Source organism: Salmo trutta, chromosome 9, assembly GCF_901001165.1.
Source record: "Salmo trutta chromosome 9, fSalTru1.1, whole genome shotgun sequence".
Taxonomy (NCBI): domain Eukaryota; kingdom Metazoa; phylum Chordata; class Actinopteri; order Salmoniformes; family Salmonidae; genus Salmo; species Salmo trutta.
The window spans coordinates 12496172-12567988 of record NC_042965.1 but is presented as its reverse complement, the minus strand read 5'-3'; the positions used below and the strand labels follow the sequence as shown (position 1 = coordinate 12567988).

The 71817-nt window shown below is 41.8% G+C and overlaps 3 protein-coding genes and 1 non-coding gene across 9 annotated transcripts; 2 read left to right on the top strand and 2 right to left on the bottom strand.

The window, feature by feature from the left end:
* Window positions 1–14699: 14699 nt before the first annotated feature.
* Window positions 14700–22352, top strand: LOC115199907 (72 kDa inositol polyphosphate 5-phosphatase). Of its 6 annotated transcripts, XM_029762443.1 has the most exons (12): window positions 15058–15164; window positions 15219–15377; window positions 16517–17409; window positions 18304–18427; window positions 18537–18649; window positions 18729–18853; window positions 19080–19199; window positions 19326–19433; window positions 19613–19774; window positions 19933–20048; window positions 20179–20315; window positions 20495–22352. In XM_029762443.1, exons 3-12 carry the CDS (start codon window positions 16568–16570, stop codon window positions 20625–20627), a joined length of 1980 nt encoding a protein of 659 aa, XP_029618303.1. In that variant the 5' UTR covers window positions 15058–15164; window positions 15219–15377; window positions 16517–16567; the 3' UTR covers window positions 20628–22352. The 6 variants fall into 6 exon arrangements, with proteins under 6 accessions (XP_029618304.1, XP_029618305.1, XP_029618303.1 ...); XM_029762444.1 differs by lacking the exons at window positions 15058–15164; window positions 15219–15377 and adding an exon at window positions 14700–15028; XM_029762445.1 differs by lacking the exons at window positions 15058–15164; window positions 15219–15377 and adding an exon at window positions 14700–15032.
* Window positions 22353–25741: 3389 nt separating this feature from the next.
* Window positions 25742–35205, bottom strand: LOC115199906 (mitochondrial-processing peptidase subunit alpha). Its single transcript, XM_029762441.1, has 13 exons — window positions 35109–35205; window positions 29533–29735; window positions 29333–29412; window positions 29108–29190; window positions 28837–28931; window positions 28575–28675; window positions 28131–28394; window positions 27945–28037; window positions 27707–27825; window positions 27526–27616; window positions 26434–26496; window positions 26188–26332; window positions 25742–26037 (listed from the first exon to the last, which is right to left on the bottom strand). Exons 1-13 carry the CDS (start codon window positions 35153–35155, stop codon window positions 25868–25870), a joined length of 1554 nt encoding a protein of 517 aa, XP_029618301.1. The 5' UTR covers window positions 35156–35205; the 3' UTR covers window positions 25742–25867.
* A 4921-nt stretch (window positions 35206–40126) lies between these two features.
* Window positions 40127–40179, bottom strand: LOC115200698 (U7 small nuclear RNA). Its single transcript, XR_003879592.1, has one exon. It is a non-coding gene; the product is annotated as a U7 small nuclear RNA (small nuclear RNA).
* Window positions 40180–58057: 17878 nt separating this feature from the next.
* LOC115199618 (proteoglycan 4-like) lies at window positions 58058–69855 on the top strand. The gene is made up of 7 exons (XM_029761939.1): window positions 58058–58089; window positions 58280–58398; window positions 60278–60439; window positions 60778–60891; window positions 60996–61048; window positions 61251–61350; window positions 68399–69855. Exons 1-7 carry the CDS (start codon window positions 58061–58063, stop codon window positions 69838–69840), a joined length of 2019 nt encoding a protein of 672 aa, XP_029617799.1. The 5' UTR covers window positions 58058–58060; the 3' UTR covers window positions 69841–69855.
* Window positions 69856–71817: the final 1962 nt, after the last annotated feature.

The window sequence follows — 71817 nt, the reverse complement described above, 5'->3', positions numbered from 1 at the left end:
AAGCAACATGATTACAAACATAGCTGTAGAAATGTGCACAACATATTATTTCATATATCATAACATGAAATACCTCATTTGATTGATCTTTATGCATTGTGAGTATGTACTGCATGGAAATCCAATAATAACACTTTATGAATTGTGCCTTTGTAGCTAATGACTATGTTGTTACAATGTTTTAGTTTTTCTACAACTTGTTTTGAAAAATGCAATCATATCATTAGGCCCTGAATAGAAACTTCAACATGTTTCATTTAATGTCATTAGAATATGCAGAATAAAGTACTTTGTGTTAAACCATTAGTCGTCTATGATCACGTCTTCATTCCTGGTGATCTCAGCTCCTTGGCTCCAGTGATCAAAGAGTGGAGACTTTTAATTATGAAACACCCTGCCCGGTGCGCTCCACTAAGTCCTCCACTGTAAGTCACCATATGGAACTAATCTCTGTAGCCCTTACTAAAGCGTTTGGCCACAGCAGAACAGGGGTCAAAGATGACTAGAGGTTGGCAGGGTCCCACCCATAGAGATATAACCAAAGATGGTGGATAAATGAGGTCACTCAGGCCGTTTACCATTGGAAGAAAAAAAGTTAAGTTCCGGTCTACTTATCTGGGTGTCTCCATTAGACACCAATGCAATAGCAGCTGGGTCTGGACTACTTAGCTCGTTGACTTTCATTGAAGCAGAAAAAAAAGAAAAAAACAGCAGCAAGTGGAGTGTCTCGCTTCCTTTTTCTGATATACCGTGTTCTATATCTATGGTCCAGATCCAACCACTGTGTCTGCAGTATGAGCATATTGGCTGTTCAACAAACCAACGCCTGAGTTCATCACGTCAATTGGCTTCAACACTAGTCTGGGGGAGAATCTCAATTGCAAACTCCTCTCCATTACAAACTCTCTCCTCTCTCCTCGCCTCCTTCTCAAAACCCATTGGAGGAGAAGGTCAGAGGGGAGGGACCTCTGGCTTTCTCACCCCTCTGTGGAAAGAGTTCTACATGGAACCCAAAACGGTTCTACTTGGAACCAAAATGGTTCTACCTGGAACCAACAAGGGTTCTTCAAAGAGTTATCCTATGGGGACAGCCAATGAACCCTTTTAGGTTCTAGATAGCACCTTTTTTTCTAAGCGTGTACTGGAAGGCTTTTGGCAGGTTTCCACTAGATATCACAACCACAATGTGAAAATTGGCTGTATTGCTTTTTTGTCTTAATTAAAAACTAGAATCCTTATTTTTGAACTTATAAATTAATGATATACACCCATTGCATCTTGAAGAATATAACTTCTAAAGGGCTAGAGCTGCCGCTTTCAAGGAGCAGGACACTAATCCGGACTAATCCCGCTATGACCTCCGACAAGCCATCAAACAGACAAAGCGTCAAGACAGGACTAAGATCGAATCCTACTACGCCGGCTCTGACGCTAGACAGATATGGCAGGGCTTGCAAACACAGCTTCGAGCTGCCCAGCGACACGAGCCTACCAGACAAGATAAATGCCTTCTATGCTCACTTCGAGGCAAGCAACACTGAACCATGCATGAGAGCACCAGCTGTTCCAGACGACTGTGTGATCTCGCTCTCCATGGCCGATGTGAGTAAGACCTTTAAACAGGTTAACATTCGCAAGGCCGCGGGGCCAGAAGGAATACCAGGACACGTACTCAGAGCATGCACTGACCAACTGGCAAGTGTCTTCACTGATATTTTCAACCTATCCCTGACCGGGTCTGTAATACCAATTTGTTTCAAGCAGATCACCATAGTCCCCATGCCCAAGAACGCCAAGGTAACCTGCCTAAATTATTAGCGCCACTTGGCACTCTCATCTACAGCCAAGAAATGCTTTGAAAGGCTGGTCACAGCTCACACAACACCATCATCCCAGACACCCTGAACCCACTCCAATTAGCATACATCCCCAACTGGACTTGGGCAATATACCGTTTATACTGTATACCAGGTTATTTCGAAGTACAGACGGTATGATTTTCAATAATGTTTAAAAAAAACAGGGGCACCTTCTTTGAACTAATTCTCTTTCACTGACTCTATGCACACACACTGGTCTCTACCCACACACTCACAGATACTTACACTGACACCCCAACACACACGAACACACACACACTACATACTGTACGCACACATACACATAACATGCACACACATGCATACTGAAGCCACACACACACTCACGCGCTTTCACACACATGCGCTGCTGCTACTGCTCCACATAAGCTACATGCTACAGCTCAGCCTATCTATCCTGTTGCCTAGTCACTTTACCCCTACCTATATATACAGTTGAATTCAGAAGTTTAAATACACTTAGGTTGGAGTCATTAAAACTCGTTTTTCAACCACTCCACAAATTTCTTGTTAACAAACTACAGTTTTGTAGTTTGTAGTAACCGACATCAAAGTAGATGTCGGTTAGGACATCTACTTTGTACATGACACAAGTAGTTATCCCAACAATTGTTTACAGACAGATTATTTCACTTATAACTCACTGTATCACAATTCCAGTGGGTCAGAAGTTTACATACACCAAGTTGACTGTGTCTTTAAACAGCTTGGAAAATTCCAGAAAATGATGTCATGGCTTTAGAAGCTTCTGATAGGCTAATTGACATAATTTGAGTCAATTGGAGGTGTACCTGTGGATGTACAGTTGAATTCGGAAATTTACATACACCTTAGCCAAAAACATTTAAACTCTGTTTTTTAACAATTCCTGACATTTAATCCTAGTAAAATTCCTTGTCTTAGGTCAGTTAGGATCGCCACTTTATTTTAAGAATGTGAAATGTAGTAGAGAGAATGATTTATTTCAGATTTTATTTCTTTCCTCACATTCCCAGTGGGTCAGAAGTTAACATACACTCAATTAGTATTTGGAAGCATTGCCTTTAAATTGTTTAACTTGGGTCAAGCATTTCAGGTAGCCTTCCACAAGCTTCCCACAATAATTTGGGTGAATTTTGGCCAATTCCTCCTAACATAGCTGTTGTAACTGAGTCAGGATTGTAGGCCTCCTTGCTCGCACACGCTTTTTCAGTTCTGCCCACAAATTTTCTATTGGATTGAGGTTAGGGCTTAGTGATGGCCACTCCAATACCTTGACTTTGTTGTCCTTAAGTCATTTTGCCACAACTTTGGAAGTATGCTTGGGGTCATTGTCCATTTGGAAGACTCATTTGCGACCAAGCTTTAACTTCCTGACTGATGTCTTGAGATGTTGCTTCAATATATCAACATCATTTTCCTCCTCATAATGCCATCTATTTTGTGAAGTGCACCAGTCCCTCCTACAGCAAAGCACCCCCAGAACATGATGCTGCCACCCCCAGGCTTGCAATCCTCCCCCTTTTTCCTCCAAACATAACGATGGTCATTATGGCCAAACCGTTCTATTTTTGTTTCATCAGACCAGAGGACAGTTCTCCAAAAAGTACGATCTTTGTCCCCATGTGCAGTTGCAAACTGTAGACTGTTTTTTTATGGCGGTTTTGGAGCAGTGGCTTCTTCCTTGCTGAGCGGCCTTTCAGGTTATGTCGATATAGGACTCATTTTTACTGTGGATTTAGATACTTTTGTACCTGTTTCCTCCAGAATCTTCACAAGGTCCTTTGCTGTTGTTCTGGGATTGATTTGCACTTTTCTCAATAAGTGCGTTCATCTCTAGGATACAGAATGCGTCTCCTTCCTGAGCAGTATGACGGATGCGTGGTCCCATGGTGTTTCTACTTGTGTACTATTGTTTGTACAGATGAACGTGGTACCTTCAGGCGTTTGGAAATTGCTCCCAAGGATGAACCAGACTTGTGGAGGTCGACATGTTTTTTCTGAGGTCTTGGCTGATTTCTTTTGATTTTCCCATGATGTCAAGCAAAGAGGCACTGAGTTTGAAGGCAGGCCTTGAAATACATCCACAGGTACACCTCCAATTGACTCAAATGAGGTCAATTAGCCTATCAGAAGCTTCTAAAGCCATGACATCATTTTCTGGACTGTTTAAAGGCACAGTCAACTTAGTGTATGTAAACTTCTGACCCACTGGAATTGTGATACAGTCAATTATAAGTGAAATAATCTGTCTGTGAACAATTGTTGGGAAAATTACTTGTGTCATGCACAAAGTAGATGTCCTAAACGACTTGCCAAAACTATAGTTTGTTAACAAGACATTTGTGGAGTGGTTGAAAAATTAGTTTTAATGACTCCAACCTAAGTGTCTGTAAACTTCCGACTTCAACTGTACTTTAAATGTGTTCAAAACCATGGTATTTGAAAAATAACTATTCTTATATTAACACAAATCCATTTGTTTTGTCAATAGAAAGCATCACACTCACACACTGTGCAATCTGAAGATCTAATCTTGTTCCCCACACTCTCCAATAACAGTCACAGAAATCTTAAAGGCAGCATTGTGTGTGTGTGTGTGTGTGTGTGTGTGTGTGTGTGTGTGTGTGTGTGTGTGTGTGTGTGTGTGTGTGTGTGTGTGTGTGGGTGTGTGTGTGTGTGTGTGTGTGTGTGCGAGAGAGAGAGAGAGAAAGAGAGAGAGAGAGAGAGAGAGAGAGAGAGAGAGAGAGAGAGAGAGAGAGAGACAGACAGAGTGTGTGTTTGTGTGTCTGAGTGTTATGGCAGTTTGGCCAGCCCAGTGCCCGAGGCTCTAACGTGCGCCTGCTGTCTTTCTACTGGAGATGCTATCATGTGTGATTAGTGTACAGGGTCTTTGCTGGCACATGCTCTCTCTGAGAGCACACACACACACACACACCACACACACACACACACACACACACACACACACACACACACACACACACACACACACACACACACACACACACACACAATACCCCTGAGGTCTGCACCTGCTCCTCTCTTTGCCCAGTGTAAACAGAGCAGGGGCAGAGCCAGAGGGAGGAGGGGAGTGGGGGGATGGATAATGGGATGAAGCAATACAGGCAAGTTCAAGTTGAGGTTTAATTTAATTTAAATAATATCTGAGCAGTAAATGCTAATTAAATACTATACCCTCGAATTTGAGGTAGGAGTAATTTAACAAGCCAAGTTTAGGTGTTGGTGAGTTTGAGTGTTGGTGATTTTGGGTGAGCAGTGTTCATGGCAGGTGACCTGTAGACCTGCCTGGATCCTTCTGACACAAATTGGGAATGGGAACATGGAATGAAGCAAGCAGGGAATCTGGGTGGATTACACAAGGCATGTTTGAGCAAAAACATCACCACTGAGGGAGATCTGCCACAGTGATTGAGTATGGGGATCTCTAACCTGTGCCTCCACAGCTTACGAACCTTATGCCTTCCTAAAGACACCATCATATACTACACATTGCTTGACGGTTTGTTTCCAACAAACTTCCAATACGCAATGATGTTGTTTTTCTTCCTGTTTTGACCCCCTGTTTGGTGATATAAATGACAACGTTCCTTGCCCACTCGATGTGCGTGCACAGACATGGCCCAACCTACCCTCATAAAAACAAATTCTAAATGAAAATATGGTGGATATTGGATATGGATAGAATCAAAATCAACAGGCTGTGTTTAGGTTTTGATTGGCTGGTAAGGCAGTGTTAAGTGACACAGAGCTCTAAATTAGACCTGCAGAGTTCTCACTGTTTTGAAATGAATACCTTGGGAAGGGAACACGGAGACAGGCATTAACACTACAAGCTCAGATTTGTTGTGATAAAGCTAAGTGTATATCTACTGTCCCTTTGGGTTCAACAAAACAAAACGTAAATGCATTTCTATTCAAAACAATGTGCACATAAAATATGATTTATTATGTATATTTGACATAAAATATGAACTTAATTGTTGACAGCAAAAATATTGCCATTGCTGGTCCCATTGTAGAGATAATTCTGAATTACACCGCTTCAGTCTTTTAAAGACTTGTTTTTTTCACCTCTTATATGCTGCCATTAGCTGGAGAAGAAATGGGGAATCCGCCTCAAAAAAGAAAGCAGGGCTCTTGATGCTGATATTCCTTCTCAGGTCAAAAGACACATGCTGTGACGCTCGTCAAAATGAGTAGACCAAGGCGCAGCGTGCGTAGAGTTCCACATATTTTTAATAAATGAAACTCTCCAAAACAAATACAGACGCAAACAAAATGTGAAGTAATGGTGTGTGTGTGTGTGTGTGTGTGTGTGTGTGTGTGTGTGTGTGTGTGTGTGTGTGTGTGTGTGTGTGTGTGTGTGTGTGTGTGTGTGTGTGTGTGTGTGTGTGTGTGTGTGCTCACAGGCACAACACAAAAACAAGATCCCACAACTCAAGGAGGGAAAAAGGGCTGCCTAAGTATGGTTCCCAATCAGAGACAACGATGGACAGCTGCCTCTGATTGGAAACCACACTCAGCCAAAACAAAGAAATAGAAAAACTAGATTGCCCACCCCACATCACACCCTGACCTAACCAAACTAGAGGAAAATAAACATCTCTAAGGTCAGGGCGTGACACATGCCTTTGATCTTCATTCAGACACACACAGATACTACTGTACAGATGTCTCCCTATGGCCTCATCCCATCATGTCTATGTTACATTAGTGTTTTAGCAACTCTTACGCTTAATGAGATTTATTTATTTATTATTATATGTTTTCTCCCCCCTCTCACTAGTCGTCCAGCAATACGGCGAGGTATTTATGATGGCTGGGCTATAGCGACGTCATCACCAAACAAATTATCCTCTCACAACAACAGTGGATCATTGTACCGCCTCTCTCCCTCTCTCTCTCTCTCTCTCTCTCTCTCTCTCTCTCTCTCTCTCTCTCTCTCTCCATATAATTCAACATTAACCTCCTTCATTAGTGTAAATTGGGGCGCGTGCATTGGTCGACAGGAATGGATGAGCTTGGTGTTGATAAGCTGGTTTTCACAAGGTTTGGCTGCTATTCTCATCCACAGGGCTCAACTGAATTGTTCTAACGTTGTAGTATAATAGAGCACAGAGTTTTTTCCTGACCATGTGAGCTGACCCGACTTTTCCTGGGAAAACTCTCAGCCCTATAGCTGGAGCCCGTAACTAGGGCCTTCATGTTCAGGAATAATGTAGGAAGTAGAGATCACCAATACACACACCTTCATTCAGACACCCAACACCTCATTCCACTGCGATATTTGAACTGGTCACAAGGTAAATATCATCCAACAACATTCCCTCTGGATATTTTAACATGCTCCATTCACAAGGGTATGCCTTGCAAAGGTAATTGCAAAGCAGTGTGGTTGGACAGGTTGGATTTCATAGGTTTGATTGATTTCAGTGGTCCTGTCAGAAGTGTGTAGTCCTGTACACGTATGGTGTCACATTATAGGTGTCATATCTGTTTTGAACACAATTCATGTAGGATACTCTCAAGATGAGGTTTCTTTTGTAGAAGCCTATATGTCTGACTACTAATGTCGCACTGTCCAAGGTCATACAGTAAGTATTACATGACTCAGAAGTGTGTCTCTTTACTTCTGGTCAAAGCCCAGCCAGTCTCAACACTCAAACTCCATTATAACATTTAATTTGATAAAATGATAAAACAATATGTCTGGGCCCCAGTCCCACACTGGTCTAGAGTTATTAAGCATATGTCTCATTTTCCATTTCAGTCCACTAATACCATAAGAAGTGCATACAAAAGCACTATTTTCAGCCCTGGAGCGCTTCTCTTCTTAAATTCTAATGAGGGGATCAAATATAACTGACACCGAGAGAAGACAAAGAGAGCGTGGCCCTATGTGAAGGATGGGGAGAGGGAGAACAATACGAGGGGAATGTGCCGTGACTGCAGAGGTAGGAGCACTGAATACAGATTGGCCTGTAATGAGGGATTAAACTGGGATTACGGGCCTTTATTAAGATGTTTCTGATCCTCATTAGACTGAATCTCATATCAGCGTATCGATTCCCGCTCGCTCGGCCCTCAAGAGAGAGAGAGAGAGAGAGAGAGAGAGAGAGAGAGAGACCATCGCACTGCTGTACAATAGAGAAGTTTAATGAACTGTCCTTTTCTCACCCTTAAACGGATGGAATGGAGTGGGTGTGTTTGTGTATTTGTATGACCACTGATGTATTTACTGCACTGCTCTGTTATTGTTTTTATAATGAGAAACGGGTAAAAAGGAAGTGTACAGTCTGGCCAAGATAGATACAGGTGGCCAAAGTCAATATTTACACCGCATGGCAACTTTGAATAGGAGTCAAGCAAATGCTGCTAATGCTAACATTACCAAAGAATCAAAAATATTCTGCCCAAGTTTACTACATGGCACTACAGACACAATGTTTGAAATTCCAATTAGTATCGTCACAGTCTAAACTTCCTCTGACCTATGGTTCCAGACAAAAATATTTTGATTCCAAAATCTATACCAAATCTACAATATGATTCAAAGAGTGGATCCATGGTTCCAATGTTTTATCAGGGAAGGTCGATCAGCTGTCTCTTGGTGAGGGGCGATACAGTATATGGTCACATACCAGTGCATACAGTGGCAAGAAATAGTATGTGTACCCTTTGGAATTAACTGGATTTCTGCATGAATTGGTCATTGTCACGTCCTGACCAGTATAGAGGATATTTTGTTATTGTAGTTTGGTCAGGACGTGGCAGAGGGTAGTTTATTTATGTATTACGGGGTTTTTTGGTCACTGGTCTATGTTTGTATTTCTATGTGTATGTTCTAGGGTAGTTTTCTATGTGTAGGTTGGGTGCTGGACTCTCAATTGGAGGCAGGTGTTTCTAGTTGCCTCTGATTGGGAGTCCTATAAATAGGTGTGTGTTTTGTTTGTCACTTGTGGGTAGTTGTTTGAGAGCACTGCTTTTGTTGAGCCTGCGTCGCTGTTCCTGCGTCGCTGTTCCTGCGTCGCTGTTCCTGCGTCGCTGTTCCTGCGTCGCTGTTCCTGCGTCGCTGTTCCTGTCGTTAGTTTGTTTATTGTTTTTCCGTGGTGTTCGCATTTATTATAAATAAATATGTTGAGCACGCAACCTGCTGCGCCTTGGTCCCATTCTCTCTTCCACGACAGCTGTTGTCACGTCCTGGCCAGTATAGGGTTAATTGTTTTGTAGTTTGGTCAGGACGTGGCAGAGGGTATTTGTTTTATGTGGTTCAGGGTGGTGTGTTTTGTTAAAAGGGTGTTTGATTTAGTAATTCCGGGTTTTGGTTTATGTTTAGGTATTTCTATGTGGAGTCTAGTGAGTGTATGTCTATGTTTGGCTAATTGGGGTTGGGACTCTCAGTTGAAGGCAGGTGTTGTCTATCTGCCTTTGAATGAGAGTCCCATATAGTAGGGTGTGTTTGTGTTTGGTATTTGTGGGTGATTGTTCTGTGTTTCGCCTTGTGCCTTACCAGACTGTTTTTGTTGATCGTTCGTGTTTTGTTATTTTTGTACGTTCATTTTTGAAAATAAATAAACATCAAGATGAGCCTGCACATACCTGCTGCGTTTTGGTCCTCCTTCACCGACGACAACCGTGACAGCTGTGACAGTCATAAAATTTGATCTGATCTTCATCTAAGTCACAACAATAGACAGTGTGCTTAAACTAATAACACACAAAGTATTGTATTTTTCTTGTCTATATTGAATACATAATTTAAACATTCAAAGCGTAGGTTGGAAAAAGTGTGAAACCCTAGGCTAATGACTTCTCCAAAAGCTAATTGGAGTCAGGAGTCAGCTAACCTGGAGTCCAATCAATGAGATGAGATTGGAGATGTTGGTTAGAGCTGCCTTGCTCTATAAAAAACACTCACAAAATTTGAGTTTGTTATTCACAAGAAGCATTGCCTGCTGTGAACCATGCCTCGAACAAAAGAGATCTCAGAAGACCTAAGATTAAGAATTGTTGACTTGCATAAAGCTGGAAAGGGTTACAAAAGTATCTCTAAAAGCCTTGATGTTCACCAGTCCACAGTAAGACAAATCGTCTATAAATGGAGAAAGCTCAGCACTGTTTCTACTCTCCCTAGAAGTAGCCGTCCTGCAAAGATGACTGCAAGAGCACAGCGCAGAATGCTCAATGAGGTTAAGAAGAATCCTAGAGTGTCAGCTAAAGACTTACAGAAATCTCTGAAACCTGCTGACATCTCTGTTGACGAGTCTACAATACGTAAAACAGAAAAACAAGAATGGTGTTCATGGGAGGACACCATGGAAGAAGCCACTGCTGTCCAAAAAAACATTGCTGCATATCTGAAGTTTGCAAAGTGCACCTGGATGTTCCACAGCACTACTGGCAAAATATTCTGTGGACAGATGAAACTACAGTTGAGTTGTTTGGAAGGAACACACAACACTATGCGTGGAGAAAAAAAGGCACAGAACACCAACATCAAAACCTCATCGACGGAAAAATGCTATCATCGACGGAAAAATGAATTCCCATGTTTATCAAGACATTTTGCAGGAGAATGTTAGGCTATCTGTCCACCAATTGAAGCTCAACAGAAGTTGGTTGATGCAACAGAACAATGACCCAAAACACAGAAGTAAATCATTAACAGAATGGCTTCAACAGAAGAAAATACACCTTCTGGAATGGCCCAGTCAGAGTCCTGACCTCAACCTGATTGAGATGCTGTAGCATGACCTCAAGAGATCAGTTCACACCAGACATCCCAAGAATATTGCTGAACTGAAACAGTTTTGTAAAGAGGAATGGTCCAAAATTCCTCCTGACCATTGTGCAGGTCTGATCCGCAACTACAGAAAACGTTTGGTTGAGGTTATTGCTGCCAAAGAAGGGTCAACCAGTTATTAAATCCAAGAGTTCACATACTTTTCCCACCCTGCACTGTGAATGTTTACACGGTGTGTTCATTAAAGACATGAAAAAGTATAATTGTTTGAGTGTTATTAGTTTAAGCAGACTGTGTTTGTCTGTTGTTGTGACCTAGATGAAGATCAGATCAAATGTTATGACCAATTTATGCAGAAATCCAGGTATTTCCAAAGGGTTCACATACTTTTTCTTGCCACTGTACATATACAGCATACAGAAGATTCAGACATTGTGGAAAACCTTTTCCGTGAGCAGACCCTGATTACTTTTTCATTGTTAAACTGCATACATGTCCCTTGAGCATTCAGATCATTTTTATTCCCACGCCTAACCTAGAGTCTTGGTGCAACATGCAGCTGCCAGTTTCACCAGGGCTCACTATATAGCAGCTCTGTAAAATGTGTCTGAAACGCTGGGAGAGAGGCATGTCTGAACACAGTCCTATTTGGGAGACCTTTGGGTCCACACCAACAGGCTATGTGTAAGTGGTATTCTCAAACATGATTGAACTGTGCAAGGATCATTCTCAATAGGAGGGATGAGCTAGCCTGGTCCCCAGGTCTTTAGTGTATATATAATAAGCTCTGATACAGATGATCCAGAAGTTCATAATCATGGAGTGACATCATTGGGAGGCTTTTTAGTCTTACAGTCATGAAAGAACATTGTTTACAGTGAACAGATGCCCTGGATTATGGAACCCTCTCTAGTCAAGATTCCCAGGTCCTCTCTACCCTAGCCATCTCGCTTTCAACTGTAGGAGGGAACCATAAAATGTGACGGTATCAAACACGAGCTGAGTTGCATGAAACCAGCTGCGGCATCCATCTGCTCGTTACCAGGGTGAGACTCAACGTCAGAGAGCTTGCTGTGATTTCAGATAAAACACCGTGATTCAATCACAGAACACTTCTGTGCTGCAGGATCATTGAGCCAATAAACATTTTAAACATGAGTAAACACAGGAACTTAACAGTTCTCAAACAGCTAAGAAAATGGCCTTTGTATTTACTCTGGGCAAATAGACTCGTCGACCGTATGCTGAATAATCATGGCCTCAACAGTCTGCAAACCTGCTCTCTTTACTCTACCCACTATTTCATTGTAAATGGGATATGTGAATGTGTGTAGATGATGTACAAGTCAATAATTGAGCTAAATCAGATGTATTTCATATGTTATTGTGAATCAAGTAGTCACACTTGCTGCACTTACAGTACACATCCCTGTAATGACACCTTCTGGTTAAAAGTGCAATTGCAAAACTTGTCTCTGTCTGCAACAAATATTTTACTTAATTAATAATGTATTCAACTTTTATAGCACTTTTCATTACAGACAGAATCTCAAAGTGCTTATTGGGAAAAATAAACAACAATAAGTAATTTAAAAATAAATATAGGCTACAGTAGCTATGTGTGAATACATTGAACAAACAGACAAGTCTATTTAGATTTATTTTATTGTAAATAAAAAATATATTTAAGCTTTATTTTATGAGGGAGTTGACTGAGACCAAGGTCTCTTTTACAGATGAGCCCTGAATTAAATATTTAACAGAAAATACACACAAAATATAAATACAAAATGCAAGCAGAAAGAAAAATATGGTAATAAAAAAAATAACACATTCATCAGTAATAAGGTCCTCAATCAGCTTTCTGAATTGCCCTAGAGGCACCAGAACATCACATTTAAGAACATTTTGAAGATTGTTCCACAGATAAGGTGCAAGAAAACTAAAAGCTGATGTGCCTAACAGTAGAGACCAAAATAATTTCCAGAGTTAACCATCCCTGAGACTGGGTGTGGTAACAAATGTATTTGGCTAAGGTGTATGTAAACTTCCGACTTCAACTGTAGGTTGATACACTGCTATGCTTCCATCTATAAAGACCTTTTTGTAAAAGTTCCACTGTACCTAACATCTTTACTAAACTTCAGACATATGAGTTACCACACCCAGTCAAGTTTACATACACCTTAGCCAAATACATTTAAACACAGTTTTCCACAATTCCTGATATTTAATCCGAGTACAAATTCCCTATCTTAGGTCAGTTAGGTGCACCACTTCATTTTAAGAATGTGAAATGTAGTAGAGAGAATGATGTATTTCAGCTTGTATTTCTTTCATCACATTCCCAGTGGGTCATAACTCTACATACCCTCAATTAGTATTTGGTAGCATTGCCTTTAAATTGTTTAACTTGGGTCAAACATTTCAGGTAGCCTTCCACAAGCTTCCCACAATAATTTTGGTGAATTTTGGCCCATTCCTCCTGACAGAGCTGGTGTAGTCAGGTTTGTAGGTCTCCTTGCTCGCACACACTTTTTCAGTTCAGTTCAGTTCAGTTCTGCCCACAAATGTTCTATAGAATTGAGGTCAGGGCTTTGTGATGGCCACTCCAATACCTTGACTTTGTTGTCCTTAAGCCATTTTGCAACAACTTTGGAAATATGCTTGGGGTCATTGTCCATTTGGAAGACCTATTTGCGACCAAGCTTTAACTTCCTGACTGATGTCTTGAGATGTGGGTATATTGAAGAAAACATAATTTTCCTTCTCATGATGCCATCTATTTTGTGAAGTGCACCAGTCCCTCCTGCAGCAAAGCACCCCCACAACATGATGGTGCCACCCCCGTGCTTCAACGTTGGGATGGTGTTCTTCAGCTTGCAAGCATCCCCCTTTTTCCTCCGAACATAACGATGGTCATTATGGCCAAACACTTCTTTTTTTGTTTCATCAGACATTTCTCCAAAAAGTACCGATCATTGTCTCTATGCGCAGTTGCAAACCGTAGTCTGCTTTTTATGGCGGTTTTGGAGCAGTGGCTTCTTCCTTGCTGAGCGGCCTTTCAGGTTATGTCGATATAGGACTCGTTTTACTGTAGATATAGATACTTTGTACCTGTTTCCTCCAGCATCTTCACAAGGTCCTTTGCTGTTGTTCTGGGATTGATTTGCACTTTTCGCACCAAAGTATGTTCATCTCTAGAAGACAGAACGCGTCTCCTTCATGAGCGGTATGACGGCAGCGTGGTCCCATCGTGTTTATACTTGCGTACTATTGTTTGTACAGATGAAGATGGTACCTTCAGGCATTTGGAAATTGCCCCCAAGGATGAACCAGACTTGTGGAGGTCTACAATTCTTTTTTCTGAGGTCTTGACTGATTTCTTTTGATTTTCCCATGATGTCAAGCAAAGAGGCACTGAGTTTGAAGGTAGGCCTTGAAATACATCCACAGGTACAACTCTAATTGACTCAAATGATGTCAATTAGCCTATCAGAATGCTCCTAAAGCATGACATAATTTTCTGGAATTTTCCAAGCTGTTTAAAGGTACAGTCAACTTAGTGTACGTAGACTTCTGACCCACTGGAATTGTGATACAGTGAATTATAAGTGAAATAATCTGTCTGTAAACAATTGGCTGACCTATACTCCCTGAACAAAATGGCTGACCTTTTATACTTTCATAGAACTAGACTGCTCAACCAGCGAGCTGTGGACTGCCATTTCTGTTTTACCCTTAGCTCTGATGGTTTTCCAAAATATATGTATTTTAAAATTGTAGTTTATATTGTGTTGATGGTTTTCTTGTATGTGAATTGTGTCAAATAATTCCGCATCGGCTGCCATTGATACTTTGTAATGTCGAATTAATGTGCAATAAACCATTCTTAGAACATTAATGTCCATTTTAATATTTAAATTCCTAATTGTATGAGCGAACTATTTATGTAAGCTCATGACATGAGATCCGGGTGGCTCGCGTAGTAGTACGGCTACTATTACTAGCTACCAGTAGGTGGCGCTACAATGCAAGCAACGTGTGTTTGTTTTCTCGTTTGCGGTCTCGAAGATGGTGAACGACGAATTGGGTAGAGTGAAATCAATCGGTCAGGGTGACCATGTGCGGTATGATGTTGATATCGTGAGCGCAAAAGGAGAAAGCTCTGTGGCTCTACAAGATGTCGACGTATGGCGTGGAAAGCTATGATTTTTAGAGTAGGGCTCCGGTTAAAGGTGTCATCTCGTGTCTTGTTGGACATAAGAGGCTGTGAGGTTCAAACGTTCCAGGAGTGGTAGACGCACGTCGCTTGAATCAAATGATAGATGGAAAGAAGGAGCAAAGCCTATCGTTTTTATTTAGTCGTTTGATGAAGTGGTTCACCCGATTTATGTAAAACGTGGGTATGCGGTCAGACCATATGTACAGTACAGAAGCCGCTGCAGTGTTACAATTATAACACGTTTGGACACGTGGCAAGTGTTTGTCGAAGTAATAAATAATGTATGTAGCAGTTGAAGAGTCAAATGAAGCATGTTGTAATTGTGATGGGAATCACGTTCCCGGAGTGCCCTGTAAGGATGAAGGAGGTCGCAGTAGCTAGGGTCAGGGCTATCCAGCAGGTCTCCTATGTGGAGGCAGTAAAAATAGCTGCAGGGGTGAGTAGAGATGAGATGGTAGTGGATGGCCTACAGTCTGCAGTGAATGCCATGCAGGAGAAGGATCCCGACACACTAACAGTGAAAAAGGTGGATTTAGTTGCGTTTTATAGCGCAAGTGATAAATTGCACTAGTCAAACGAATCCAAAAATCAAAATTAGACATCATTGTGAAGGCGGCAAATTGATTTCTGGATCTCCAGGACTATACAGCCGAAATGTTACAGGGAGTGTTGAATGAAGAGGTTCAATGAGCCTGTGTAGGGATCTGAAAATCCATTGAAATCCGACCGAATGAGTAGTGTTTTTTATGTTATACAGGATAGTAGCCTGAATTTGGTTAGTGTTTTTGGTAATTAGTATGAATTCGTTAATCCAAAACATATTTAGTTTTTGGGGTATTTTTTACTACCCCTTACAGTAGGTGGCGGCAATACACATTATGAGTGTAGTCTGCCAGTAAACATCAATGAAGAAGAAAAACCATGTCAAGTGTTCTAGAGAAGTGGAAAGTTTGGTTTAGCGTTGGGAGCTAAACTAAAAATAGCTAGCTAGTTAACGTTACATTCTCACAATGTTGTAATGGACGAAACTTGATTTCGCTTTTCCCCAGGTATCTAACGTTGATTAAATGTAGTGTCATGTCTAATGCATGTGTCTTTCCCAGACTGCCATATTCCTAGCAAGCTAGCGTTCTGTCATAGGTTAGAATATTAGCTAGCAGCTGCAACGTTTCACCAATGCGTTTCTGCTAGCTATCTAGCGAATGTTATGTGAAGTCGAATGCTATATAGCTAACGTTAGCTGCTTACTATGCGCCCTATCTTTTCTAGCAGCACATGTTTACGATGATGTAGCTAACTAGCTAGCATAATCGTAAACATGTAAAGCTGACTGGCTAACTAGCTAGCACATGTCATCACAGTAGTTAGCAATTTTAGCATCCAGTTAACATTACTGCCCACAGAGCTGTCAAATATACTGGTAACTAAAGTTTCTTCTTTTGTCTGTGGAGTTCTCTCTTCCAGTAATTTAGCTAGCTAACACGAGCCAACCGTATGTGCAGCTAACTTAGTCGGGCTAATCAACTCGTTGCCTACCTAGCTTCATTGCTTGTGTAAGATAAGTAGCATAGCAAGTGTCTAGCTAGCTAGTGTAACAATCAAGCATATAATTAGAAATATCAATCCATTCTCACTAATAGTACAGTAGCTATAATTGTTTTCTAGATGACCTCTTCCATGCCATGGTACTGACATTGACAGAAGGTGCAGCCTGGCATGAGGATGACTGAGAATGGGGAGGACAGCAGCCCCTCTCAGCCTGATGGAGTGTTACCTCGTGGAGCTCCTGGTGGGAAGGATCCAGAAGGAGTTAGCAGTGACAAGAGGCCAGTGAACCTCCCCACAGAGGACAACAAACCCACCAAGCTCCTCGACACCCTGAAATTCCCTCAGGATGTACTAGACCAAAGCAGCAAGACCAGTCTCTACCAGCCGCGACCGCCCCCGCTGCCCAAGCCCCCTGCACTGTCGAAGGGAGGGAAGAGCGGTTCGATGGAGGAGGTGAGAAGCAGAAGACTTAAGCACAGCCAGGAGAGTCTGACTGACCCAGCTGAGACTGGTTCCTCCACAGACTCTCTTAAGGAGGACTCGACAGTTACAGGTGTGTTCACCTTGAGCGGTGCTGCCACCTTAAGGAATGGACAGGGCTCCAATGTTGGACCCCTCTTAACTCCTACAGGGTCCCCTGTCTTCAGAGCCAGGGGCCAGAGCCTCTCTGAGTACGAGAGGAGGCCCCACGACCACCACGGTGACCTAGCGGAGCAGCGGGGGAGGCCCTTCAAGGTACGCCTCTCTCCCTTACAGCCATCGGGTCCACTTCCTGCTCTGGAGCAGACCTTGGCGTCGGAGTCCTTAAGGACGGCTAATCGGATTGACAGGGATTGCGTGGATTATGGCATTGTGCCGGGGAGAGCTGGGCCGGAGAGGCTGCACCTGCACAGGAACCTGAGCGACAGCCGGCTTCTGGATAACATGGTGTTGGACAACACCTCTGTCAACTCCATGAAGTCCACCTTCAGTGTGTTGAACCCCATCAGACCCAGGGACGTCAGGAACAGGTAGGGCTACACGCCTCTTACTCATGATATCCTCTCCAGATTACTGAACAGATACGTCCTGCAGAAGCCTTCTCTACCTGTATTGGATACCATACCGGTATCAGAGTGCTATAAGTCTTGATAGCTTTCTGAAGGCATTGAAACTGTAATAGATGATCTAAATACAGTGTATAAAGTATCATTTGAATGTTTGATGCCTCTAAAATGAAGATGGGTTTAAGTGATGCTCCATTTCATTGACGCAATAATGCACTTCCAGTGATGTGGAACATGACATCTCGTGATAAGAATTGAGGTGGGCCTTGAGTTAAATATATTCTGCATGAACTACAGACAGGCATTTGAGCTATTGTAACTTATTGTGAGCAGTCACGTTCACCATCAGTGAATTGTAACCAAGAAGTCTGTCCTGTAATTATTACCGTGGCACATCTGCAGCTAGGGCATTAGCATTGGTGTGTGCTCTAGCAACACTGGCTGCAGTTCTGCTTTAATGAAGGCCTCAGAGGCTTATGGTATGTAACTCTGACAGAGGAAATTGTGAGTGTGTGAATCAGCATAGCTTTTGCCACCATTCGGGGAGCAAAGATGGGTCTCAATACTCACGTTGTGCCTCAGCAAGGAGCTGTTCAAGGAATCGGGGGATTTATCTGAAATGTTTCAGACAGCTATCAGCTATGGAAGAAGCCTATGTTTTGAAATGTGCCTCAGCGCCAAAAATACCCAGCGTTCTTTGAATTGTGTGTGTATTCTACTGAACTTGTGTAATGGAGTCTACCAGCCATTTGAAATGGGTTTGGTTCAAAGTAGCCAAGAATACGAACTGTTTGTTCGAGCAAGCAGGGAAAACAGTGCTGCTATACCTGAAGTGTTCATTTCCTCATTGTGTTCCAGGAGTTTTCTGGAGGGCAGCGTGCTGGGCAGTGGTGCCCTTCTGGGCGCTGAGGAGCTGGACCGCTATTTCCCAGAGAGGAGAGTTGGCATCTACATAGCCACATGGAACATGCATGGAGAGAAGGTGGGGCCACTCCTACTGTTCAACATTAGCCCTAGAGCCTGAATATCTGTATGCAAGTTCTACACTCACTCTTTGATAAAAAAAAAGACCTTTTCCGTATCATTTTCAGGGACTTCCAAACAACCTAGATGATCTGTTGCTCCCGACAGACTCTGAATTTGCACAAGACTTTTACGTCATCGGAGTCCAGGAGGGATGTCCAGACCGGTATAGGACGACTGTGTATGAGAGCATTTTGCATTATATCAATCGAGTCTTCAGCACTCTAAGCTAATTTTTTGTGTGTGTGTGTGTGTCACAGGAGGGAATGGGAGATCCGTCTTCAGGAGACTCTGGGGCCATACTACGTCATGCTCTACGCAGCCTCCCACGGGGTTCTCTACCTCACTGTGTTCGTCAGGAGGGACCTCATTTGGTTCTGCTCAGGTCTGTCCCAAATGGCTCTACTACAAGTTGTCGTTTTTTTTTTTCTTTTCAGAGGAGAGTGAATCAGTCCTTTCCCATCAACAAATCTCAGAAGGCTGTCTCTAATTAAAATGTTGTAAGAGAGGTAACATAATAAGGTGATCTCTCTGGCTACCCACTGCACATTTTATGTGTACAGTACGTGATCTGATTTATTCCCTGTAACCATCGCATCTCCTCCTAACAGAAGTGGAGCATGCCACGGTCACAACACGCATCATGTCTCAGATTAAAACCAAAGGAGCCGTGGGGATCGGCTTCACCTTCTTTGGCACTTCCTTCCTCTTCATCACCTCCCATTTTACCTGTGAGTGACACCTCTGTTGTTCAGGAGGTGATGCTATTACATGTCAATGTAAACAGGAAGTGGAAAGCCTTTTGGATACAGTTGCACTGCTAACTAGGTGATTTAATAAATGTCCTTATGTTCCAGCTGGAGATTCCAGAGTGTACGAGAGGATTCTGGACTACAACAAGATCGTTGAAGCACTTGCTCTCCCTAAAGTTCTTCCAGACACCAACCCATACCGCTCCACATCCTGTAAGTACTCTTAAAGACGAGCTGTTTATTGCAGTACTACTACTATATTGAGGTACTGCTGTCACATCTAGAAGAGCATCCTAATTATGTGAGGAGAAATGGTGTAGTTTCCCTCATGCAACAAGTACTCATAAGTACATTGTTAATGTTACTGATAATGACTGTTTCATGTCTTTCAGCGGATGTGACAACACGGTTTGATGAGGTTTTTTGGTTTGGGGACTTTAACTTCCGCCTGAGTAAAGACCGTGTGGGGGTAGAGGCCCTTCTAAACCAGAACCAGGGTGTGGACATGGGCCCTCTTCTCCACCATGACCAACTCTCCAAGGAAATGAAGGATGGTACGTCTACATGGAACAACACCATTCTAACTAAGAACCAGAGGTTCAGGCAAATGTTACATGTATTAGATTGGGAACGATATCTCAATGTATTGTTACCATACTCACTTTGACAGATACTTGATAATAGAGTACCAATGTGTTATGCTCTGTTCTAGGTTCCATCTTTAAAGGCTTCCAGGAAGCACTGATCCAGTTCCTCCCCACCTACAAATTTGACGTTGGCTGTGACGTGTACGACACCACCTCCAAGCAGAGAACTCCCTCATACACAGTACGTGTCACCATTCAGTCATACCCTGTGTCATTCATACAAGCAAGCCTCTGCTTTATTATATAGGCTTGTTTTTAAACACACACAAAAAAAGGAATGCTTTATTTGACTGTTCCTCTGTGTGATCTAGGACAGAATACTGTTCAGGAACAGGCAGGCGGATGACATCAAAGTGATAAAGTACACCAGCTGTTCAATGATAAAGACGTCAGACCACCGGCCTGTCATCGGCATGTTCCAGGTCAAACTCCGTCCTGGAAGAGACAAGTGAGTCCCACCCCTGCCTTTCTTAGCTGTTGCAGCAGCAAGCTATTTGCAGCTTTCAGCTCCAACACTATTAACCTTTCTCGTAGTAATAGGTGTCCAAAAGTGCTGTCAACGTAAAGCTCAAAATTTAGAACAGTTGGTTAACCCTTTATTTGTTCACGGTCTGGCGTGTTTTTCAGTATTCCTCTGGGAGCGGGCCAGTTTGACAGGAGTCTGTACCTGGAGGGCATCAGGAGGAGGATCACCAGAGAGCTGAAGAAGAGAGAAGCCACGAAGGACCAGGGCAACAGCACCATCTGCTCCATCTCCTGAACCTGGACCAGAATCACTCTGACCCAGCCATGAGGGACCAAAGTGAACCAGTCTTGTGTTTCCGCTTCCAGCCCAGTCTGTGGGAGAATCTGTTGGTTTTGTCCGAGGCCTTGCATCCACGCCTGCTTTTGAAAAAGGTTGAAGGTAATCGAGGAGCAGAGTCGAGGTAACGTAGAAACAAATGTGCTTGTATGAAATGACTCTCGTTCTCCACTTGCGCGTCATCAGGCAAATTACGTTGACAGGGGTAGAATCCCCAAATAAATGCGTAAAGTGATAAACAAATTTAGCTAGTTGTGCAAGACATTTTCTAGATTAAAGTAGCGTATAGTTTTTAAATGTGTGCATACTTTACTCCTTTGAGAAAACAGCTGATTCAAAAGCAGTGTGGTGGATTTTAAAACACTAGCCCAGGATACTATTGTGCATCCTCTGCTGAAGTAGGTAATGAGCAGACTCCTCCGTTCGCCTACTAACGAACTGACACTCTCCTCGACCACTTATCACTTTCCGGGTCAGGGAGGAGAGGACGGACTTTTGCCCAATTGAGAATCTCCCTGTGAGTCATGGAAGTCACAGGCGGATCCACGAGCGCCCCTATTGAGAGCTGTTGGAACTGTCACTCATGGTTTAGGGGGGCTGAAGAGCTGTGGGGCTGTTCTTGAAGACAGGGACCTTGTTCAGACAGACTCCAGTCTGCAGACTCGGCAGTAAACTGGTCTATTTATACAGACCTATAAACAAGACTGAACTGGGGAACCTGACATTGAAGATTGAAAGGTAATCAGTCACACATCCCCACCCGTGTGTGCTGGTTGGCTGATGTTGCTCTGAGTATACTGTACTTAATACCTTATTTTTTTGTTTTATTTTGTACATTTATTTAACAAGCCAGGTTGATATGGTCCATATGTAATGTCACTTTTTTTTTTTACTTGGTGTACCTGTATTCAAAGGCCTTGTAAATGCATTTTCATCAAACAGCTCTTAAGCAGTATAAAGCACTTTCTTTGATATACCAAACTTTTGGAGTGTTCTTGGATTTCCTCCAATAAAGAAAAAACAGACCCATGATTTCACAGAAATTGACTTATCAAATTTAAGGGTGAATTTCAGTTATTTTGATGTTGCTTGATGAACATACATTTCCTGCAAGTATGGTACTTATGAAATTAAGGCATGGTGGCTTTTCTGGCATTGTATAAAAACAGATGCGTGATTGATATTTGTGAAATATTTTGCTTACTAACATATTGTTTAATATCTCACATAATGAATACAGAACCATCTTTTGCAATGTTGATCGTGTTGGAGGGGTTGAACTCTGGTTCATTGCCTTAATGTTGTGACTAAATGAAATACACTCATGTTACTTAATCAAAAAAAATACTTTCCATGTACTGTATTGTGCTAACGAGGGGAAGAGAATTCATTGCATGAAGATCAATGGTTCTGGTGTAATAGTGAATCATGAGTTCTCGTTCACTCTAACGCTCAGGGCAAAGTGCCTGTGATCTTGTTTGTGATTTTCTCAGGACTCCATATCTGTGGGTCTTTTATAACACATGATTTGTGATGTAACATCACATAAGCTGTTTGGAATGTTTGTTATTTCTGTTTTATTTTGATTGTGAAACAAATGTTTTTTTCTTCAGTCATCTGAAGTGGATATTAAATATCCCTCAAAGGAGAGTATAATCGCTTTATAAATGCTAATTGACTGTCCATTCATGGAAATTATTAATTTACCAGAATACAGATATACATATGGGTCATCACTTTCACTCCAGGACCCAGAGAAACCTTGGTTTGAAATAAAATGTAAGATTGTGGCAGTATTCTGAAACAAAGTGAAAAAGCTAAATATATTATTAAAATGTAGAGAAGACACATACCATTCCTCTACTATATAGCAATATAGTTTTGGAAATGAGAAATACATGTAAAGATTTCTCTGGCACCTGAAAGGATATCAGTACACACACAGTACTATATACATTGAGTGTACAACACATTTGGAACACCTCATTTCATGACATACTGGCCAGGTGAAAGCCATTATCACCTGTTAAATCTGCTTCAACCAGTCTAGAGATGAAGGGGAGGAGACAGGTTAAAGGATTCTTAAGCCTTGATACATGGATGGAGTATGTGTGCCATTCAGAGGGCGAATGGGCAAGACAAAAGATTGAAGTGCCTTTGAACGGGGTATGGTAGTAGGTGCCAGGTGCACCGGTTTGAGTGTGTCAAAAACTGCAATGCTGCTGGGGTTTTCCACGCTCAACAGTTTCCCGTGTATCAAGAATGGTTCACCACTCAAAAGACATCCAGCCAAGTTGACAATTGTGGGAAGCATTGGAGTCAACATGGGGTCAGCATCCCTGTGGAACACTTTCAACACCTTGTAGGAGGGAGTGCAACTCAATTAGGATGGTGCTCCTAATAGTTTGTACACTCTGTATACACAGATGTCAAAACAGTGATATAGTGGGTTGAATGAATGTAGCTTAGAATACTGAAAATACTATAACTACACAGCATCATACAGTAGATGTGATTTGTCTGGTTAAGTGGAGATCAATGTGTACCTATCTTCAAGAAACAGAGCCTCAAGGTTGGTGACACCAATCATTATCTCCGCTGTACACAGGTGACCAACTCAGCCATATGTGTAAGGGACATTTTGACAGAAGTTCTTGCAGTTAGTCAGATACATCTCCCTTAGTATTGTCACCATCTGCTGAAGATGACAATGCCTTGGGTGAGACTCAAGCCTCTGAAATGTCATAAAAAGCATGTCAAATTTAAGGAAGTGTCTGTTAATTGTGCAAAGAGTGTAGTAGGACATTGCTAGGACATTCACACATACAGTGTAGCCCAGGGCCCGGTTTTCCAAAAGTATCTTAAGGCTCAAGTTCGTTGGAGCCTTTGTAGAAGCATCGTTAAATCTCTGAGCAGTTTCCCAAAACCCTTGTTAATAAAGTTGTATTTGAAAACGCACATTATTTACCGACGGCCTCAGACCACTTGTAGAACTAAGTGCGTCATTAGGTGCTTTTTTTGCCCTTCCACGTCACTTCATGAACAGAACATCTACACTAAACACAGAATCAACATGTTTATCTGTCTGTGACCACCGATAACCTCAGCAGCGCTGCCTTTCTTTTGATCCTATCACTATATCGACATGCTCCAACGATGGACTTCGTGAACGTTCTCTCTGTGGTGTTTTGGGAAACACGTTACATCTTCGGCTGTTATAGGAACGACGCATCGTTAAAAACACTCATAAGCTGAAGTTCCATCGCTGTTGGGCAACCCAGGCCTATTTGCTATCCAACAGAAGGCTGGGAAACAGAATCACAACCCTTTATTTTCCTTTTTACCATGAAGGTCATTTGTAGGTCTCCCTCTACAGATCCAGCAATGTAACTCTCGAGCCATATTCATTCACGCATACTTGGAATTAAACCCAAAAGCATGCAAACCATCCCAGCCAACGTGGGTCAGGTGGGATGGTGAACAGGAAATGAAAACTTCCCTCTGGCAAGAAAGTGTAGACGCTCCAGGTACGCAGAGCAGGGTATATCCTCACCGAGTAACATTTTGTTTTTAAAAATCATCTCACTCAAAACTTTTCTTTTACAGTTGGAGATCAAAACATTAGTCCTCTCCCAGTGCTTAGCACAGCTCCATTGAGAGAACAGTGTACCATACCGGTCAAACGTTTTAGAACACCTACTCATTCAAGGGTTTTTCTTTTTACTATTTTCTACAATGTAGAATAATAGTGAAGACAAACTATGAAATAACACATGGAGTCATGTAATAACCAAAAAGTGTTAAATCAAAATATATTTTATATTTGAGATTCTTCAGATAGCCACCCTTTGCCTTGACAGCTTTGCAAATTCTCTCAACCAACTTCATGAGGTAGTCACCTGGAATGCATTTCAATTAACAGGTGTCCCTTAAGTCAATTTGTGGAATTTTTTCCTTCTTAATGCATTTTAGCCAATCAGTTGTGTTGTGACAAGGTAGGGGGGTATACAGAAGACAGCCCTATTTGGTAAAAGACCAAGTCCATATTATGGCACAAACAGTTCAATTAAGCAAAGAGAAACGACAGTCCATCATTACTTTAAGACATGAAAACCAGTCAACGCGGAACATTTGAAGAACTTCAAAAAGTTTATTCAAGTGCAGTCGCAAAAACCATCAAGCGCTATAATGAAACTGGCTCTCATGAGGACCGCCACAGGAAAGGAAGACCCAGAGTTACCCCTGCTGCAGAGGATAAGTTCATTAGAGTTACAAGCCTCAGAAATTGCAGCCCAAATAAATGCTTCAGAGTTCAAGTAACAGACATCAACAGTTCAGAGGTGACTGTGTGAATCAGACCTTCATGGTCAAATTGCTTCAAAGAAACCACTAGTAAAGGACACCAAGAATAGACTTGCTTGGGCCAAGAAACACGAGCAATGGACATTAGACCAGTGGAAATTTGTCCTTTGGTCTGTAGTCCAAATTTGAGATTTTTGTCTTTGTGACACGCCGTGTGGGTGAAGGGATGATCTCCGCATGTGTGGTTCCTACCTTGAAACATGGAGGAGGAGGAGGTGTGATTGTGTGGGGGTGCTTTGCTGGTGACACTGTCTGTGATTTATTTAGAATTCAAGGCACACTTAACCAGCACGGCTACCACAGCATCCTGCAGTTATATACCATCCTCTCTGGTTTGCGCTTACTGGGACTATCATTTGTTTTTCAACAGGACAATGACCCAACACACCTCCAGGCTGTGTAAGGGCTATTTTACCAAGGAGAGTGATGAGTGCTGCCTCAGATGACCTGGCCTCCTCAACCAAATTGAGATGGTTTGGGATGAGTCGGACCGCAGAGTGAAGGAAAAGCAGCCAACAAGTGCTCAGCATATGTGGGAACTCCTTCCAGACTGTTGGAAAAGCATTCCAGGTGAAGCTGGTTGAGAGAATGCCAAGTGTGCAAAGCTGTCGTCCAGGCAAATGGTGGCTATTTTTTTTGAAACACTTTTTGGGTTATTACATGATTCCATATGTTTTACTTCATAGTTTTGATGTCTTCACTATTATTATACAACGTAGAAAACATTTTAAATAAAGAAAAACCCTTGAATGAGTAGGTGTTCTAAAACTTTTGACCGGTAGTGTAGGTCAGTGTCTAGTATATACATTGATGTCAGGGTAAACGCGGGGGGGGGTCTATCGGAAGAGGCGGTACATGCGAGGCAGGCGTCCGTCCTTGCTGGACAGGGCAGCTTGGATGTGCTCATAGGAGGGCATCTCGGTCAAGTCTCCTAGCGCTGCTACTGCTGGCTTGCTGCGCAGCATCTTGGTTGTGACCCTCTTGATATCGCTTGCTGTAATGTTACCTGGAAAGAGAAATGAGTGAAAAGTCAGCATAAAGAAGTAGTGATCTGCCATGACTTGTCATTTCCCTGCAGATTGTCAGACACCAATGTTTCATTCTGGGCTTGCTGATATCAATATCCACTATTATGACCCAGGGCACTACTACTCACTGATGAGGTCACACAGCTCATGTGGCAGCTTCCTCGTCCCTGTGGCTAGAACCTGTCGGCCAACATCCTCAAAGATAACCGGCCGCGACTCCAGGTTCATCATCAGCATGGACTTGAGCTGCGTCTTCGCTCTCGCCAACTCCATCTGAGCACAGAAAGAGAGATGCAACGTTTTGAAGTTGAAAGAGAGAGTTCCAAGTTCAGAAAGTTGTCATTTTAAAAAATGGCTTTTGTGACAAGCCTTACCTCTCCTGCTGTCCCAGCCATTTGAATAAACTCTCTGGTTATAATCTCCACCATTTCCCGAACCTTGACAAAGCAAGATGTTGTAATCAGCAACTTTGGAATGGCAGCACTTTCACAACGTCAGAGAACACACATTATACAAAGTCAAATCCAGGGGTGGCAGATAACCTTTAGGCTATTGGGCCAGTAACATAAGGATTCTAATTAGCAATCTCTGAGCCGACAAGGTGCAAAATCTGTCAATGTGCCCTTGAGAAAGGCACTTAACCCTAATTGCGCCAGGGTCTCCATTGATAATGACAGAGCCTGGCCATGAACCCACTCTCCGAGGGTGTCTCAGGGAGAGTTGGGATGTGCAAAAAACACTTCCAATTCTCACACGCTCAATGGCCAGTTTATTAGGTACACAACCCATTCACAAAAATGGGTCGCTCCTACAAACAGTCATGTGGCCATGGGTTGCTATATAAAGAAGGCATAGCCCAGCATTGAGGCATTCAGTTACTGTTCAATTGAATGCTAGACGGGCAAAACGAGTGACCTAAGACACTGAGCGTGGTATGATCGGTGCCAGGCGCGCCAGTTCATGCATCTCAGAAACGGCCAGCCTCCTGGGCTTTTCAAGCACGACACTGGACAATTGAGTGGAAAAATATAGCCTAGTCCAACGAATCCCAGTTGCTTGCTGTTGAGTCATGCTGATGGCAGTCAGGATTTGGCGTAAGAAGTATATGTCCATGGCCCCAGTCTGGTGGCAGTGGTGTAATGTGGGGAATGTTTTCCTGGCACATGTTAGGTCCCTTGATACCAATTGAGCAACTTGTCCATGCCCCGAAGAATTCAGGCTGTTCTGGAGGCAAAGGGGGGTCCGACACAAAACTAGATGGGTATACATTATCAACTGGCCACTGAGTGCATGTAAATGTGTGAAATTTGACCAATATAAGCCACCACCAAATTATTATTTTAAAAGACATAACAAAAATATGTTTTATTTTTAACAAATATTATATTCCAAGCATATGGCAGCTTAGTATTAGCCCTTTAAACTACAGTGTAAATTCCTGCCCCTCCTAAATCCCCTCTCCCTACCTGTCTGGGGTCTGCACTGGCATGGATACACAGCAGGCCGCTGTCCTCGTAACTGTGATGGTATGAGGTGGCATTGTACATCCAATGATGCCTGTAGATAAAAATAATAATAATAATGAATAAAGAAAAAATACAATCGTAATTACTTTCATTAGAATTGAGAAGGATGTATCCTGCTTACCTGTTGAGCACGTTCAGGTAAAGCCGAGTGAACATGCCTTTCCCAGGACCCCCCGCTGAGAAGGACCCGCCTCCACCCATCATCATGTTGAGGACGGCAAATGGGATGAAGTCCTCCTCCTGTATCACAAAACATGTATATTAACATCCAGATACAGGATAGCCTAGATAGAGCCTGAGACAGTTCAAGCAAGTGGGCTGGAAATCCTCCACACCAACCAATCACAGTGAGCACCCACCAGGAACGAGCAGCTCTCCAGGCCAATCATGATGTGGGTGAGCTCAGGGATGGGAGTGGGGCCAAGGCTCACATCTGACATATCCTTATCCATCTGAGAGGATCAAAACAGAGATTTACATTCTGATTTAGTAAAATAAACAAGGAAAAAGTAAGGCAGGAAAGGGAAAAATCTTCCTGCTCTTACCCTTACGATTCCACCAGTGTACTGTGCCACAGACAGGTCGACATTGGTAGGCGTACTGGCTCCCCATACTGGCTTCACATCCAGCAGATATTTCCTGGCGCAGGCCACCAGTTGTTCATGTTCGATGCCCACACCGGCTAGCACCATACGCTCTGGGCAGTAGTAGCTCCGCAGGTACGTGTGTAGCAGCTTCTTGTCGATCTTCTCCACGTTGTCTACTGGACAGAAGCGAGGCAACCCAACAGTGTTCCCCCGATATGCTGCCTAGTTCACAGAGTAAGTGTTGTGAAACGTTATGTATCGTCATATGAATTTGTCCACAAATCGCGCAATTGATCTTTGGCTCACTGCAGGGCCAAAGTGAATTAGTAACAGTGCAACAATAGATTTCATGCAGCTCAAGAGTGTTGTAATTCTGGAGTATCAATAAATAGCATGACTCACTGCGTGGATCATCTCTGTCAGTAAAGGTTCAGGGTCAGGCCTCATGTTCAGATCCTCCAGCTCAAAGCGCACTGCCATCCTAGTCATCTCAATCTCCTCATCTAGAAACCAGAAGCAGAGCCATCCCTGAAGAAAATATACTCCCACAAAAACGTTTACTACTCTTAATTTCGTAGACAATTCAATTAAGTCAACATTTTCCCCCAAATCATTGGAGACGTCAAACATGACGACAGACCTGTCACTCAAAGTGTTGACTCACCTAGCAGGCGTGGCTGCAATACAGCATCAGAGAGCAGGCTGACTACCGTGTCCAGTCCCTTCACCTCGGCAGAGACGGCATACATGGTGGTGTCTCTGTGAATAAAACCTCAGGCGTCACACAAACTGACCGAAAAGCTTCATCCCCTTCCAAAGCAGTACAACACTGAAAGGGATAGAGTACCATGACTATAGTGTTAGCATATCTTTCCATCAGTCAGAGAGAAAACATACTGTGCCTGGACATTGAAGCCAAAGGAAATTATTCATACCTGGATGTTTGGCAGTCACAGATCCCTCCATGTTTTTCAAGTGTGAGAAGAATTTCATCTTTACTGCCATACTGGGCTGTGGACTGAAGATGCACATTGTACTTTCATCGTTTCCCATCAACAAAAACATGGCCATCAATTTGCTTATGCTACAACAGTGACAACACTGAGGCAAAACAATGGAACATCTCTTGCACAAGACGTCTCAAAGCAGATGACACTTACAGAAAAGGCCAGTTTCTCCAAAAAGTGTGCAATTCCACTGGGGTATTTTGTCTCATGTCTGGATCCTGAATTCACTAAAACTGGAAGGAGAGAAGAAGCAAATCGTCATTCGGTCATACTTTATTGATTATACAGCAATGGAGACTTTCTGAAATAGAATAAGAAAAGATCAGTTATATTCAAATGCTGTAGCAACTTACTTCCAACAGTGCAGAATTGACCAAACTTGTTTTGAGATGCTACTTTAAGGCCATTTTCCAAAGTAGTGATTTTAGTCTCGCATTGCTCATGCCCGTCAACGGACGCAAACACTGGTTTAGGGATCCCTGGTAACGGTGCAGAGAGTGAGATATTTGGATATCTGCTGCCACTGCTGTACTTTCTATATACTGCAATTCCAAACCTGTAAATGCAAAGATGTAAGGTTTAAATTTGCCTAATAAATCAGACTGTAATCCCAGACTTCTGCAATCCAGTCTGAATTAAAGGACTGCAAAAACATGAGTTTCCTTACAAGCCAAAATGATGAATAACATTACATTTGAACTTACTCTTGTAGTTGTCTTATTCAGGCAGAAATGTAAGAAAAATATCCACAGGAAAGTATAATTTACCCGATTTTTTAGAACGTCAGTACTGCCGTTGAGATTACTATAACCTGACACATGCGCAAAACCATGTAAACACCCGCAAAACTTCAGTTAGTATACATGTGTTGCGTGCATGTCTTGTGCACGTGCCTTAAACTTGGCATACATTACACGAAAACAAAAATCTTCACGTTTTAGGAGCGAATTGTCTGCATAATCTTGTCATCCTGAAGTCTGCGACTGGTGTGCTCATATTACACAAGTTTGCTCACATTGCGACCTGTCTAGACCCATCCCGGTTTTATAACTTCCAGATGAGTCGTGGTGCCTGTGGCTTTAAGAAGGGTCATCATTACCCCTTCGTGCTTGTAGCCAAGCAACAGAGGACAAGTTGCACAGATCGCATTGTAGAAAAGATATGACAAAATGTCTAGCATGTCAGATTTCTTTTATTTATCTGGACCTAAAATGCGGATCGGGAGAGCGAAAGACCCATAATCGCACGTCTTTCTCCCGCTCACATTCTGCGACCTAAAACATCTTAGTTGGCGCCTACAATTATACAATTCACCTGCAATCCCAGAAATGTGTTGTGGGTCCCAAGTAGTTTAAAATCATGTAATGTCCAGCTTTAGTTGATAAGCAGACAAATCGGGATAGCCACACACACAGAGATCCTCGTTTGAAGTCTGTTAATATTACTTTCCTGTGGATATTTGTGTCTCACATTTCCACCCAAAACAGGACGAAATCACCAGACAGAGTAAATTCAAATGAGATGTATTCAACATTCTGACTTGTAGAGACCGTTTGCCGTTTTAGACTATATATGTTAGAGACGAGTGAGAAAACAAATGTCACACTAAGATTAGAAAGAGGCCAGGTTTAGGTTAGTGTATGGATGGCGGCAATCAACAACAGCATGTCTTGACAGTCAGGGGAACTGAAGTCACAACTAAGTACCAGATTCACCTTCCCACATGTTCTAGGTAGCACCTAGCCCAATATATAGTCTCAAGGAGCCTAACGTTACCGTTAGTCCATTAGGTCCAAGAACATTATGCTATTTTCAGAGGTAGACCGGCTCTGGTAGCCAAAACAGCCAAATACTCAATCTTAATGCCAATCGATTCTCAATTACGGTACAGTTGTAGAAACATACAGCCCTCTACTTTCATCACATCAAAATAATCTAAAATATACACTTATTGTACACTGTTCTAACCGGTTTTAGTACTGTTGTTGCCAACAGGACAATGTCATGTGTAAATGCTAGGGATGTGCATCATTCCCTTTAAAAGACCACTCAAAACGTATATAGATGAGCTCTGATAAAAATCAGGAACCATACGTTTTAGTTTGAAACCATTCGGTGCGATTCAGTTTGATTAGAGAACTGATCAATGCGATTTGGTCCGATGATCTAACATTTGTTGCATTAAGGCTGTGAAAGGAAGGAAAATAATTTAAAACTTAAGCCACTCAAGCCATAGACTTCACTCAGTTTCTGCACGGCAAGCGGTACATCAAGTCTGACACCAACAGGCTCCTGAATAGCTTCTATCACCGAGCCATACATCTGATAAATAGCTAGCACGTGACATTAAAGCTTGAAACTTAATTTTTTATTCTAAATTAGAATCTGCTGCTTATGGAGCTCAGGAGCTGGGCCTCTCTGAGCTGGATCTGTCTGCACTGACTGTGCAAGTGTAAATTATATATACAGTTGAAGTCGGAAGTTTACATAAACTAGTTTTAATGACTCCAACCTAAGTGTTTCAACCACTCCACAAATTTATTGTTTAACAAACTATAGTTTTGGCAAGTCGGTTAGGACATCTACTTTGTGCATGACAAGTCATTTTTCCAACAATTGTTTACAGACAGATTATTTCACTTATAATTCACTGTATCACAATTCCAGTGGGTCAGAAGTTTACATACACTAAGTTGACTGTGCCTTTAAACAGCTTGGAAAATTCCAGAAAATTATGTCATGGCTTTAGAAGCTTTTGATACAAACAATAGTACGCAAGTATAAACACCATGGGACCACGCAGCCGTCATACCGCTCAGGAAGGAGACATGTTCTGTCTCCTAGAGATGAACGTACTTTGGTGCGAAAAGTGCAAATCAATCCCAGAACCAAGCAAAGGACCTTGTGAAGATGCTGGAGGAAACAGGTACAAAAATATCTATATCCACAGTAAAACGAGTCCTATATCGACATAACCTGAAAGGCCGCTCAGCAAGGAAGAAGCCACTACTCCAAAACCACCATAAAAAAAGGCACACTACAGTTTGTAACTGCACATGGGGACAAAGGTCGTACTTTTTGGAGAAATGTCCTCTGGTCTGATGAAACAAAAATAGAACTGTTTGGCCATAATGACCATCGATATGTTTGGAAGAAAAAGGGGGATGCTTGCAAGCCGAAGAACACCATCCCAACCGTGAAGCACAGGGGTGGCAGCATCATGTTGTGGGGGTGCTTTGCTGCAGGAGGGACTGGTGCTCTTCACAAAATAGATGGCATCATGAGGATATATTGAAGCAACATCTCAAGACATCAGTCAGGAAGTTAAAGCTTGGTCGCAAATGGATCTAACAAATGGACAATGACCCCAAGCATACTTCCAAAGTTGTGGCAAAATGGCTTAAGGACAACAAAGTCAAGGTATTGGAGTGGCCATCACAAAGCCCTGACCTCAATCCTATAGAAAATCTGTGAGCAGAACTGAAAAAGCGTGTGCGAGCAAGGAGGCCTACAAACCTGACTCAGTTACACCAGCTCTGTCAGGAGGAATGGGCCAAAATTCACGCAACTTATTGTGGGAAATTTGTGGAAGGCTACCCAAAACGTTTGACCCAAGTTAAACAATTTAAAGGCAATGCTACCAAATACTAATTGAGTGTATGTACATTTCTGACCTACTGGGAATGTGATGAAAGAAATAAAAGCGGAAATAAATAATTTCCCCTACTATTATTCTGACATTTCACATTCTTAAAATAAAGTGGTGATCCTAACTGACCTAAGACAAGGAATTTGTACTCTGATTAAATGTCAGGAATTGTGAAAAACTGAGTTTAAATGTATTTGGCTAAGGCGTATGTAAACTTCTGACTTCAACTGCATCTATGGTGTATGTGTGTGTGTGTGTGTGTGTGTGAATGTTGCATGTTAATACTGTATGTCCACTGTAGGCACATGGGCCATGAGGGAGACTTGGCATCTACCACCCAACTACCAATATCAGATTTGGGGAGTGGGGCGCAATGTAGCCTGTTTATGTCCCCCCACTTCTGAAATAACCGTCACCCACTAATTAACTTATCATTTTTGCAGATTAAGTGTTTGGGCTAGTAACGTATCAATATTTATAGTTTACAAATTAGCTATGACATCGCCAATGAAATATAGCACAACTTCGGATTTCACCCCACCTCAAAATCGAATGGTTTTGACCGTTTGGAAGTTTAGGGAGCTCCTTTTCTCCTGCTTTGGCCATGCAGTGTGCCTCGCAAAGTAATTGCTGTCATCGTTATGAAATGATCAACTTTACCATGTATATCTTTACACTGATTGTTTAAATCAGTGCGCAGTTTGACTAGGATAGTAATATTGCCTGGAGTTGTTCTTGTTCAGCATGCAAAACAAATGTCAACAGTTACATGTTCCGTGGACCAGTTGCATCTTAAAGGCGCTGCATGGTCAATCCGTTGTCTGCATTGGCCGTGCAGCGTTTACAGTGATGTGGCCTCTGCAGGAGTCAGGGCATTCATACTTGTTGCGTTTTGCAGTCTTGCGCTTTGCAGAGCAGCGCAGAGCTGTTGTGAAGGAATTTGTCAGGGAAGTGAGTTAGTGTTTATACAGGACCTTCCGCCCTCACCTACCGTCAACCAATCAAGTCAATGCAGAACTATACGGAGCTCTCTACATTGTTAAAAAAAATTGAGAGGCTCACTGCGATGCGGTACGGAGCTCAATTTGTCCTCTGCGTGCCTCCATCGTTTTTGATAACTTCATTTTATGTGATATCAGAGCTCCAGTCAGCCCACACTAGTCTCCCCTCAACTCCATCATAGAGTTGAGGTGAGTTGAGATATTTGGAGACTATATGTATGCCTCTGTTTTCCGTAAACATAGAAATGTAGTTCTCGGCCTACCGAGTGGCACAGCGGTCTAAGGCTCTGCATCGCAGTGCTTGAGGCGTCACTACAGACCCGGGTTCGATCCCGGGCTGTGTCACAACCGGCTGTGACCGAGAGTCCCATAGGGCGGCGCACAATTGGCCCAGAGTCATCCGGGTTAGGGGAGATTTTGGCCAGGGGGGCTTTACTTGGAACATCGCACTCTAGCGAGTCATGACTCGACCTTCAGATATCACAAAACTGGGGAGAAAATGGGGGTAAAATATAAAAAATTATAAAAATAAAATGTAATGTAATTCTCAGTGAAAGTATGTCTAAGAAGCAGTATATGTTTTGTGTGTGCTATTTCTATGCTTCCTGTTCTTACTTTTCGTTTATGCATCTTTTACTATCGGTTTTGTACACCAGCTTCAAACAGCGCGAAATACAATATTTTTGGTCCTGTAAAATATTTCAGTGGTTTAGATGGTACAATAATTCTCTACACTATACTTGAATGTTTTGTTAGATTAACTGAAAATAGGCGAACTATTATAATTTTGCAGTCAGGAAATAACCGAGCAATTATAGTGGACCTTTAAAACTTCCCCGGCCAGAAGATACCTTTAGAGTCTATTGACAATAGTAACAGTTAGCTTATAAAAATGGGCTAGGCAGCACCATATGCTAACTATTGATGATGCCAAAGTGTGTTTGTCCAGAAATCCAAGTTGCCAGTGATAGTGTACGTCAGCTACCTAGCTAACGTCAGCTACCTAGTTAGCGAGCTAAAGAGGAAATCACGACTGAATTCACATGCATATAACGCTACTGTCAATAATGCTATCCTTTCGCAGCCGACTGCAGATTAAAAATATAGCTTTCCACAACATTGTTTTGTTTGACTTAATCTATTAGTTACACAGCTTGCTTGCGCGCTAGCTGATCAAGAAAATACATATTTCAGTAAAGTCAATTCAAATGCTCTAAGATAAACGTGAATATAAAATATTACAGTATTTTATTTTTGCAAGTACTAAACTGAATATTACCTCTGAACACGGCCCCAACTTCTACAATGCGACATGTGCGCCGCCATCTTGAATTCTCTGTGACCACTAATTCACCCGGATGCTATTTCAAAACACTTTATTTTTCATCTTATTCTTCTTCCTCCTTGTCTTCTTCTTCGATGAGGTTTAACGGCTGTTGGCATTCAATAAATGGAGCTTTACCGCCACCTACTAGACTGGAGGACAAATCCCTTATACTTCAAACCCATAACTTACAAAAAAATAACACCACCATACTTAATTGTTCTTAATTGACTTACCTTGTTAATATAAAACATTTAGTCCTACCTCAGGCCAACAACCTGAAAGGATGGGACACCACCACTTAACACACCCTATAACTCACACACCCAAATACCGCTCTCCAAATACCTCTCTGCAGCAGCTACCACAACCTCAATTATCCCTGCAGTACAGTTGATAACCATTGTTATGAATGCTAAAAATCCAATCTTACTGAAACATATATCACTAGGATTTTTAGTAGATCTGTACCAGTATGGTGAACCCTTGGATTTAATAACTGGTTGACCCTCCTTTGGCAGCAATAACCTCAACCAAATGTGTTCTGTAGTTGTGGTTAGACCTGCACAACCGTCAGGAGGAATTTTGGATCATTCCTCTTTACAAAACTGTTTCAGTTCAGCAATATTCTTGGGATGTCTGGTGTGAACTGATCTCTTGAGGTCATGCTACAGCATCTCAATCAGGTTGAGGTCAGGACTCTGACTGGGCCATTCCAGAAGGCGTATTTTCTTCTGTTGAAGCCATTCTGTTAATGAGTTACTTCTGTGTTTTGGGTCATTGTTCTGTTGCATCAACCAACTTCTGTTGAGCTTCAATTGGTGGACAGATAGCCTAACATTCTCTTGCAAAATGTCTTGATAAACTGGGGAATTATTTTCTCTGTCGATGATAGCAAGCTGTCCAGGCCCTGAGGCAGTAAAGCAGCCCTAAACCATGATGCTCCCTCCACCATACTTTACAGTTGGGATGAGGTTTTGATGTTGGTATGCTGTGCCTTTTTTTCTCCACACATAGTGTTGTGTGTTCCTTCCAAACAACTCAACTGTAGTTTAATCTATCCACAGAATATTTTGCCAGTAGCGCTGTGGAACATCTAGGTGCATTTTTGCAAACTACAGATGTGCAGCAAAGTTTTTTTTAGACAGCAGTGGCTTCTTCCGTAGTGTCCTCCCATGAACACCATTCTTGTTTTACTGTTTTACGTATTGTAGACTTGTCAACAGAGATGTCAGCATGTTTCAGAGATTTCTGTAAGTCTTTAGCTGACACTCTAGGATTCATATTAACCTCATTGAGCATTCTGCGCTGTGCTCTTGCAGTCATCTTTGCAGGACGGCCACTCCTAGAGAGAGTAGCAACAGTGCTGAACTTTCTCCATTTATAGACAATTTGTCTTACCATGGACTGATGAACATCAAATCTTTTAGAGATACTTTTGTAACCCTTTCCAGCTTTATGCACGTCAACAATTCTTAATCTTAGGTCTTCTGAGATCTCTTTTATTCGAGGCATGGTTCACATCAGGCAATACTTCTTGTGAATAGCAAACTCAAATTTTGTGAGTGTTTTTTATAGAGCAAGTCAGCTCTAACCAACATCTCCAATCTCGTCTCATTGATTGGACTCCAGGTTAGCTGACTCCTGACTCCAATTAGCTTTTGGAGAAGTCATTAGCCTAGGGTTTCACAATTTTTCCAACCTACGCTGTGAATGTTTAAATTATGTATTCAATATAGACAAGAAAAATACAATACTTTGTGTGTTATTAGTTTAAGCACACTATGTGCAACACTATTTGCAACTATGTGCAACATAGCTCAGGCAGTAGGAAGCTCTCTCATCCATTTACATGCAGATGATACAGTCTTATAAATGCTCTACAACAAAGCTTTCTTAGTGTCCAACAAGCTTTCTCTACCCTTATCCTTGTTCTGAACACCTCCAAAACAAAGGTTATGTGGTTTGGTAGGAAGAATGCCCCTCTCCCCACAGGTGTGATTACTACCTCTGATGGTTTAGCGCTTGAGGTCGTCACCTCATACAAGTACTTGGGAGTATTGCTAGACGATGCATTGTCCTTCTCTCAGCACATATCAAAGCTGCACGCTAAAGTTAAATCTAGACTTGGTTTCCTCTATCGTAATCGCTCCTCTTTCACCCCAGCTGCCAAACTAACCCTGATTCAGATGACCATTCTACCCATGCTAGATTACAGAGACATAATTTATAGATCGGCAGGTAAGGGTGCTCTTGAGCGGCTAGATATTCTTTACCATTCGGCCATCAGATTTGCCACCAATGCTCCTTATAGGACACATCACTGCACTCTATACTCTTCTGTAAACTGGTCATCTCTGTATACCCGTTGCAAGACCAACTAGTTGATGCTTATTTATAAAACCCTCTTAGGCCTCACTCCCCCCATCTGAGATATCTACTGCAGCCCTCATTCTCCAGATACAACACCCACTCTGCCGATCACATTCTGTTAACGGCCCCCAAAGCACACACATCCCTGGGTTGCTCCTCTTTTCAGTTCGCTGCAGCTATCAACTGGAACGAGCTGCAACAAACACTCAAACTGGACAGTTTTATCTAAATCTGTTCATTCAAAAACTCAAATCATGGACACTCTTACTGACAGTTGTGGCTACTTTGTGTGATGTATTGTTGTCTCTACCTTCTTGACCTTTGTGCTATTGACTTTGCCCAAAAATGTTTGTACCATGTTGTCACGGTTGTCGTCGGTGAAGGAGGACCAAAACGCAGCAGGCATGCGGTTGTTCATTTTTGAACATTTATTAACTCAAAACGAACACTCCAAAACAACAAAACGAAACCACGAACAACAAAACAGTCTGACTAGGCACAAGGCTAAGCACAGAACAATCTCCCACAAAATACAAGACAAACACACCCAACTAATATAGGACTTCCAATCAAAGGCAACACCAAACACCTGCCTTCAATTGGAAGTCCAACCCCAATTAACTCAACATAGAAACACACACACTAGACTAACCATAGAATACATGAAAACCAAACAGTGCCCAAAAACCCCGGAATACTTAAATCAAATGCCCCTTCAACAAACACACCACCCCGAACCACATAAAACGAATACCCTCTGCCACGTCCTGACCAAACTACAATACCAATTAACCTTATACTGGCCAGGACGTAACACATGTTTTTGTGTTGCTACCATGTTTTGTTGCTACCATGTTGTTGTCATGTTGTGTTTCTACCATGCTGTGTTGTCATGTTTTGCTGTTATGTTGTTGTCTTAGGTCTCTCTTTATGTAGTGTTTATGTCGTCTCTCTTGTTGTGATGTATGTTTTGTCCTATATTTATATTGTATTTAAAAAATATTATTTTTTTATCCCAGGTCCTCGTCCTTGCAGGAGGGCTTTTACCTTTTGGTAGGCCGTCATTGTAAATAAGAATTTATTCCTAAATGACTTGTCTAGTTAAATAAATAAAAAATAAAAAATTGTTTTGTCTATTGTTGTGACTTAGATGAATATCAGATCAAATTTGATGACCAATTTATGCAGAAATCCAGGTAACTCTAAAGGGTTCACATGCTTTTTCTTGCCACTGTATATGGGCAGAAAGCTTACGCTCTTGTTAATCTAACTACAATGTCCAATTTACGGTAGCTATTACAGAAATAAATACCATGCTATTGTTTGAGGATAGTGCACAACAACAAAACACAATTATCACGGCAACTGGTTTGATACATTCACCTCCAAAGGTAAGAAATGTACTTACATTCAGTAATCTTGGTCTGACTCCTGCAGACTTCATGCAAAATATTGTATAGTGAGGTAATTCTTCACTGTATCAGTCTGAAACTTTGAACACACTGCTGCCATCTTGTGGACAAAATCTAAATGCCACCTAGGCTTTTATCTTAATATATGGCCTTTCTCTTGCATTTCAAAGATGATGGAGAAAAAAAAGAAAATAGAAAACACTTGTTTTGTTGTTTGTATTATATTTTACCAGATCTAATGTGTTATATTCTCCTATATTAATTTCCCATTTCCACAAACTTCAAAGTGTTTATTTTTAAACGGTATCAAGAATATGCATATCCTTGCTTCAGGTCCTGAGCTACAGGCAGTTAGATTTGGGTATGTCATTTCAGGCAAAAATTGAAAGAAAGGGTCCAAACCTTACTACTCAATTCATCTGACGTGCATCAATCACTCCAGGGATATTTTTTATTTCTTCCATTTTAACTTCCCACGAAACCCCAGATGTTATCCCATTGAGGGGTTTCCTTCTCCGAAGCTCTATGTATGACCTCTGTAACATCAAACCAATTTCCAACTTTTGTCTGCTAACTTTGAACTGTAACCACGGAGGTGACTGCAACCCCCAAAAATGCAAATTTGTCACTTTGTGTCAACCTTTTGACGATACTGAAACAAAGTTTTAAAGAGGAATTGGGCTTACGCATGCATTCCAGGATGTGCAGATGTCACAGACAGGTCACAGACAGAGTCTGTAAACAGCTCAAGCCAATGCTCAACGAGGATAGAGGCTCGAGGTTAAATAGTAGATACTCCAGGTTCTGTGGTAATTCTCGCCAAGTTTAGTTTAGTGGAATTGCTCCTCATCACAAAATATGTCTCTGGTTAGAGCTACCCACATGAAAAAAATAGTATAGTGTATACAGTGGTAGGAATGTTTTTTCATCGGACTATACTGTAGTATTCACTGTAGTATACTGTAAAATGTACAGTTAACTATAGTATAAATACTGTAGTAAAAAAAGAGTACTATATACTACTGTTATTACTGTAGTGTTTTTGCGGACTGTAGTACAGTATACTGTAGTTTTTACTGTAGGGTTTTTGCAGACTGGTATACTGTAGTATTTACTGTAGTGTTTTGGGGGACATTACTGTAGTATTTACTAAAGTGTTTTTGTTTTATTATCTTTGACATAGAAGTGGGGGGCTTTCTCCTTGAGGAAACCTACTGGAGAAATACTAAATGAGCACATTTTCCTTAACCTGTAGGTAGGTAGGTAGGTACTGTAGGTATGTTGGACTAGGGTCTGAACGGAGAGTTCAGAGCTTCTGCTCTTTTCTTCTAACCTGTAGGAAACAAAATATATGGTCTATACTTGGCATGTAGTTTTCTCACTTATGGGTGGCGCAAATTGGGATATAGTGGAAGGGAATGGACAGGGTATATGGAAATTAAATACTGTAGTATTTACTATAGTTAAAAATAATTGAGGACTGTATTGTTTTTGTGGACATTTCTGTATTACTTACTACAGTGTTTTTTGTGGATAATAATGTAGTATTTACTATAGTATTCTACAGTATACTACAAAATTCTTTACATAGTACTACACACTATCATGGGATACTACAGTGTGTAGCATAGTACAGTATACAACAGTTTACTCCAGAATTATATAGTAAGTACTGTAATATTTTATAGTATACTGTAGTATTTTTTATATGTGGGTAGCTACTTTCCCAGGCAATGCAGACTTGGGCTGAATCCATCTAGGTTTCTCTGGTTTCCTGGAATGTGATAGGTTCACTGTTCACAGCAGATTGGTTCACCTTTGTGGTGGACCTTATGAAGTCAATGTCATTAGGGAACAGAAAAGCACCTCCCTAGCCTAGATTAGTGATGCAGAACAGTACAATTGATCTCTGAGAGTTGCCAATGGCTGCCCACCACTACTGGACCCCAAATAATGGTTTGACCTAGAAATAGGCAAGCCCTAGAAATAGGCAATGCTGCCATTTACACATGCTTTTATCACGTTGGAGCAGCTGAGCCGTTTATCAGAACAGTTGCTGCAGTAAGGGTATTCAGACATTCTTGACAAAGCAATGAAACATTGAGCTGATTTTGCCAGACAGAATTGCTATTAGCCTATCTTTCGCTATTATGGCCTTGAGGGAGACAACACTGCTCACTGTGCAGGTGGCTGTGATGTTCTGGGTGGTCTGTACGTTTCCAAGCATTGGCTCTGGCTATGAGCTCCAGGATACCATCCACGCTTTGAAAGAGGAGAATGTCCACCTTCACCACCGTCTGGAGAATCTTACCCGCGCTCTCCGCGAACTGAAGCATCTGCTCTTGGATCACTCAAGAGGTGAGCACTTTAACTTAACAAACTACATGATTGTACAGTAGGTGTGTTGTTCCCACATTTAATATTAAGTTCCAATTCAATTCCATTCCAAACAGATACTGGAGGACAGCATAAAAGTGACTCACTGCATACCTGGAATGAATGGACACAACATGGTAAGATCATGTTTACAGGGTACAAAAAGTATTCTATGTATTCACTACTACATCTGTACCAATCTCCTCAATCCTCCTGGTTTTCCAGGTATCAGTCCTGAGACACGTCACACGTTGGAGCAGGCTTTCTGCTGGCCTGATCTCCACGGAGCTGCCAGTCCTATCTTCAAAGTACCTGCCCTCTTCCTTTTTTCTCCAATCATTGTCTGGCTGAGCCCTCTGCTTTTCTGACTTCTGAACTCGAGAATACAGAAATCACTGTTGTTTTAGCCTGGTCCCAGATCTGTTTGTGCTGTCTCACCAACTCCGCCATCTCCTATGGTTCTTTTTCACACGCATGACAATGACCAAAGGAGTATGCAAGACAGCACAAACAGATCTGGGACCAGGCTAACATTGTGTCTTCAAAATGATAGCTAGGCATAATTGCACGTCCTGTGCATCACAATTCTTGCACCTGACCTGTAGCCTGTTTCTTTTGAATGTCATGCTTTTTAACAAGGATCTGTTCCATATTACAGTTTATTGTGATTTTCAGTACAAACACTGAATTTAACTGTGGCTGTAAGACTTACCATTACAATAATAATAGCAACAACTGAAGACCTTCATCCCTTGGTACTCAAATAAACCATTAAAATCCTGTCAAATCAAACATCTAACTAGTTTGCAATTCTGGCCCTGAGAGACACGGCAGTGAGTAGGTATACTTTGAATTTATTTATTGTTAGACATATTTGAATAAAAAGTCATTTAAAGCTGATGCTTTGTGTACCAATCAATATATTTATGTGGTAATAGTACTGCACATTTTGCAGGGTAAGCTGAGTTATTGCTCAGTAGTCTCTGTCTGCTGGTCCAAATGGCTTGATTAGAGAGCCGAGAGCTGAGGGTTTGAATGACACCACTCTACACACCCACACCCTGTCAATGATGAGGAAAGTCCCTTCATCTCTCACATTATCATTATCTCACAACAAGCTCTCTCACTGGGAAGGTACGTCAATGCATAAAAAAACAAGACAAACAAAGTTCTTATAATATTTGTTTTACTATGGTTGTTGGTAAATGCACTGACATTACCGTGCAAGAGCTGCATAAGTTAATTCACAGAATACATATTCCTAGCTCTGGAGACAATTTGGTCTCAATAAATCAATCACTCATCTTAGTACAGTGCATTTCAATTACATTATTACAGCATTACTGAGGCTTCTGAGTAGAGTTATATTTACAACTAACCAATGACCACATTTCCCCCCTGGATTTACATTTTATATCGTCATTTTTATTCAACTTTATCACATCAGCAACAAATGTAAATGCTTAGCGTCTAGGCAGGTATCGAGTTGCACACCTCCTTTGGTGAATTTGTGTGTTTGATGTCCAGAACTGACAATATCACGTGCCAACTAAATTAGTCTTTGTCCGGTTAATTAAAATCACCCTCCTTGCATAGATTATAAATCGGGCCTATTTGTACTTTCATTTCCATTTTATTGCGCTGAATTGATTGGGAAAAATAAGGCCATTTACATTTGCAAAGACTTACTACAGGTTGACTGAGGTGAGGCTATGTGTGGATAATAGCCATGCCTTTGGATGTGCTAAACAGTGCTACTACGGCCTCAATTCCATGGAGATGAGACCATCGTGTTTAGCCTATCTGCATTTCTCCCTAATACGGGAAGAGGAAAACTGCTTATCTGTTTATCCTTACATTGATGCATCCTCAGCCTTAATTGACAGCCTTGTCTATAGACAAGACTTAATGGGTTCAGTCAAGGCAATCACAATCACCTTATTTTCTACGAACATAGGATATGTGTCTCATCAACATCTCACACGACACAATGGCGTTGTTATCAATTGTTTGATGAAGTGTTCATTTCTGTTTTTCCTTATCTACGACAGCACATTATTTCCAATGACAAAAACTGGCACAATATTGGTTTAGTGTTGCCTTGCAGTCATTCTCATTAGCCTCATTTAAGGCAGAAAAAGTCCACCCAGCACTTTCCATGATGCACAGTCCATTAACAGATCCACTTCTATACGACTGAAAGCTATCATAGAACTGCTGGTTATAGTCACTCAGGTACAGGCAACTCTTTTGAGTTGTTACAGGACATTCACAATTCTGTCTTCATACTGTGTTTCCCATATTGTTCATTGATAGTACTTTCAAATTGTGCCTTTTGGTATATTAACTAACTAAAACACATTCATCATTCGTAGTGTTGAAAAGCTACCAGTAGTTTACCAAAGTTACCCGAAGCTTCAGAAATGTAGGTAATTAACAGAAAATCTATAGCAATCTATCGTAACTTTGGTCATTTATCTTTGAATAACTTTATCAAATTGTCCATGAGTTTCTAGTAGATAGACCAAATGGTTCAAGAGAAAATAGCTGATTAATGAAAAGCATCTAATCAACAATGGCATTATTTTTAATTAACTATACAACTCTTCCAACTATTTACTTTTTTTCATAACTGCCACCAGTTTGACGCCAAAACATTAACAATAAAGGATATTTCATTCTGAAACCCTCATATTAAACACCAATGATATTCACTAAGTTGATGGTTTGTATTTAAGATAATGTTTTACAGCTTTGTCATTCATTATTTTATTTTCTAAATCATCTTATTTAATGATTTCAAACATTGTACATGTGATAAAGCCACACAGAGAGCCAGAGATAATTACAGACACCTGTGGTCATCTGAAGTACCCAACAGGGCCACTAGATGTCTTGTGATAGGTTACATAAAATCCTTGAAATATTCCTAAATTCTGATCGTTTACTGGAAAATGTAAAAAATTGTCAGTAATATACCCTCACTTTGCAACCCTAATCATTAGTGATATTTAATATGAATTTTCGTTATCTGTGCATTCCTTTTTTCACAACGCATCAGTGCTCCTTCATCTGGAAAAACAATAGAAACACAATACTTTGTATTGTATTAGGATAATAAGCTTGTTATAGTACTGTTGGAAGTGGCTATGAATGGATTATGCTCTGCTCTGCTCCCCTGTGTGTGTGTGTGTGTGTGTGTGTGTGTGTGTGTGTGTGTGTGTGTGTGTGTGTGTGTGTGTGTGTGTGTGTGTGTGTGTGTGTGTGTGTGTGTGTGTGTCTGATGCGTGCATGTGCAAGTGAGCGTGGCTTGTCCTTTCCACCTGAAACCTAAGCATATGCAGCGGACGAACGGAGGGTCTGCATGGACCAGAGAGAGCTGGAGAGATCTACTGGCTGAAGGTACAGTGTCTTACTTTATAAATCATAATACTGTGTTTCATCATTCTATAACTTGCAAATAAATATCCTAAGCAAAGGTTGTCTTGTAATTTTAGCAATTTTGCTACAATAGGAAACATTTACATGCATTCTGCATTTCATGCTGTCATTTGTTTGAATAGTAGTTTTTAGCAATAGTGCTAGTTTCAGTTACAATAGTGCACCAATAGTGTTAGTTTCAGTTATAATAGTGCTCCAATAGTGCTAGTTTCAGTTACAATAGTGCACCAATGGTGTTAGTTTCAGTTATAATAGTGCTCCAATAGTGCTAGTTTCAGTTACAATAGTGCTCCAATAGTGTTAGTTTCAGTTACAATAGTGCACCAATAGTGTTAGTTTCAGTTATAATAGTGCTCCAATAGTGCTAGTTTCAGTTACAATAGTGCACCAATAGTGTTAGTTTCAGTTATAATAGTGCTCCAATAGTGCTAGTTCCAGTTACAATAGTGCTCCAATAGTGCTAGTTCCAGTTACAATAGTGCTCCAATAGTGTTAGTTCCAGTTACAATAGTGCTCCAATAGTGTTAGTTCCAGTTACAATAGTGCTCCAATAGTGTTAGTTCCAGTTACAATAGTGCTCCAATAGTGTTAGTTTCAGTTACAATAGTGCTCCAATAGTGTTAGTTCCAGTTACAATAGTGCTCCAATAGTGCTAGTTCCAGTTACAATAGTGCTCCAATAGTGCTAGTTCCAGTTACAATAGTGCTCCAATAGTGCTAGTTCCAGTTACAATAGTGCTCCAATAGTGTTAGTTTCAGTTACAATAGTGCTCCAATAGTGTTAGTTCCAGTTACAATAATGCTCCAGTTGTGTTAGTTCCAGTTACAATAGTGCTCCAATAGTGTTAGTTCCAGTTACAATAGTGCTCCAATAGTGCTAGTTCCAGTTACAATAGTGCTCCAATAGTGCTAGTTCCAGTTACAATAGTGCTCCAATAGTGCTAGTTCCAGTTACAATAGTGCTCCAATAGTGTTAGTTTCAGTTACAATAGTGCTCCAATAGTGTTAGTTCCAGTTACAATAATGCTCCAGTTGTGTTAGTTCCAGTTACAATAGTGCTCCAATAGGGTTAGTTCCAGTTACAATAGTGCTCCAATAGGGTTAGTTCCAGTTACAATAGTGCTCCAATAGGGTTAGTTCCAGTTACAATAGTGCTCCAATAGTGTAAGTTCCAGTTACAATAGTGCTCCAATTGTGTTAGTTTCAATTACAATAGTGCTAGTTCCAGTTACAATAGTCTTCCAATTGTGTTAGTTTCAGTTACAATAGTGCTCCAATAGTGCTAGTTCCAGTTCCGATAGTGCTCCAATAGTGCTAGTTCAAGTTACAATAGTGCTCCAATAGTGTTAGTTCCAGTTACAATAGTGCTCCAATAGTGTTAGTTTCAGTTACAATAGTGCTCCAATAGTGTTAGTTCCAGTTACAATAGTGCTCCAATAGTGCTAGTTCCAGTTACAATAGTGCTCCAATAGTGCTAGTTCCAGTTACAATAGTGCTCCAATAGTGTTAGTTTCAGTTACAATAGTGCTCCAATAGTGTTAGTTCCAGTTACAATAATGCTCCAGTTGTGTTAGTTCCAGTTACAATAGTGCTCCAATAGGGTTAGTTTCAGTTACAATAGTGCTACAATAGTGTTAGTTTCAGTTACAATAGTGCTCCAATAGTGTTAGTTCCAGTTACAATAGTGCTCCAATAGTGCTAGTTCCAGTTACAATAGTGCTCCAATAGTGCTAGTTCCAGTTACAATAGTGCTCCAATAGTGCTAGTTCCAGTTACAATAGTGCTCCAATAGTGTTAGTTTCAGTTACAATAGTGCTCCAATAGTGTTAGTTCCAGTTACAATAATGCTCCAGTTGTGTTAGTTCCAGTTACAATAGTGCTCCAATAGGGTTAGTTCCAGTTACAATAGTGCTCCAATAGGGTTAGTTCCAGTTACAATAGTGCTCCAATAGGGTTAGTTCCAGTTACAATAGTGCTCCAATAGTGTAAGTTCCAGTTACAATAGTGCTCCAATTGTGTTAGTTTCAATTACAATAGTGCTAGTTCCAGTTACAATAGTCTTCCAATTGTGTTAGTTTCAGTTACAATAGTGCTCCAATAGTGTTAGTTTCAATTACAATAGTGCTCCAATTGTGTTAGTTTCAATTACAATAGTGCTCCAATAGTGCTAGTTCCAGTTACAATAGTGCTCCAATAGTGCTCCAATATTGCTAGTTCCAGTTACAATAGTGCTCCAATAGTGCTAGTTCCAGTTACAATAGTGCTCCAATAGTGCTAGCTCCAGTTACAATAGTGCTCCAATAGTGCTAGTTGCAGTAACATTCAAATATATTGTAATATTACAGTGGGTGTGCGTTTCTGGTAATTAAGTTTCATGTCAATTTGTAAATGTTGCAGTGGCCTTTTACAATAACCAACATTGATTTAATGTATGTTTACATCATTACACATAAATAATGTAATTTCAAAAACAAATTGATAGCATTTTGATACTTTAGGAGCCTGTCTCAGTGGAGTATTATTATTTATTATTTGTACAAATGCTGCTGACAAATAACACATGTCTGTAAAGGCAAAATATCTGTAACCAAAAAACAAAGAAACAGACAGAATATACAGATGTAGGATATTATTTCGATCACCCTGTTGCAGGAGAACGTTTAAAACAAGTAGTGTATTTGAGGTTTAAAAAGGCTGAAGTTGGTAATTTCCACTTTGGAATAAGAAATATCCATCAACCACATTTTCTGTTGCTGCTGTAGCAAACTGGCTCAATTTAAGATCCTACATCTGTAAGTGAGTGAGAGATGAAGTAAAATCTTAATGACTTGCTAAACTGCTTGCTAGGTAAATGGCCTGTTGTTAGGTTAAAGAAAACACACACACCCCCAGGCTCTCAGCAGATAGCTGTTAGTGTGCCCACCTGCTGGCTTGCTACCCACGCCAGATGAGTCCAGGCCCTAAAGTGCCCATTCACATGACCACTAGCAAGTACTTCCACTGCCAGTTAGGGGCCATGGCCATGGGACCGCTTTCACTCTCACAGTTCTTAAGTAATCTGTGTCCTCTCTGCCTGCAGTATTACACTGACATTTGTGTCAAATTTTCAGGCGTCTACTTCAATATTTACGTTTAATGGAAATTGAAGTGTACCTGAGGTGACTTTTTGATGTCAATTTTGTTGTTTCGTGTTATACAGATATTCCGTGAAGGAGTAGATGACCATTGATACAATCTGAGGTGAATTTATCATTCAATTATTGTGTTTTGAACTATTTCCACATAGTTTCACTATAGCTGCTCAGGCCACTGAGAAAAACATACTTCAGACATCTCCTTACCCCTTGCAATATGAACCTATACCCTAACCCTGCATCACAGCAGAGTAAATGCAGTGTTTTTTGTTGTTGTTGTTTATTTAACATTATCGCATGTGACTAATCTCCTTTTATATGCATGTCCAGCAGGAGGATTTTAAAGCTTCTTGAGATCAAATACACTACATTTCCCCTCTTCAATCCTGTAATGTTTACAAGCGTGAAACACACACCTCTACGAGCACAAACTGTGTCGCATTACATAGTCATTCTGTCCTTACATGGCCATGTTGAGCTTAGCATGAGCATGAAAGCCCATATGATCAGACAGGCAGCTTTCTTCCAGGGGGGGCTGTTGATAACTGATCTTCACAGTACAAAGCTCTGCAGGCCTTTTCATGTCACCTACATTGAGTGGAGGGGCCGCTGCTGCTGAGCTGGAGGATAAAGTGGCTGGCCCATTGAAGAGAGTAAAGAGGCCAGTAGCAGACAATGCTCCACTGCCATCGCGGGAGAGAGCGCAAGAGAGAGAGAGATCTAGAGAGAGAGAGAGCTAGAGAAAGAGAGAGAGAGAGAGATCTAGTGAGATAGCGAGAGAGAGAGAGAGAGAGAGAGATAAATAGAGAGAGAGAGAGAGAGAGAGAGAGAGATGGGGGAGTGGTGCTAAGTGAGCTCTTTCATATATTGCATGGAGCATTTAGAAAATGCATGCACACATGCACATGCACAAAAGAACTGCAACAGTGCAACAAGATTGGCAACCCCTTTGGATGCAAAATAATACTATGAATGTTATTAGTTACACACTATAATAAATCCACAATCAGACAAATAATTGCAAACAACATAGGGGAAATTTGAAATAATCCCCGCTCGGCCCCTGATTAAACTGGTCAAACAATCAAGCTACCTTTTTCAAATCTACTCATATAATCTCTGATTCACCGCATAAAATGAATATGATATGTGATTGTCACACTGTTTTTCAGGACACACACACTGCTGTTCCCATGGACAAGCCTCTCTGGACTTCAGCGTCAGGTGGTGCCCTGCAGTAGGATGCTGGAGTCTATGTCTGTCTGTGGTCCCCCTGCTGTGGCCTCTCACCTTTGGCTGCTCATTTTCTCCTGCTCTCTTCACAGTCAACCAGCCCTGTCTGACCTTGGTGAGTGAGAGGCAAACTGAATACAGTGTATGCTTTTGCCTTTGTTGCTGTTATCGCAGTTCGATGTCAATGAGGGTAGCCAAATGTGGTAATGCAAAAGTTGTTGCCAAATTATCGTACACTTATTGTATAGAGTGGTTGCTGCACAATGATTGCATAATACTTGTGAGTTTTTTTGTTGGTCATATCATTAATCACATTTACAGAACAGACTATACATTTTCATGAGCGATATAGGTCCACACTTTATGACCTGCAACACTAATACTACGAGTTATTTATGTATCAATTAAATACTGATACTGTCACGATTTCTGCAATGATCGAGACTAGTTTTCTAAATAGGCCCCATGCTAATTTCCAGACCTCATGTATACATGTGACAAAAGGCTTGAAAAAAAAAATCAGCTTCAGCTTCATCTGTCGCCTAGCAACACGCAGCTTCACAAACACTGTTATCTGATTATCCAGATTCTCAGATAAATTGGCTGTTTGGGAACATTCAATCATTAGATCTTTTGAAAATTCATATATGAATGTGAATCATCTTCTGTCGTGTTTTTCTGTAGAGTAATAACTCAAAACAATTCTCACTTTTACTGGCTACTTCACTGTCAGTGATTGCAGCTAATGTTTTGAAGTAAAGTATTCATATTACATACAGTAACTAGCCATTTGGGTGCCTAACTGGTACATTAATCAGCTCTGTATCCTTTCACACGGCAAGTTACTGACAAGCAGAGACTGACTGGGTCTCATGTGTTACTTAACCTACAGTATAGAATCCTAGCTTTAGCTGGCTGGTATCTTGTGGAATAGACACTGCCTGGAACGCGGTTTTACCAATCAGCATCCAGGATTAGACCCACCCGTTGTATAGGATCAACTCTGAATAGTGAAGCCTCAGAATTTAGTATGTCAATTTGCTGCCTGTTCGCTCTCTCTCTCTCTCTGGCTTGTGTCTCACACTTCTGTCTGTGGTCAGTGTTCTCCACCCGTCCAGAGGATAGTGTTGGTGTGCTTGGTGCTCCCCTCACACTACACTGTGCAGTGTACGACTCCAGCCGCCAGGGGGCACTGTCTGTTCGATGGGAAAGGGCCAGCGGAGAGGCAGCAGCACTGAGTCCTGGTCCTGACAAAGGGATCCACCAAGTGGCCAACGGATCTCTGTTCTTCCCCCAGCTGAGAGAGGGGGACCTGGGGAGATATGTCTGCAGTGCAGGCGTTGGAGCCAAACACATCAGGACTGTTGTCCAAGTGATGGAAGCTGGTTTGTTGGCCTTCTCACCTCTTCTGCATGCCTCTGCTGAAGTAATACAATACATCTACATTAGCTTTAGTACACAGAACATATTTGGCTTGTATGCGATGTCTGTTTAAGAAATGAGGAAAGCATAGATACATTTGATCCTTTGTTTGATACTGTGTGTGTAGAGCTGGAGGCAGTGTTCTTTAGTCCTCAGTCTCAGACGGTCAGTGAGGGTCAAGCAGTGTTCCTCCAGTGTGTCTCAGGGAACAGCTCACCCCCTGCACACATCACCTGGCTCAAAGACAACACACTCTTCACCAAAGGCACTCAGATTCAGGTATTGAATGCATTAGTCTGTGCATGGATAAGATTGCATGTCTTTTTTGTGTCTTTGTATGTGGAGATTTGATTGTGTGTGGCTGTGTGTGGCTGTGTGTATGTCTCAATGCACACTGTGTTACTCCAGGGCCAATATGGAGGGGGTAACCAGAGGAAGACCTTAGGCACTCTGCACCTCTCTAATGTCTTAATAGAGGACGACGGGGAATACGTCTGTGTCACACACAACGCCTTAGTGAACAGCAGCCTGGAGAGCAAGGCGGCTACACTCACTGTACAAGGTGAGACAATGCACAACCTCTTCCCTACTCCCTGCTTACCCCCTCTCTCCACCCTGTCTTCTTAGAACAGCATGGATGACGGAACTAGAGTTGGTGCCAGTCTTTTTCTGTTTTAGCCAGCTCCTGTATCAATCTACACTGTCTTCAGAAAGTATTAATACCCCTTGACTCATTTCACATATTGTAGTGTTACAGCCTGAAGTCAAAATGGATTAAATAGATTTTGTTCTCACCCATCTACACACCGGGGGCACACCCCATAATGACAAAGTGAAAACATGTTTTAATATCTAGTCTACTAAATTATATGGAAATGTTTTAAGAAGGTCATACCTAGGACCATTTAACTATTTGATTCTGAATTATTGTCACGGCTGTCGAAAGGAGCGGACCAAAGTGCAGCGTGGTTGTAGTTCCACATTTTAATAAATCCGTGAAACTTTGCAAAACATGAATAACTGAATTTACATAACGTGACGCAGAGAGAAACAAACACTACTCAAAAGATAATCACCCACAAAACCCAGGAAGAAAAACCCCTACTTAAATATGATGTCCAATCAGAGGTAACGAGGACCAGCTGCCTCCAATTGGAGATCAACCCCCAAAAAAACATAGAAATAGAAAAACTAGACCTTAAACATAGAAATAGAAAACATAGAAAAACACAAAACACCTGTCACGCCCTGAACTACTCTACCATAGAAAATCACATCTTACTATGGTCAGGATGTAACAATTCTGAAGTATTGATAAACAAATGTTTTTGGCCTTACTGCTATTAGCCCATACACAAGCACGGAACAACAGATATCGACTTCAGACGAGTCCCAAGACGCTTGTGGGGGTCGTAGAACAAAACAGAGAACCCCATTGTGTTCGTGATAGTCTCAAATTTTCATAGAGTGGTAATTTGTAGACCAGAATACTTTGTAGGCTAAACCGTTTGGATGCTACAGGTAATTTTGTGAGAAGACTGATTTTCGGGATGTCTCATGGTCAAATCAAATTTATTGGTCACATGCACATATTTAGCCCAGTCCAAACTGTTCGCTGCTCTGGCACCCCAATGGTGGAACAAGCTCCCTCACGACGCCAGGACAGCGGAGTCAATCACCACCTTCCGGAGACACCTGAAACCCCACCTCTTTAAGGAATACCTGGGATAGGATAAAGTAATCCTTCTAACCCCCCCCCCCTTAAAAGATTTAGATGCACTATTGTAAAGTGGTTGTTCCACTGGATATCATAAGGTGAATGCACCAATTTGTAAGTCGCTCTGGATAAGAGCGTCTGCTAAATGACTTAAATGTAAATGTAAATGTAGCCGATGTTGTTGCGTGTGTAGTGAAATGCTTGTAATAAAGTATGTAAACATTATTAAAGTGACCAGTGATTCCATGTCTATTTCTATAGGGCGGCAGCCTCTAAGGTGCAGGGTTGGATAACCGAGTGGTAGCCGGCTAGTGATAGCTATTTAACAGTCTGATGGACTTGAGATAGAAGCTGTTTTTCAGTCCCTCAGTCCCAGCTTTGATGCACCAGGCAGTGGCTCGGGTGGTTGATGTCCTTGATGATCTTTTTTGGCCTTCCTGTGACATCGGGTGCTGTAGGTGTCGTGGAGGGCAGGCAGTGTGCCCCCGGTAATGCGTTAGGCAGACCGCACAACCCTCTGGAGAGCCCTGCGTTTTGCGGGTGGTGCAATTGCTGTACCAGGCGGTGATACAGCCATTCAGGATACTCTCAATTGTGCATCTGTAAAAGTTTGTGAGAGTCTTAGGGTCCAAGACAAATTTCTTCAGCCTTCTGAGGTTGAAGAGGTTCTGTTGTGCCTTCTTCACCACACTATCAGTGTGGGTGGGCCATTTCACATCGTCAGTGATGTGTACGCCGAGGAACTTGAAGCTTTCCACCTTCTCCACTGCATTCCCATCAATGTGGATAGGTGCGTGCTCCCTCTGCTTATTCCTGAAGTCCACGATCAACTCCTTCGTTTTCTTGATGTTGAGGGAGAGGTTATTTCCCTGGCACCACACTCCCAGGTCCCTCACCACCTCCCTGTAGGCTGTCTCGTCATTGTTGGTAATCAGGCCTACTATGGTTGTGTCGCCTGCAAACTTGATGATTGAGTTGGAGGCGTGTGTGGCCACGCAGTCATGGGTGAACAAAGAGTTTGGAGGGAGCTGAGTACGCACCCTTGTGGGGCCCTGTGCTGTGGATCAGTGAAGTGGAGGTGTTGTTTCCTACCTTTACCACCTGGGGGCGGCCCGTCAGGATGTCCAGGACCCAGTTGTACAGGGCGGGGTTCAGACCCAGGGCCCCGAGCTTGATGATGAGCTTGGAGGGTACTATGGTGTTGAAGGCTGAGCTAAAGTCAAAGAACAGCATTCTTACATAGGTATTCCCCTTGGCCAGGTGGGATAGGGCAGTGTGCAGTGCAATAGTGATTGCATTGTCTGTGGAGATATTGGGGCTGTAAGCAAATTGAGGTGGGTCTAGGCTATCAGGTAAGGTGGAGGTGATATGATCCTTAACTAGCCTCTCAAAGCACTTCATGATGACATTTAGTTTAGCTACCTTTGCTTTCTTGGGTACAGGAACAATGGTGGACATCTTGAAGCAAGTGGGGACAGCAGACTGGGATAGGGAGAGATTGAATATGTCCGTAAACACTCCAGCCCGCTGGTCTGCGCATGCTCTGAGGACGCGGCTAGGGAAGCTGTCTGGGCTGGCAGCCTTGCGAGGGTTAACATGCTGGCAAACAGAACTCTTGCTCTGTCACCTTTCACCGCAGATGCGGAAGTGCAATATCGGCGGATGCGGAGGATTGAGACACATCCAACACCACAGACAATATCTCTAGCTTAAACTGACATGGGGATTGTTTTATTATGCTAATTCGATTTCCGTGGGGGCATGGACATTGACTCTAGTCTTTTTTTTCACCATTGGCATCATGGTGAAATCTCTGAGCGTTTTCCTTCCTCTCCGGCAACTGAGTTAGGAGGACGCCTGTATCTTTGTAGTGACTGGGTGTATTGATGCACCGTCCAAAGTGTAGTTAATCATTTTACCATGCTCAAAGGCATATTACATTTTTTTACCCATCTACCAATAGGTGCCCTTCTTCACGTGGCATTTGAAAAACTCCCTGGTCTTTGTGGTTGAATCTGTGTTTGATATTCACTGCTTGAGTGGGGTACAGAGATGAAATAGTCATTCATAAATCACGTTAAAGAGTGTTATTGCACACATAGTCCATGCAACTTATTGTGTGACTTCCTAAGCACATTTTTACTCCTGAAGTTATTTAGGCTTGCCATAACAAAGGGATTGAATACTTATTGGCTCAAGACACTTCAGATTTTCATTTTCAATTCATTTGTAAAAATGTCTAAAAACATGATTCCACATTGACATTATAGGGTATTGTGTGTAGGCTGTAACACAACAACAAGTCAAGGGGTTAATCATTTTACGAAGGCACTGTATATCTGCTGTACTCTGCTGTACTGCTGTACTGTGTGGCGAAGCACAACACCAACTCCATCTTCAGGTTTGCGGACGACACCACAGTTGTAGTCCTCATCACTGACAAGGAGTCCGCCTACAGGGAGGAGGTCAGAGACCTGACAGTGTGAGGCCAAAACAACAACTTCTCCCTCAATGTCAGCAAAGCGAAGGAGTTGATTGTCGACTTCAGGAAGCAGGGAGGAGGACACGCCTCGATCAACATCGACGAGGCTGTAGTGGAAAGAGTCAGCAGCTTCAGGTTCCTCGGCCTCCACATCACCGAGAAGATCACATGGACTGTCAACACCACCGCCCTGGTCAAGAATGCGCAACAGCACCTCTACTTTCTCCGACGGCTCTCCAAATTGTACCGCAGCATCATCGAGAGATTCCTGACCGGCTGCATCACGGCCTGGTACGGAAACTGCTCTGTTCACAGCCACAAAGCCCTTCAGCAGGTGGTAAAGACAGCCCAGTAAATCACTGGAGCCGTGCTCCCCACCATACAGGACATCAAAGGACCTCGCTCACCCCAGCCACAGACTGTTCCCTCTGTTACCGTCTGGCATACGGTACCAGAGCATCGGGTCCCGTACCTCCAGGCTCAGAGACAGTTTTTACCTACAAGCCATCAGACTACTGAACTCTTGAACATGGACTGACCGTCGGCACAACAACAGTCTCTTGCACTGGCTCCCTGCACCTTAACCAGTTAAATGTAATTAAATGTAATTTATAATGTCATCTAAGTAATCCCCAAAAGTAATTATTTATCATGAGAGGGCCATAAACAATAACTAGTAATGCTGCATACTCAAAGAAAGATTAAAATTGCACCTTTCTGGATAAAATGTTTATACATTGAGGGGTAGTCACTTTTTAGGACACTCAAGTCTTTTTAGGAAGCTCAAGTACACAGTAGAAATATGATACAAATATAAAATATTTTATATGATATGTCTCCTATATTTTCTAAAGGTCTCTCTTGATCACTGCTGAACTCGTTAGGAACTCGTTGTTTTTGTTTAATATTTACGGATTAATGGCTAATAAATCAATTTCTGAATGTGCTTCTGTGATGAAACCACTCTCTCCTGCTGAGCTACGATGTAATGATTGCAGGCATGTGCTTTGTCCGTGGCTGTGATGTAGGGTTTAGCCAGGAGTTGATGGACATTCAGAAGAGCAAATGAAATGGTAGGAGGGATATCCCAGCTTCAAGTGGTTTGAGTCACAGGCTCAGAAAAAATATTACTTTGTCTGAGGGAAACAGGGACAAACTGAAAGTTCATTACTACTGGAACTACACACTACTGCCTAATTCTCACTTGAAACATTGTGTTTGTGTTTAATTGGCTAAATTATATGTTCTGTTAACATTATGACACCAAAGTGATCTGTTCATGAATTTTGTAGTCTATGACAATTACATATGATCATTTTTCACTAAGTAGTTGGGTGTAGTGAACTACTTTTTCAAAGTAACTTTAGTTAAGTAAGCTATATTTTTCTTAAGGGTCGGTTTAGTGTAGCTTAACTTCTTCCAGTGTGAAATAATTGGTAGCTTGGTAAACTATATTTTCAGAGTAGCTTCCCCACACTGACAGGAAGCCACTGTAGAGTGTTGAGACACACCCCCATGTTTATCTGTTGAACATTACACAGGAAGTCTGTGTAGTTGAGACACCTCCCCACCCACCCCACCCCCACCCCCACCCCCCACCCCCCACCCCCCACCCCACCCCATCCACCCCCCCCCCCCCCCCCACACACACATGTACTGTATCTATTGCTCTGCAGGAGTCCCTACAGGGCTGCAGATCACTCAGGGCCCTGACAACCTCACCATCGCCATGGAGACAGAGGTCTCCATGTGCTGTGCTGCCCGAGGCTTCCCAGCTCCCACAGTGCAATGGTTCAAAGACAGCCATCTCCTGGTGAACAGCTCCGGCTTGAGTTTGCAGAACAAGGGACAGCTGCTTGTGTTCAAGTGAGGAGATCTTGAGGACATTATGACATTATCATTGTTTTTAAAATCTTTAAATCCAATGTAAAAAGCATCTGTGCTCCTCATTCCCAGGAATGTGTCTGAGGAAGATGAGGGTTCCTACCACTGTGAGGCCAGGAATGAGAGGGAGACTGTCAGATCTCAGCCTGCCTATCTCCTCCCAGCAGGTACTGTATACCATGCTCTGGTTGCTATTATTCCAACCTAAATATCAATACTATCACCTTAACTGACATACAGTACCTCTCTCCCTCTCCACAGTGATGGAATGGAGCTTTGTCCTGCAGCCCACCAACCAGACAGTGAGGATGGGAGACTCTGTTACTCTGTTCTGCAGACCCCCCTACAGCAGGCCTCCAGCCACGGTGTCTTGGTTCAAGAACAACCGCCTCCTCACTCCCAAGACACACTTCACTGTTGGGCCTAATGGAGACCTCATCTTACACAGGTGTGTGTGTGTGTAATGTGCATGCATAGTTGTATGTGTGTATGACTATGTTACTGTATTGTATGATGGTAGTCATCCTGCAATAGCCAGTGTAAGCCATATTTAACTGCTTGTTTCTCCAGTGCCCATGACACAGACAGGGGAGTGTACTTCTGCAGAGCGTCCAATGTCCACCTGTACAGATCTGTGACCTCTAGAACAGCCAGATTGACCGTTCTCGGTAAGACATCACACATGACGTAGGCTTATTATTCACTAGCCTTGTGTCTGTATAGGAGATATTATATTCTGTGTCTGTATAGGAGATTGTAACGGGCGTCGTATAGAGGGGACCAAAACGCAGCGTGTTGAGTGCTCATTATGATATTTATTAACTCAAAAATACTAAAGACAAAATAACAAAAGGCAAAAGATCAGAAATACAGTTCTGTCAGGTACAAAGACTAACCAGAAAATAACTGCCCACAAACACAAGTGGAAAAAAAACCTACTTAAATATGATCTCCAATCAGAGGCAACGAGGACCAGCTGCCTCCAACTGGAGATCAACCCAAAAAACAACATAGATAAACTAGAACTTAAACATAGAAATAGAAAACATAGAAAAACACAAAACACCCCCTGTCACACCCTGACCTACTCAACCATAGAAAATCACATCTTACTATGGTCAGGACGTGACAGAGATATTATATTCTGTGTCTGTATAGGAGATATTAATAAAGCATGTTTACATTCAGTACGCATATACAATTGCAATCATCATCTGAGACACAGTCCATTGTCTGAGATATATTGATACAGAAGTAAGAAGTTCAGCCTCCTCTTCCTCCTCCCCCTGATCCCCTATTGTCCTGCCAGCCCCTCCCTCGGTGAGGCTGTGGCCCCCAGTGGTGATGGTCCCTGTGGGGGCCCAGGTGGTGTTCCACTGCCAGGTTTGGGGACATCCCCTTCCCTCCATCGTCTGGTCCAAACAGGGACGCTCTATGCAGACTGGTGGAAAGATCGCTGTGGGGTACGTTCAGTGTAACAGAAATCGTTCTGTGAGGTTTTAGCTCAGTGGGCCAACACAGTCTTGTGTTACTGTACACTAGAAAACATTTTGATGTCATCAACCAATCTTTTGTCAGGAACCTTTAGCCTGACAAGGACAGGAGACCACTCCCCTTTCTGTGATAATGACCGACCAGCTTCTCTGTTCTCAGGGTGAGAAACGCTACCCTCTACATCCTGTCTGTCAGGAGCTATGACGAGGGCACTTACACCTGTGCAGCCTCTAACACTGTGGGTCATGACTGGAGCACAGCTACTTTACGTGTTGCTGGTAACTTCCCTCACCCAGTACAGTACACACATTCTGTTTGATGTTAAACTATGGTACAATGGCTCATGCATGTCTGGATGCCAAATAGAGCAGACTAATGTAGAGACACAGGAGAGGAGTTCTTCTATGGTTGATAGTTAATCCATGAGGTGCTCTTTGATCATGGAATTAAAAACTATAGAACAAAAATAAGTTGATGCTGGGTAGTGAACGATGCCTGAAAAGCCTTTGTGCAAAACAAACTTCCAGAAGTAATCAAGGCACTCTAATGTAGTGGAAAAATGTAAAAGCCTTTATTGTTTTAACTAAAAAATCACTGACGTGTTTCGGCTACAACAGCCTTCATCAGGGTGGCAAAGAATAGTCGTGGACAAACATGTGTATCCCAACTCTAACAGGAAGTGACTAAATTCATTACCATATGTACACTGAATTAAAATATAAACGCAACATGTAAAGTGTTGGTCCCATGTTTCATGAGCTGAAATCAAAGATCCCAGAAATGATCCATACGCACAAAAAGCTTATTTCTCTCAAATTTTGTGCACAAATTTGTTTACATCTGTCACGGAATCAGGCGCAGGAGACAGAGGGCCGGAGCAACAGTGTTTTAATGCAACGGGAAAAAACACAACAGCCGAAAGGCACAGGGCGCTCAATAAAGTCCGCCAGGGAAAACACATTCCCAAAATAAACACGAGAAAAAAGTGCACAGGGCGCAGCCCGGCAATAAAGCTGACACAGGCCAGCGAAACAGGCCACACACACAACTGTCCTGAGTGGACAATAAACAATCCCGCACGAGAACCCAAACTGAAAATATACACTAAATAACCCCCCACTAATGACAGACACGAAACAGGTGCGGGATAGACAGACAAAACCAAAAGACACAGAAACATAGATCGGTGGCAGCTAAAAGGCCGGCGACGACGAGCGCCGCCCGACCGAGGAGGGGCGCCACCTTCGTTGGATACTGTGACAACATCTCTGTTGGTGACTATTTCTCTTTTGCCAAGATAATCCATCCACCTGAAAGGTGTGGCATATCAAGAATCTGATTAAACAGCATGATCATTACACAGGTGCACCTTATGCTGGGGACAATAAAAGGCCACTCTTAAATGTGCAGTTTTGTCACACAACACAATGCCACAGATGTCTCAAGTTTTGAGGGAGTGTGCAATTGGCATGTTGACTGCAAGAATGTCCACCAGAGCTGTTCCCAGATAATTTAATGTTAATTTCTCTACCACAAGCCGCCAACAACGTTGTTTTCGAGAATTTAGCAGTGCGTCCAACCGGCCTCACAACCGCAGACCCGTGTGTGGGCGAGCGGTTTGCTGATGTCAACGTTGTGAACAGAGTGCCCCATGGTGGCGTGGTGTTATGGTATAGGCATGCATAAGCTACGGGCAACGTTCACAGTTACATTTTATCGATGACAATTTGAATGCACAAAAATACCGTAATGACCCATTGTGAGGCCCATTTCATTTAAGGTACTATATCTGTGACCAACAGATGCATATCTGTATTCCCAGTCGTGTGAAATTCATAGATTAGGGCCTAATGAATTTATTTCAATTGACCGATTTCCTCATATGAACTGTAACTCAGTAAAATCAATAAAATTGTTGCATGTTGCATTTATATTTTTGTTCAGTACAATTGATGAAGTAAATAAAACTTGATCATGCTGGATATATTGGCCTACATCCCAGGTATGGACAATGAAGTTAACTTGATCAACATTACCTGGAAGTGGAGCTCAGGCATGTGATTAAGGTGTTTATTACCTGAATTAATGTACTGAGACGATGATAAGGATTGTCTGATGTGGTGCTCTCTCCCCCTTCACCCCCCCTCTCTGGCTCAGTGAGCCCCATCATAGTGTCCTTCGTTGGGGCAGTGAGCAGCTCAGAAGGGTCCTCTGTGGTCCTGCCATGCAGAGCAGTGGGGGACCTCCCCATCAGGTACACCTGGACCAGAGGACACTCTCAGACCTCAATCACCCCAACCCTGGAGAGGCATGTAGATGGTGAGCCAGTCACATTTAAAACGTACACCTGCTAAGAAAGAAAAACAAGCACATTCTCCTATAGAGGCAAAGCCCTTTATACTTCTATAGAGACAAAGCAATTTCTACTTCTATAGAGGCAAAGACATTTCTACTTAAGTAGAAGAGGTCAGATTAGTGAAAGCAACATGGTGAAGCTCTCCTTAGCTTTTCAGTGGTCTGAACAGCTTCTGTGATATTGGTTAGGGGAATGTGCTATAGGCTAGGGGTTCTTTTTGTAGCTGGCTATAAAGGCTGTTGTTGCAATGTTCATTAAGTGTTTGGTGAATGTGTGACTTTGTGCTTTCATGTGTGTGCAGATGAGGGGGCTCTGCATATCTCCAGTGTTCAGTTATCTGATGCAGGGGTCTACCACTGTGCCGCTGAGAACAGAGCGGGACAACAGCAAAGAAGAGCCACCCTCACCATCTCTGGTATTATCCATGTCTTTATGATATCTACAGTAGAATACACACACACACAAACACACACACACTGTCAACCTATCTATGCTCACCATTATCTCCTCTATCTAAAGCTGAAGATGACCCGGCTGATAGGGACAAGCAGCATAGACAGATTGTGTCTGCAGTGAGTAATAATGAGGTTGATGTGAAAGTCTCTAACGCTTCTTTGCTGAATTGTTTACCACTGTTGAACATCATGAGTCACATCTTTGTTGCTCTCTCCAGTTGTGTGTTTATTTCTAACGGCTTTCAGTGGTTCAGTTGGTATGCGTTTCCGACAATGTCATATTTCATGAATCTGACAAACATCTTTCCACAAATTGCAGGTTCCAAACACTGAAGCAGAGCAGAGAACTCCCCTGTCCAGTAACGTCCTGAGTCTAGCTCAGCGTTCTGAGATAACCCAATTACAGGAAGGAAGCACAGGTGTGTATAGCCCAAAACTTAAATCATAGTATGCTATGCATGCGAATCCTTGTACTAACTACCTTTTTAAGTATTTACAAGGCTGAGGGAATATTGTAATGTTTTATGTTATGTAATATGCATGTGTTGGGGTTCGTTTCCTTGTTCCTTGTCAATCATTGGCTCATTGGTGAAATTAGCATTATGACAATATCTATAATTAAATCATTCAAAAACCTTTATTAATGCAATTGCAGACCGAAGTTGACAACAGGAACATAACGCATGTTTCCGAGTAAGTTCTGCATCGAAGAAAAGGTCCCAAGTTATTTTATTAAACCCCGAAGTCCAGCCCTAGTGATGTCACTGCCTACGTCATTATCTTCTACTCATGAGACCAACACCATGCCTTCTCAACACTAAAACTCTTGTTTCTATAGCTATCTAAAAGCTTAGCAGTAAATGTCCATGTTGATTTATAGTGGAATGTCTGACTAATCTCTTATCTCTTACACTCCCCTGTAGAGTTCTGTCTTCGCAGTCATACATTTCTCAGACAGTTTCTTCATAAGAGGCAGTGAGCCTAGAAAAGTACTGTGTAACAATATTAAACCTCATAATGTATATATATATTGTTAATCTGTAGTCTAGGACCCTATAAATGTAAGGAGGGAGGGGTCTTATAACCCCTCCCCTTCTATTAATACAACACAAGCATAATCAATTATTATAATACATGCTTTAGATTTAGAACACTCTTTGAAAGCAAACTTTATACAGTCAACTTACAGTTTTTTCCAATCACTCCCACATAAAAAATATTACAGTTTACTATAGAATACAACAATACTTACTATAGAATTCTGTAGTAAACTGTAGTATACTATACTACACACTGTAGTAGCCCTCGCTCATGTGTAGTACTTCGATCATGTGTAGTACTGTAGAATACTACAGTAAATACTACAGTATTATAAAAAAACACTGTAGTAAATACCACAGAAATGTCTGCAAAATCACTACATTCCACAAAACAGTTTTTTTACTATAGTAAATACTACAGTATTTAATTTGTATATTCCCTGCACATTCCCATCTTCCATATCTTAATTTGTGCCACCTGTAAGTGAGAAACCTACATGCCAAGTTTAGACTATATATTGTGTTCCCTACAGGTTATAGAAAAGAACAGAAGCTCTGAACTCTCCATTCAGAACCCATTCCTACCTACCCACAGGTTATGGAAGATGTGCTTCTTTAGTATTTCTCCAGTAGGTTTCCTCAAGGAGAACCTCAAAGATAATACAACAGTAACACTTCATTAAATACTATAGTAATGTCCCATAAAACACTACAGTAAATACTACAGTATACTACAGTCTGCAAAAATACTCCAGCAAATACTCCACTATACCATTTTACAGTCCGCAAAATTACTACAGTAAATACCACAGTATACTACAGTCCGCAAAAACACTACAGAAATTACTATAGTATATGCTACTCTTTTTTTACTAAAGCATTTATACAATAGTAAACTGTAAATGCTACAGTAAGTCTGTAAAAACACTACAATGAATACTATAGTATTCCTACCATAGTATACAGTATAGTATTTTTCATGTGGGCATTGGTGCAATTTTCACAAGTATGTGGTACATTGTCACAACTCTAAGTAACAAAAATCAAAACAGATCATCAAAATTGCTTGCATTTCAAAACTCTAAGCACATTTTAAATTGACTGAGTACAACAAACAAATTCACAAAGTCACTTGTTCACTGCACCAAATCACTCTTTCAATTTGTATACATATTCAATCTAGATATCTGCTTTTCAAACCGCTATACTCACTTCACTTTTGATATGATTTTTTTGTAATTTGTTAACAATACTGCTCTTGATAGTATCACTGATATTTAATAAGCTTATGTATCGGCTTCACGGCCTTCGTCAGAGCTTTTGTGAATTTTCTGGAAACAGCACCTCTATGTAGACCTATCCCCACCCACATCCGTTCCACGCATGGAAAGGGTTTGGAGGCAAAGGAAAAATAAATAAGTGCTACCAAACATAACAATATGCATTTCACAAACACTACAAAAGTGTATAAATAAGACGCATATTTATACGGATGTGGGTGGGGCTAGGTCTACATAGAGGTGCTGTTTCCAGAAAATTCACAAAAGCTCTGACGAAGGCCGTTAGGCCGATAAGTAAGCTTATTAAATATCAGTGATACTATCAAGAGCAGTGTGCGGTTTCCTTTTTCCTCATCCTGTTTCAACTGTTGCCATGCACCTGCAAAAAGATTGCTCAGATGTGCGAGTGCCTTTTGAATTTTGTAATTTGTTAACAATACAATTAACTATCACTTAATCAAACTGCTCAAAACGGATAACTACTGAACCAAAAAAATGTAGTGCCTAGTTAAAACCTCTTACATCTAGATGTTCCGCTAGCGGAACACCGCTCCAATATCCAATGATAGGGTGTGGCGCGAATTACAAAGTCCTCAAAAATCCCAAAACGTCCATTTTTCAAACATATGACTATTTTACACCATTTTAAAGACAAGACTCTCCTTTATCTAACCACATTGTCCAATTTCAAAAAGTCTTTACAACGAAAGCAAAACATTAGATTATGTCAGGAGAGTACCCAGCCAGAAATAATCACACACCCATTTTTCAAGCTAACATATAATGTCACAAAAACCAAAACCACAGCTAAATGCAGCACTAACCTTTGATGATCTTCATCAGATGACACTCCTAGGACATTATGTTATACAATACATGCATGTTTTGTTCAATCAAGTTCATATTTATATCAAAAACCAGCTTTTTACATTAGCATGTGACGTTCAGAACTAGCATACCCACCGAAACTTCCGGTGAATTTACTAAATTACTCACGATAAACGTTCACAAAAAACATAACAATTATTTTAAGAATTATAGATACAGAACTCCTTTATGCAATCGCGGTGTCCGATTTTAAAATAGCTTTTCGGTGAAAGCACATATTGCAATATTCTGAGTAGAGAGCCCGGCCATCACAGGCTAGCTATTTTGACACCCACCAAGTTTGGCACTCACCAAACTCAGATTTACTATAAGAAAAATTGGATTACCTTTGCTGTTCTTCGTCGGAATGCACTCCCAGGGCTTCTAGTTTACACCCAATGTTGTTTTGGTTCCAAATAATCCATAGTTATATCCAAATAGCGGCGTTTTGTTCTTGCGTTCAAGACACTATCCAAAGGGTGACGCGCCGGCGCATATCGTGACAAAAAAAATCAAAATATTCCATTACCGTACTTCGAAGCATGTCAAACGCTGTTTAAAATCAATTTTTATGGTATTTTTCTCGTAAAATAGCGATAATATTCCGACCGGGAGACATCGTTTTCGTTCAAAGACTGAAAATGTAACATGGACTCTTCACGTGCACATCTGCGCCCGTTTCATTGTTCTCAGATCGACCACTATCCAAATGCGCTACTGTTTTTCAGCCAGGGGACTGCAGAGTCATCATTCCCCGTTCTGGCGCCTTCTGAGAGCCTATGGGAGTCTTAGAAAATGTCACGTTACAGCAGAGATCCTCTGTATTCGATAAAGAGGCTATAGAAGGCCAAGAAATGGTCAGAGAGTGCACTTCCTGTTTAGAATCTTCTCAGGTTTTGGCCTGCCATATGAGTTCTGTTATACTCACAGACACCATTCAAACAGTTTTAGAAACTTTAGGGTGTTTTCTATCCAAATCAAACAATTATATGCATATTCTAGTTTCTGGGCAGGAGTAATAACCAGATTAAATCGGGTACGTTTTTTATCCAGCCGTGAAAATACTGCCCCCTATTATAAACAGGTTAACGTATATAGTCCTGTGAAAAAGAATTTTCCCCCTTTCTGATTTTCTAAATTTGTGCATATTTGTTACACTAAATGCTATCAGATCTTCAACCAAAACCTAATTTTAGATAAAGGGAACCTGAGTGAACAAAAATGATACTTATTTCATTTATTTAATAAACAAAGTTATGCAACACCCAATGCCCCTGTGTGAAAAAGTAGTTGCCACCTTACACTTGATAACTGGTTGTGCCACCTTTAGCTGCAATGATTGCAACAAAACAATTCCTGTAGTTGTTGATCAGTCTCACATCGTTGTGGAAGAATTTTGTCCCACTCTTCCATGCAGAACTTAGCGATATTTGTGGGTTTGTGAGAATAAACTGCTTGTTTCAGGTCCTACCACAATCGGGTTTAGGTCTGGACTTTGACTATGCCATTCCAAAACTTGAAATGTGTTGCTTTTCAGCCATTCTGATGTAGACTTGTTTGTGTGTTTGGCATCATTGTCATGCTTCATGACCCAGCTGCAGCTCACGGACGGATGGCCTGACATTCTCCTGTACAATTCTCTAATACAGAGCAGAATTCATTTAGCCGTACATATATATTTTTTACCTAATAAATGTATCAATTTGTTAGATAAAACCAAATCATATATGCATGTGGCTGTAAATACTACCTCATCATTTTCCATCAGCCAGGCTCTAAAGTGGAAATTGTCACTATGTGCTACAAGTTGGAATTATAATGTAGTGTACAATGCACTGCTGATATACCTGGGTTGTACAGTTGAAGTCGGAGGTTTACATACAACTTAACCAAATACCTTTAAACTCAGTTTTTCACAATTCCTGACATTTAATCCTAGTAAAGATTCCCTGTCTTAGGTCAGTTAGGATCACCACTTTATTTTAAGAATGTGAAATCACATTCATCACATTCCCAGTGGGTCAGAAGTTTACATACACTCAATTAGTATTTGGTAGCATTGCCTTTAAATTGTTAAACTTGGGTCAAACGTTTCGGGTAGCCTTCCACATGCTTCCCACAATAAGTTGGGTGAATTTTGACCCATTCCTCCTGACAGAGCTGGTGTAACTGAGTCAGGTTTGTAGGCCTCTTTGCTTGCTTTTTCAGTTCTGCCCACAAATTTTCTATAGATTTGAGGTCAGGGCTTTGTGATGGCCACTCCAATACCTTGACTTTGTTGTCCTTAAGCCATTTTGCCACAACTTTGGAAGTATGCTTCGGGTCATTGTCCATTTGGAAGACCCATTTGCGACCAAGCTTTAACTTCCTGACTGATGTCTTGAGATGTTGCTTTAATATATCCACATAATTTTCCTGCCTCATGATGCCATCTATTTTGTGAAGTGCACCAGTCCCTCCTGCAGCAAAGCACCCCCACAACATGATGCTGCCACCCTCGTGCTTCAAGGTTGGGATGGTGTTCTTCGGCTTGCAAGCATCCCCCTTTTTCCTCCAAACATAACAATGGTCATTATGCCCAAACAGTTCTATTTTGGTTTCATCAGACCAACGGACGTTTGTCCAAAAAGTACGATCTTTGTCCCCATGTGCAGTTGCAAACCGTAGTCTGGCTTTTTTTATGGCGGTTTTGGAACAGTGGCTTCTTCCTTGCTGAGCGGCCATTCAGTTTATGTCGATATAGGACTCGTTTTACTGTGGATATAGATAGTTTTGTTCCTGTTTCCTCCAGCATCTTCACAAGGTCCTTTGCTGTTGTTCTGGGATTGATTTGCACTTTTCGCACCAAAGTGCGTTCATCTCTAGGAGACAGAACGCGTCTCCTTCCTGAGCGGTATGACGGCTGCGTGGTCCCATGGTGTTTATACTTGCATACTATTGTTTGTACAGATGAACGTGGTACCTTCAGGCGTTTGTAAATTGCTCCCAAGGATGAACCAGACTTGTGGAGGTCTACAATTTTGTTTCTGAGGTCTTGGCTGATTTCTGATTTTGTCATGATGTCAAGCAAAGAGGCACTGAGTTTGAAGGTAGGCCTTGAAATACATCCACAGGTAAATACATCCACAGGTACACCTTCAATTGACTCAAATTATGTCAATTATCAGAAGCTTCTAAAGCCATAACATCATTTTCTGGAATTTTCCAAGCTGTTTAAAGGCACAGTCAACTTAGTGTATGTAAACTTCTGACCCACTGGAATTGTGATACAGTCAATTATAAGTGAAATAATCTGTCTGTAAACAATTGTGGAAAAATATTTGTGTCATGCACAAAGTAGATGTCCTAACCGACTTGCCAAAACTATAGTTTGTTAACAAGAAATTTGTGGAGTGGTTGAAAAACGAGTTTTAATGACTCCTAAGTGTATGTAAACTTCCGACTTCAATTGTATATTTAAGCAATATAGACAATATACCACGGCTAAGAGCTGTTCTTAGGCACGACGCGACCAGATTGCCTGGATACAACCCTTAGCCATCGTATATTGGCCATATACCACAAACCCGGAGGTGCCTTATTGCTCATATAAACTGGTTACCAACACGTTTTTTGTTGTTGTTATACCTGTGGTACAGTATATGCCCTATTATACCATTGCTTTCAGACAATCAGCATTCACGGATTGAACCACCCGGTTTATAAAAACAATATCTTCCCCTCATTATCTGAATTTCATTGATATATTGTAAGCTGATGAGTTTCAAGCAGAGAGACCGGCGATACTGTATAAGTTGACAAGTCATGAAGAAAAGGTGGTCTTGTACAATGTTGCATGAGGCAGAAATTGCATACAACACTGTGCTATATTTTTACAGTAGCCAACTGCTTTACAATAGCCCTATTTCTGATCAACAAGATCTCACGGTTTGACTCATTTGACTTCAGATTCTGACGTTTGTCAACGTTTCTCCAAATGTCATATTCCGAAGTTGCTCCAAACGTTTCGAGGTGTTTTGGACACCCTGGGTTTCTCCTCCTGCTGCAGCTGCACCCCACATTGTTTAGGCATTAATTCCGAATGGTTCATTTAAAAGTTAAGGTTTGGGACATTACAAGTGTTATCAGTTTCGAGTTTTGTACTTAGAGAATATACCACTGAAAAATATGCTAAAGTGATTGACTATTGTGCCTAGAAACCCACAGGAAGCAGTGGTATTCTTGTTTTTCGACTAGCATGCATTGTTTTGTTTGACACCATTCTTTTCATTCTTTTCTAGTTTCAGTCCAAGCATCTCAAAGAGACTTGAGCAACAACATCACGCAAGTGTCTACCCCTGACACTTTACGACTGCTCTCGTCTCTCAAGAAGACAGCTTTAGGACTAGCACGTCTCAGCGGAGGACAGACAGGATTGCTGGTACTACCTGACCTTCACTCTCAGCTCCCATTGAACCAGGCCTCGGCCAAACCAACCCAGCCCACAATCACACAGATCCAGCTTCCAGTACTACAACCCCCACATCCACCTCTATATCAACCCTTAGACCTACTAAGCCAGCCTTCAGTAACTCACAGAGTCCTCTCACTTACCCAGCTTCCAATAATACATACCCAGCCAACATTAGCACATAATCCACCCCCAGTGACACAACGCCAGGTTTTAGTCCCACATAGCCAATCTCAATTAACACAGTCCGTATCCCAAAGCATCCACAACCAGCCATCAGTCATGCATATCCAGCATCAAGTCACTGACCAACCAATTAAGCCACTTAAGCCCATCGACAGTATTACCCAGTCTCTGGTCCCACGCCCGCAACCTTCTCCAGACTCTCCCACCCACCTTTCAGACCCCTCTACCCAGAGTCCTGATTGTCTTACCCAGCCCAGAGAACCTGTGACTCAGTCTCTACTCATGCAAACCCTGCATCCTTCTGACTCAATCACTCAAACCCACCGTCCTGTAACGCAAGGTTATCCTTCATATCCACATATACAGCATCCTAGCCCTGTCACCCTGTTTTCAGTCAGACAAATCCAGCCTGAACCTATACAAACCCAGCCTGAACCCACACAAACCCAGCCTAAACCTCAACAAACACAGCCTGAACCTACACAAACCCAGCCTGAACCTACACAAACTCAGCCTGAACCTACACAAACCCAGCCTGAACCTACACAAACCCAGCCTGAACCTACACAAACTCAGCCTGAACCTACACAAACCCAGCCTGAACCTACACAAACCCAGCCTGAACCTACACAAACTCAGCCTGAACCTACACAAACCCAACCTCAACCTACACAAACCCAGCCTGATCCTACACAAACCCAGCCTGAACCTCAACAAACCCAGCCTGAACCTACACAAACCCAGCCTGAACCTACACAAGCCCAACATGAACCTACACAAACCCAGCCTGAACTTACACAAACCCAGCCGAAACCTCAACAAACCCAGCCTACACATCTCCTGACCCAGCCTTCAGTCTCAATCACACATCCTCCTGACCTGAGCACCATACCCCCCACCCCTGACCCCAAGGGCCCTAGTGCCCCATGGACCTCCACACCATACCTCCCGCAGCAGAACATGAGTCAGCCCGCTAAGCCAGTTCATCCAGCCAAACCAAACAGGCACAATGACACAGAGCCCACAGAGTGGCTGAAGAGGAACACTTCTCAGTCCCCCATCAGGACCAGTGAGGACCCCAGGTAGGGCACCATGCGGTACAGTGGCAAGAGGTGGGAGACGAAGTTGACTTTTATTTTGAAATCATCCCAGTCGTCTGCTTAGATAGTTTTTACTGTATCTGCCAGTGGTGGAAAAAGTACCCCATTGCCATACTTGAGTACAAGTAAAGATACCTTAATAGAAAAGGGAAAGTCACCCAGTAAAATAATACTTGAATAAAAGTCTAAAAGTATTTGGTTTTACATATACTTAAGTATCAAAAGTAATGTAGTTGCTAAAATATACTTAAGTATCAAAAGTAAAAGTATAAATCTTTTCAAATTCTTTATATTTATTTATTTCACTTTTATTTAACCAGGTAGGCAAGTTGAGAACAAGTTCTCATTTACAATTGTGACCTGGCCAAGATAAAGCAAAGCAGTTTGACACATACAACAACACAGAGTTACACATGGAGTAAAACAAACATACAGTCAATAATATAGTAGAAAAATAAGTCTATATACATACAAAGTGAGCAAATGAGGTGAGATAAGGGAGGTAAAGGCAAAAAAGGCCATGGTGGCGAAGTAAATACAGTATAGCAAGTAAAACACTGGAATGGTAGATTTGCAGTGGAAGAAAGTGCAAAGTAGAAATAGAAATAATGGGGTGCAAAGGAGCAAAATAAATAAATAAATACAGTAGGGGAAGAGGTAGTTGTTTGGGCTAAATTATAGATGGGCTATGTACAGGTGCAGTAATCTGTGAGCTGCTCTGACAGCTGGTGCTTAAAGCTAGTGAGGGAGATAAGTGTTTCCAGTTTTAGAGATTTTTGTAGTTTGTTCCAGTCATTGGCAGCAGAGAACTGGAAGGAGAGGAGGCCGAAGGAAGAATTGGCTTTGGGGGTGACCAGAGAGATATACCTGCTGGAGCGCGTGCTACAGCTGGGTGCTGCTATGGTGACCAGCGAGCTGAGATAAGGGAGAACTTTACCTAGCAGGGTCTTGTAGATGACCTGGAGCCAGTGGGTTTGGCGATGAGTATGAGGTGAGGGCCAGCCAACGAGAGCGTACAGGTCGCAGTGGTGGGTAGTATATGGGGCTTTGGTGACAAAACGGATGGCACTGTGCTAGACTGCATCCAATTTATTGAGTAGGGTATTGGAGGCTATTTTGTAAATGACATCGCCGAAGTCGAGAATCGGTAGGATGATCAGTTTTACGATGGTATGTTTGGCAGCATGAGTGAAAGATGCTTTATTGCGAAATAGGAAGTCAATTCTAGATTTAACTTTGGATTGGAGATGTTTGATGTGAGTCTGGAAGGAGAGTTTACAGTCTAACCAGACACCTAGGTATTTGTAGTTGTCCACATATTCTAAGTCAGAACCGTCCAGAGTAGTGATGCTGGACGGGCGGGCAGGTGCAGGCAGCGATCAGTTGAAGAGCATGCATTTAGTTTTACTTGTATTTAAGAGCAGTTGGAGGCCACGGAAGGAGAGTTGTATGGCATTGAAGCTCGTCTGGAGGGTAGTTAACACAGTGTCCAAAGAAGGGCCAGAAGTATACAGAATGGTGTCGTCTGCGTAGAGGTGGATCAGAGACTCACCAGCAGCAAGAGTGACATCATTGATGTATACAGAGAAAAGAGTCGGCCCAAGAATTGAATATAAAGAATATAAAGGACATAATTTACAAGCAAAGCATGTGTTTAAGTGAGTCCGCCAAATCAGAGGCAGTAGGGATGAACAGGACTGTTCTCTTGATAAGTGTGTGAATTAGACCATTTTTCTGTCCTGCTAACCATTAAAAATGTAACGAGTACTTTTGGGTGTCAGGAAAAATGTATGGAGTAAAAAGTACAGAATTATCATTAGGAATGTAGTGAAGTAAAAGAAAAAGTAGTCAAAAATATAAATAGTAAATTACAGATACCCCAAAAAACGACTTAAGTAGTACTTTCCAGTATTTTTACTTAAGTACTTTATACCACTGGTATCTGCTTACAGTGTGCATGCAT

Excerpts from the sequence above, each read along its gene's own strand:
- LOC115199618 (XM_029761939.1), top strand. The coding sequence starts at position 58,061 with ATGCAGACTGGTGGAAAGATCGCTGTGGG. Across the intron at positions 60,892-60,995 it reads AGCCACCCTCACCATCTCTG|CTGAAGATGACCCGGCTGAT; the intron begins GTATTATCCATG and ends CTCTATCTAAAG. Across the intron at positions 61,049-61,250 it reads ATAGACAGATTGTGTCTGCA|GTTCCAAACACTGAAGCAGA; the intron begins GTGAGTAATAAT and ends CACAAATTGCAG.
- LOC115199906 (XM_029762441.1), bottom strand. The coding sequence starts at position 35,155 with ATGGCGGCGCACATGTCGCATTGTAGAAGTTGGGGCCGTGTTCAGAG. Across the intron at positions 28,676-28,836 it reads ATTGCAGCCACGCCTGCTAG|ATGAGGAGATTGAGATGACT; the intron begins GTGAGTCAACAC and ends TCTGGTTTCTAG. Across the intron at positions 28,038-28,130 it reads ACACTGGTGGAATCGTAAGG|ATGGATAAGGATATGTCAGA; the intron begins GTAAGAGCAGGA and ends TGATCCTCTCAG.
- LOC115199907 (XM_029762444.1), top strand. The coding sequence starts at position 16,568 with ATGAGGATGACTGAGAATGGGGAGGACAGCAGCCCCTCTCAGCCTGAT. Across the intron at positions 17,410-18,303 it reads CCCAGGGACGTCAGGAACAG|GAGTTTTCTGGAGGGCAGCG; the intron begins GTAGGGCTACAC and ends ATTGTGTTCCAG. Across the intron at positions 19,200-19,325 it reads CATCACCTCCCATTTTACCT|CTGGAGATTCCAGAGTGTAC; the intron begins GTGAGTGACACC and ends CTTATGTTCCAG.